The sequence below is a fragment of the Manihot esculenta genome, chromosome 9, assembly GCF_001659605.2.
Source record: "Manihot esculenta cultivar AM560-2 chromosome 9, M.esculenta_v8, whole genome shotgun sequence".
Classification (NCBI taxonomy): domain Eukaryota; kingdom Viridiplantae; phylum Streptophyta; class Magnoliopsida; order Malpighiales; family Euphorbiaceae; genus Manihot; species Manihot esculenta.
In genome coordinates this window covers 26,158,247-26,230,147 of record NC_035169.2, presented here as the reverse complement: position 1 = coordinate 26,230,147, position 71,901 = coordinate 26,158,247, and the positions used below count along the sequence as shown (strand labels likewise).

At 40.1% G+C, this 71,901-nt stretch overlaps 3 protein-coding genes across 4 annotated transcripts; 2 read left to right on the top strand and 1 right to left on the bottom strand.

Moving 5' to 3' along the window:
• The first annotated feature begins 20,138 nt into the window (after window positions 1-20,138).
• LOC110622203 (organelle RRM domain-containing protein 2, mitochondrial) lies at window positions 20,139-22,383 on the top strand. The gene is made up of 3 exons (XM_021766629.2): window positions 20,139-20,385; window positions 21,722-21,790; window positions 21,881-22,383. Exons 1-3 carry the CDS (start codon window positions 20,259-20,261, stop codon window positions 22,108-22,110), a joined length of 426 nt encoding a protein of 141 aa, XP_021622321.1. The 5' UTR covers window positions 20,139-20,258; the 3' UTR covers window positions 22,111-22,383.
• A 6,457-nt stretch (window positions 22,384-28,840) lies between these two features.
• Window positions 28,841-35,606, top strand: LOC110622040 (arginine biosynthesis bifunctional protein ArgJ, chloroplastic). 2 transcript variants are annotated; one of them, XM_043960468.1, is made up of 17 exons: window positions 28,841-29,017; window positions 29,148-29,273; window positions 30,178-30,301; window positions 30,507-30,580; window positions 30,692-30,736; window positions 30,970-31,020; window positions 31,117-31,185; window positions 31,294-31,352; window positions 31,521-31,590; window positions 32,084-32,164; window positions 32,248-32,334; window positions 33,061-33,183; window positions 33,699-33,761; window positions 34,068-34,145; window positions 34,218-34,363; window positions 34,513-34,583; window positions 35,219-35,606. In XM_043960468.1, exons 1-17 carry the CDS (start codon window positions 28,958-28,960, stop codon window positions 35,299-35,301), a joined length of 1,410 nt encoding a protein of 469 aa, XP_043816403.1. In that variant the 5' UTR covers window positions 28,841-28,957; the 3' UTR covers window positions 35,302-35,606. The 2 variants fall into 2 exon arrangements, with proteins under 2 accessions (XP_043816403.1, XP_043816404.1); XM_043960469.1 differs by lacking the exon at window positions 28,841-29,017 and having other exon boundaries at window positions 30,136-30,301.
• Window positions 35,607-37,432: 1,826 nt separating this feature from the next.
• Window positions 37,433-39,402, bottom strand: LOC110623122. The gene is made up of 3 exons (XM_021768019.2): window positions 38,861-39,402; window positions 38,363-38,641; window positions 37,433-38,000 (listed from the first exon to the last, which is right to left on the bottom strand). Exons 2-3 carry the CDS (start codon window positions 38,609-38,611, stop codon window positions 37,602-37,604), a joined length of 648 nt encoding a protein of 215 aa, XP_021623711.1. The 5' UTR covers window positions 38,612-38,641; window positions 38,861-39,402; the 3' UTR covers window positions 37,433-37,601.
• Window positions 39,403-71,901: the final 32,499 nt, after the last annotated feature.

The following is a 71,901-nucleotide window of genomic DNA, read 5'->3' as shown; positions in this document are numbered from 1 at the left end:
GGGATTACATTATACTATGGTCAAGCACACTTCTAATCTCAATATTGTTACATTACATGTCTATACATCATTATACAATCTGTTATGTCCACATTCTAACTATTACATACATATGACTTCATTACTCTTCTTGACTTCTCTGTCTAACCCGTACCTGCAAACCTGGGGAATTTGGGAGAGGGGTGAGCTACAAGAGCCCAGTGAGCAGAATCATAAAGCATTTAAAACACATGCTATCATGGAATGCATCACATCACAACTAATCATATCAAGGATGAACTTGTCACCATTTAGCCCTCTACATAATCCAATCATGCCAGGGGCGTAGTGCAGGCCACACCTGGTCTTTCTCTTATACATAACATAACATACATATTCCATGGTGCCGGGGGCGTAATGCAGGCCACGTCCGGTCTTTCTCTTACATAGTGCCAGGGGCGTAGTGCAGGCCACATCTGGACTTCCATATCATATCATCATGTCATAACATATGAGGGCTAATGGATCATTCAACATTCATCCACATCAACAACATTTTATGCAATGCAACATATTCGTGATTTCTAATGCAAACAACCTAAAATATCACATGGCAACCGTGATGCATGAACATGCTCAAAATTGATTTATTTATTTAAAAGCATAAGGGTTATTCCACTCACCTCTGGCTAGCTCTGACACTGACTGAAGCAGCTGACTCACTGCTGGGGTCCTCGGTTCCTCGGGTCCGAACCTACACAGGTGGACTCAAATGAGGGACCAACATACTATAACATAACTCTAAAACATCTCCCAAAAACCCTCTAAAACATCTCAAAACATCCATGCAAGAACATGCAAAGGAAGGCTGAACAGGGCACTTTCAGCGGCCGAAAGTCCCTCCAGAGCCGAAAGTCAGGCAGGTTCGGCGGCACCTTCGGCGGCCGAAACTCCCAGACAGAGACGAAACTCATGCATGTTTGGCGGCACTTTCGGCGGCCGAAACTCCCAGACAGAGACGAAAGTCTCCTTTCGGGGGCAAGCTTCGGCAGCCGAAGGCTGCCTCCACAAGGGGGTTCGGCGGCCGAAAGTCCCTTCGGCTGCCGAACCTGGTTTCTCCCAAAAGGGCAGAAACTTGGTTCAAGCATGCACAAAACGCCTCAAACTCATACCAACATGCATTTAGCTCAACCAAAACATGCACACAAGCTCCTAGGGGTCTCAAACTAACTTAAACCCCAACTACAACACACATACACAAGCATTTGCAAGCCACATTGTCCATAAACTCAAAAATCATCCATAACTCACTAAAACCTACACATGCATTTCTACCCCAAAGATCTTGCATAAAACTTATTTAAAACATACAATGAGCTTAAGATCGGCTCTTACCTCTTGAAGATCGAGAGAGAGACGACCTAAAACTCGAAGGTGGGAGAAGTTGGATTCTTGAACCTCCAAGCTCCAAAACTTTGCTCAAAAGCTCAAATCTTCAAAACAAAGTTAAAACACATGAAAAACTTGAAAGATCTTGAGGAAAAACATCAAAGATCGGTGAGGGACGGCGGAGGGCTCACCTTGGCCGAAAATGGGGAAAAACTCGCCCGTTTTCGGCTAAGGGACCCTTTTATAGTGGCTGGCCAGGCCACGTTCGGGGGCCGAATGTGCCTCCGCATGCATGCCATGTTCGGCGGCCGAACTTGAGGTTCGGCGGCCGAACCTGGACTTCCCTCACTTGTGCTTTCGGGGGCCTAAAGGTGCTCCCGAAGGCATGCATGTTCGGCGGCCGAACTTGAGGTTCGGCTGCCGAACCTAAGTTTTCCTCCAAGGTTGTTTTCGTGCAAAAACTCATTTTCTCTTTACTTAAAATCATCAAAAACATTAAAACATTTCATGAAAACATGGTTTTACCCATCTAGAGGTCTCCGACATCCGAGATTCCACCGGACGGTAGGAATTCCGATACTGGAGTCTAGCCGGGTATTACATTGGAACAATTGGTACTCACTCTCACCAGACTATTCCCTTAAAGTGGGAGGTCAAGGGTTCAAGTAGTGGGGGAGGCGACCTAATTTCCAAAGGGAAATTTGGGCCAAATCCACTTGGGGAAGGATGCATTCGATGCAAGAACCCAAGGGGACAAATCCTGCCAAGAACCCGTGAGGGTGAATGGATGTTAAGAGCTGTTCACGACGCCAGTGGAAAGCCTGAGGTGGCAAAGAGGCCAGGCGAGGGATAGCCCTGGGCCGTGAACGGTAACAGTACCGGGGATCACGTCCGGGCTGTTACACAAACCTACACATGTGGACTTAAATGAGGTACCGACATACTCTATCATAACTCTAAACATTCCCCCAAAAACCCCCTTAAACATCACAAACATACATAGAAAAACCAACAAAGGAAGGCTGGACAGGGGACTTTCGGCGGCAGGTTCGGCGGCAGAAGGTCCCTTCAGAGCCGAAAGTCAGGCACTTTCAGAGGCAGGGTTCGGCAGCCGAAAGTCCTTCCAGAGACGAAAGTCACAACCTTCGACGGCATGTTCGGCAGCCAAAACTCCACTCCAGAGCCGAAAGTCCAAACTTTCAGGGGTGGGTTTAGGCGGCCAAAACAACCTCCTCAAGGGGTTCGGCAGCCGAACCTGAGTTCTCCACAGAGGCAGAACCCGATTCAACCTCACGTCTCCAGCCTCCAAAACCTCTCCAAAATATGTACAACTCACATACAAGTTCTCAAACACATGCATATACCCTTCTTCATGCATAGAGGGGCTTAGAACTAGCTCAAAACCCCAAAAACAACACATATGGTTCATGATCAACATAAACCCTAACCATGCAACCCATGCAAAAACCATGCAAAACTCACTTAAAACCCTTTAAAACATACGTAAAACATCAAGAAAGGTGAGGATCCATACTTACATCTTGAAGATCGAGAGGATTGATGGTCTAAACTCGGAGATGCAAGGGAAAACAGATCTAAAACCTCCAAGCCTCACAACTTTGCTTCTTTGCTCAAAAACCTCAAAACTAACATGAAAACTAGTTAAAACTTTACTCAACTTTGAAGAAAACAAAGAAATCCACCAAAGGAGGGCAAGAACTCACCTATACCCGAAAAGAGAGAGAAAACTCACCTCAAATCCGGATAAGGGACCCTTTTATAGGTGGCCGATCAACCACCTTCGGCAGCCAAAGCTGCCTCCACAGCTTCACCACTTTCGGAAGCCGAACTTGGGCTTCAGTGGCAACGAAAGCAAGCCACCTTCGGCGGCCAAAAGTGAGGTTCGGCGGCCGAACCTTGCATTTCCCTCCTTGGTCTTTTCTTCTCAAAAACTCAACTTTTCTTAATTAAAACACTAAAAACATGCAATAACATTTTGGAAAACCTTTATTCTACCCTTCTAGATAGCTCCGACATCCTTGAATTCCGGATTCCAACGGAGATTCTGCCGGAAAGTAGGAATTTCGACGCCGGGGTCTAGCCGGGTATTACAGCTTCCTTTGCAATTTTGGCCAACTTAACACCTCAAATGCTTTTTATTCTCAAGGATTGGCTTGATATTCCTAATTTTCACTCAATCAAGACTATCTTCAAAAATGGTTTAATTTGGACTTGCAGGAGCTCAAAATTAGAGGGTAACATTCTCTCTCACTCAATCTCGCAACGCCCTCATCGTGTCTCCAACACAACTTTGCACCTTTGACCTCTATAGTCTATTCTCCCATAGAGCAAATAGAGAATATATCTCGCACTTGGCCTCCCTTGGCAAATTATAAATTTCTCCTTGATACTCCATGCAAGTCTTCACATGTCATTTGACATTCATCACCATTAGGACTGTGCAATCGGTCAGTTCGGTTTGACAAAACCGAAAATTGAATTTTAAAAATATTGAAAATCAAATCAAACCAAATATTAAAGTATAATCGAATTGAACCAAATCAATAAATTTTGATTTGGTTCGATTTAAAATAAACTGAAATCAACAAACTTAAAATCTTTAGCGTACTTATGCATATTCAAATATTCAATTAACAGATTCAATAAAAGTTGCAAATCAACAAATTCAATAAAAAACAAACGACAAGCTGTAAATTACGAGACTAATGTGCAGATTCCATACCAAATAATCCAAATCAATTTAATCAACAATAAATCTCATATGTTCAAGAAAAATCAAAATAGTAATGAGATTTGTAGCTATACAATGACATCTGCAAAAGAGAAAGGAGGAGCAGTGAGAATCGTGATATGATTTGGGATCCACATGAGATGGAACTTAGAAAAGCAATAATACCTCTAGATCAAGACATGCAAAGGAAAGACAAGCGACAAGGAGCAATTACCTTCAGATCGATACTTGTGATTTTGGGGGCATACAACGAAATTGACAAAAAAGAAACTACCTTTAGATCTCCATTGTCGCCATGTGGGTAGAAAGAAAGACAATATTCAATGGATTTATAGAATCGAGATTCCTTGAGTAACGAATAGTGAGAACACAGAGTCACCAAAATGGAGAGTGATTTGATAGGAGAGACAAAATGACTAAAGGAACTGATGAACGGTAATGAGGGACTCATGAGAAAAAAGAAAATTATGGGCTCTAGTGAAGGGATTAAGGAGGCAGGGGAAGAGTTGGCTTTGAGATATATATATATATAGAGAGAGAGAGAGAGGTCTAAAACAACATAATTTATTGATTCGGTTATTTCGATTAGTTTGATTTTATAACTAAATTAATCGAACCGAATCGAATATCGATATTCTTTGAAATTGCTAAACGAACCAAATTGAATAGACCAAAAAATCAAACCGACCAATTCGATTTAATTTGGTTTTTTGGTTAAAATCGAAAATTACACACCTCTAATCACCATGTGATGCCAATAAAACTCATGTCCAAGTATCCTCATCACCTTTCTCACACTTGGACGACCACCACACATGAAGTCATGACATTACGTCATGACCTCCTCAAGAAGATTGCCCCATTTAGGCACAAAGATGTTGCCACACCTCGTTCTAATGAGCCCATCGTCAACCACAAATTTCCTTGTCACACCATCACGAGTTAGCTTCACTAACTGCTTGGCTTGCACATCACACATCGTCACCTCCTTGATGTCAACAAGGAAGATTTTAGACCCATTGTGTCGATAGCCATCCTCACTCTCTTCTTCATCATGCACTCCACCCTTCTCCTAGATGGTAATGTCTCCTTAGGCAACTCTTTTGGACTCACCATTTGAAGACTAGAAAGTGTGCTAGTAGCATCATTCCCTCTCACTAAATTCACGGCCTTCAAAGAACTTCCTTCAGCTAAGCACATGTCATTGGCATAACGGAGAAGAGCTGCCTTCACTTTGTCCATGAAATCTATTTATAGCACACAATAGTAGTCATCCAAATTAATAATGAAAAAGTTCAAAGTTCTAGTCCACTCACTAATCTCCACTTGGATGTTCTTGCGACTCCATAGGTCGGGGTTGGACGAGAATTGACAGCCTTCAACCAACTATCCTCGCCAACAAAGGGAACTCCAAGTCTCTTAGCCACCTCGAGTTTCATGAAATTGTGTGAAGCCCTAGTGTCCACTAAAGCATACATCAACTACCCTTTCACATCCATTGGTGCAAACAAGCAACCTTTGTGCTCATTCATCACCTCTCTTGGCTTCACATTCGTGGCGGTTAATTGAGCCACTACTATAGTAGACAAGGCATTATGCTTTAGACACTCCCTCATATGATGCATTCATCACATACGAGGCACTTAAGTAGAGTCTTCTCCCTTTCACTTTCGGGCTTTCTCCATCCCTTAGACATCCCTTCTTTGGGTTTCTACAATCTCGAACTCCCTTCCTTGCTTTTATGGACGTCGCCACCACTCTTGCTCTTTACTTGCTCATTACTCTTGCCTTTGTCCCCTTTCTAAAACTCGATTAAGGACTAAGCAATAAAGATGGCAGTGGTAAGATCTTGGGCTCCTCAGCTTTCAATTTCAAGCCTCGCCTAATACTACAAACCATCCATAAAAGCAAAGAGAGCTTCTCTATCAGGTTAGTTAGGCATTTTGAGAATTACCACGGTGAACTCCTTGACATAATCTAGGATACTCTTATGTCGAGTAAGCCTCCTAAACCTTGCTCATGCTTCATGAGTAGCATGCTTGGGGTAGAACTACTTCTTCAATTCCCTCCTAGAATCATTCCATATGTTCATGGTGCAAAAACCCTTCTCAATATCAATATGCCTCTTACGCCACCAAACCATGGCGGTGTCCATAAGGTATAAAGAAGCATGATCAATCTTAGTTGCCTCCTCGGTCACCCTCACAGCTCTAAAATATTATTTCAGACTCCATAGAAAATTATCTATCTCCTTGGCATCCCTAGTGTTGGGAAATCCCGATATTATTGCAACCCAAATTGCGCAGCGAAAAAATAAAATCTCGGATTTTCTTTCCTAGAATCCGAGTGCTTCGTTTATTTCATAAGAAGGATATGAGACTAACTTGTTAATCTCGTCCAAAAGATACAGTGGCTTCTAGTAAAACATTATGACTACCCAACTAATATGAGGATCAATAGTCCGATAAAGCCTAATAAATAGAACATGTATTAATCCATTTGTCACACGATATCTAGTTTGAACATAAGTCATGGTCAATGTCAAACTTATAATGTTCAAACTTATGATTTTTCGATCTCTAAGCATACTAATAAATTCAAATGATATTGATCACACTATCAATTCATTTGAGCACAGTCATGCATTTCTCAGTCTCACTTATCGAGGGGCCCAGAAGATATCTTTTTCAAAGAGAGGGACAAATCCTATCTTGATTGTTCAATATCCTCTACATAATTTCTATTATGCTCAATCATAACCTTTATGATTGTCCGATTAAAGACAATGTTTGGTTATGTCAAAACATAACAGTCCTTATGTTGGAAACTATGACAATCTCAAGTCAAAGGATTAAGACATAACTATTTTGAGATTCACTTATGACAATAACCCATATAGTGATCTCAGTGCGGGTCCATCCAATACTTTGTTCTCTAACAAGTATCTATAATTATTGAATTATATCAACATATACATAATCATCTCATAATTATCAATCAATAATCATACTAGCTATGTTTTATTATTATCAACATAATAATAAGTAACCAGGGATGATAATCATTATTATGTAACATGCAAACAAATAATAATGATAAAAACCTATTTTATTAATAACCAAAACGACATACAAAAAGTCCCAAGATAATGGCCTAGGGCATATACACTAACACCTAGAGTGTAATACCCGGCTAGACTCCGGTATCGGAATTCCTACCGTCCGGTGGAATCTCGGATGTCGGAAGCCTCTAGCAGGGTAGAAACATATTTTCATAAAATGTTTTAAGGTATTTCATGGTTTTAGTATGAAAATTAAATGAGTTTTTGCATGAAAAGTCTTTGGAGGAAAACCCAGGTTCGGCCGCCGAAAGTCAAGTTCGGCCGCCGAACATGCATGCGTTTTGGAGGCACGTTAGGCCCCCGAAAGCATGAGTGAGGGAAGTTCAGGTTCGGCCGCCGAAACCCAAGTTCGGCCGCCGAACATGGCATGCTTGCGGAAGCACTTTCGGCCCCCGAACGTGGCCTGGCCAGCCACCTATAAAAGGGACCCTTAGCCGAAATGGACGAGCTTTCTTCCATTTTCGGCCACAGCTAGCTTCCAACCTCCCTCTTCCAAATCTAGTGTTTTTCCTCCAAATCCCCACCATTTTTTTCTTGAGTTTTAAGCTTGCATTGAAGGTTTTGAACTTTTGAAACAAGTTTTGGAGTTTTGGGAACTCAGGAGCTCATTTTATTGGATCTCCAAGTTTAGGTCGTCTCTTTCTCGATCTTCAAGAGGTAAGAGCCGATCTTAAGCTCAATGTATGTTTTAAATAAGTTTTATGAATTTTTATGGGGTAGAAATGCATGTTTAAGTTAGTTGAGCTATGTTAGGTTTTATGTGATTTTTGAACAATGTGGCATGTTTGAGTATGTTTGAAGTGTTGTAGTTGGGGTATTTGTTTGTTTGAGGCCCCTAGGAGCTTGTATGCATGTTTTGGTTGAGTTATATGCATGATTTGAGAGTTGGGAGGCGAATGTGCATAAAGGAGCCAAGTTTCTGCCCTTTGGCAGAAACCAGGTTCGGCAGCCGAAGGAGCTTTCGGCCGCCGAACATGGCTGGGGAGGCAGGCCTTTCGGCTGCCGAAGTTGCCCCCGAAAGGAGACTTTCGTCTCTGTCTGGCACTTTCGGCCACCGAAGGTGCCGCCGAACATGCATGAGTTTCGCCTCTGTCTGAGAGTTTCGGCCGCCGAAGGTGCCGCCGAACCTGCCTGACTTTCGGCTCTGGAGGGACTTTCGGCAGCCAAACCTGCCGCCGAAAGTGCCCTGTCCAGCCATTTCTTGCATGATTTTATGAAGTTGTTTTATGATGTTTTAGGGGGTTTTTGGGGAGTATGTTAGAGCTATGTTTTCGTATGTTTGGTCCCTCATTGGAGTCCACCCGTGTAGGTTCGGACCCGAGGAACCGAGGACCCCAGCAGTGAGCCAGCTGCTACAGAGTTTGTCAGAGCTAGCCAGAGGTGAGTGGAATAAACCTTAACTTTTAAATTAAATGAAATATGAATTTTTAGCATGATCCATGCATCATGAATGCCATGAGATATAGTAGGTTGTTTGCATTAGTATTCACGAATATATTGCATTGCATCTATGATGTTGATGTGGATTGGTTATTGGATGACCCTTTAGTCCTCATATGGCATGATGATGCTACGGCATGATACGGTATGGAAGTCCAGGTTGTACCCATTCTACGTCCCTGGCACAGTTGGACTGTATGATATGTTATGTTAAGGGAAAGACCGGTTGTACCCATTCTACGTCCCGGCACAGTTGGACTATGTAGAGGACTATTGGTGACAATACCATCCGAGATGTGATTTGTTGTGATGTGTTGCATTCCATGAAAGCATGAAATTTTAATATATTGTTTTCACTATTCTGCTCACTGGGCTTGTTAGCTCACCCCTCTCCCCTAACCCCAGCTGTGCAGGTACAGGGTAGACCAGAAGGTTAGCCAGAGTTTTGAAGCATGTTTATGTAATAGTTAGATTGTGGACATGACAATTGTATTATGATGTAATGTAAGAGATTACAGTATGTTATGTAATGAGGTATATTGAGGTTATAGATGTGCTTGACCCTATGAGTATTGTTATCCCTTTTGATACATGATCTATAGAAATGTTTTATTATGTTCATGTAAGCCAACTCATCTCATGTTGTATCGCCCGTTGGGGCATTGATGAGATCCCACAGAGGGATCATGATTATGATCATGACTATGTACATGTATGTTCAGGTTGAGTTGGATGTTAAAGGAAAAGTTTAAATTTTTATGTATGATGGTTGATCATGTATGGGATTATACAGGTTTACAGGTTCTATGTCAGGCTTGCTACGGGTCTCGGCGGCCTTAAGCCGATCTGGATCCTAGTGCCGGTAGCGGTCTGATTTTCGGGTCGTTACAGAATGGTATCAGAGCCCTAGGTTCATAGGATCGGACCTAGAGTGTCGGGCTCATAGATGTTCTAGAAGGTCAAGCACAATAGGAAGGTCATGTCCACTAGGATAGGATGTTGAGTCCTGTCTTGTATGATGATGTGAAATGCCATGATTATATGCATGTGCATTAATGATATGCTATGCTATGTGATGTATGTGATGAGGGTTCATGTGTGCCCGCATGAACCATATGATGCTAATGCTTGCTTGATGTGTACTGTTTTCAGAAAACAGGATGAGAGGAACTCGTCGATCTGCACGATTGACTGGAGTGCCACCTGAGGATGAGGACACGAGCGCCCGTCCTCCTACATTGCCTAGGGCAATGTCTTGTAGAGCCAACAGAGAGAGAGTGTCAAGGGACCCTAGAAGGTCTTTTGATGCTAGCAGAAGGGGGACAGATAGAGGAGGAAGTTCTTCCGATGTGAGGGAGGTTACAGAAGAGGATCAGAGGAGGGATGGGAACCTGGATGTGAGCATGGAGGAAGAAGGGACAGGGGAGTCTCAGGGAGGCGTTCAGGCCTCGGGGTATGGTTTTCCACCCCATTATCCACCCTTCCCACAGGGTTCAGGGTATCCGATGGGAGGTACATCGGATTATTCCAGTTTTAACCCCTACCCTACCTACATGCCTTATCCACCTTTCTATCCACCCTACGCACAGTACCCAGCTTATCCACCCTCACCCTTCTATCCAAACCCGGCAAACCCCACCTCGGGGAATGTTGCACCTCCACCTCCACCACCTACAGAACCAGCAGCCCCAGTTACTCAACCTCCTAGACCTAGCTCAGTCGATGGGAGCAAAGTGAAAATGACAGATTACCTCAAGCTAGATGCTCCCAAATACAAGTCAGGGGATGACCCCTTTGAGTATCTGAGAGTAGTGAAGACAATAACTGATGAGCTAGGGGCAAGTGATAGCAGGGCCATTCAGATGGCAGGGTTCACTTTAAAGTGCAAGAAGGCACGGGAATGGTTCAAGTGTTATGTGGACCCGAGACTAGACGGTATGACATGGGAGGAATTTGCGAATGAGTTCGTTGGATGGGCTTTTCCAGACAGTTCTAGAGAACTGAAGATGATTGAGTTTGAGCAACTGAGGCAGTCAGAGCACATGGGTGTAGAGGAGTTTACGGATAAATTCTTGGAGCTATTGCCTTTTTCAGGGCAAGCTCTAGATACAGATACGAAGAAAGCCAAGAGGTATGTTATGAAGCTGCATTCCAGGTACTCCTCGCTGATTCAGTCAGCTGAGAGAGAAAGTTTCCACACTGTGGTGGATATGGCTCGAAGAATGGAGGCAAGTGCTATAGTTGAGGGGTCAGTGAAGCAGTCAGTGACCCAGTCTTCAGGGGTTAAGACCCCAGGCAGAGGAGGACTAGGTTTCTCTTCTCAGAGCTCAGGTAAGAAGAGGTGGGATAGTACCACCAGGAAGCCGAAGAAGAATAAGTTTTGGAACAAGTTGAAATCCGGTCTGGGATTTGGCGGTGGCTCGAGCTCAGGCTCAGATGGTACAGAATGTCAGAGATGTGGAAGACCGCACAGGGGAGTGTGTCGAGCTGGGACTAACACGTGTTTCAGATGTGGACAGGAGGGACACATAGCTCAGGATTGTCCTAGAGCGCCTTTTATGGGCCAGCCCCAGCAGACAGCTTCTGGTAGTGTGGCACAGCCAGCAGTTCCAGCCACAACTCAGGGCAGTGGCAGAGGTAGAGGGAGAGGGGCAGCCTCTTCTTCTGGTTCCCGAGGTGAAGGTCCATCAGCTCCAGCCAGGATCTTCACCATGACACAGCAGGAGGCTAACACATCCAACACCGTGGTGTCAGGTAATCTCGTCATTGGGTGTTCTGATGTGTATGCATTAATGGACCCGGGTGCATCTCATTCATTTATTGCTCCGAGAGCCGTTGAGAGGTTGGGTCTGATAGTCTCTAGGTTAGAGTGTCCCCTATGGGTCAGTGGACCCAAGTGTGACCCGTCAGTGGCAGTGTCAGTCTGCCAGTACAGTCCAGTTTTTGTTGAGGGAAGATGCCTCTCCGCCGACCTTGTGGTTCTAGATTTGACTGACTTTGATGTCATTCTAGGGATGGATTGGCTATCTACCCATGGTGCTACCTTGGACTGCAGAGACAAGGTAGTCAAGTTCAGAGATCAGGACGGGTCAGAGGTCGTCTTCAGAGGAGACAAGAAGGGCACACCTAGAGGTCTGATATCAGCTCTTCAGGCTCGTAGGTTGCTTAGGAAGGGATGTCAGGGGTACTTAGCTCATGTGAGAGAGCTAGACAGTCAGGTCAGGGAGCCGGCCTCGGTGCCAGTTGTCCGAGAGTTTCAGGATGTCTTTCCAGATGAGCTTCCAGGTTTACCACCTGCTAGGGAGATAGAGTTCGAGATAGAGTTGGTGCCTGGAGCTAGACCGATCTCTATCCCTCCCTACAGGATGGCCCCAGCCGAGTTGAAGGAGTTGAAAGAGCAATTGCAGGAACTGGTAGAAAAGGGCTTCATCCGACAGAGTACCTCACCTTGGGGTGCTCCGGTCTTGTTTGTGAGGAAGAAGGATGGATCCCTTAGACTTTGTATCGACTACAGGCAGTTGAACAAAGTCACTACCAAGAATAGGTACCCTTTTGCCAAGGATCGATGATCTATTTGACCAGCTAGCAAGAGCGGGTTGTTTCTCCAAAATAGATCTAAGATCGGGGTACCATCAGCTAAGGATAAGGGATGAGGATGTGCCGAAGACAGCCTTCAGGACCAGATATGGGCATTTTGAGTTCCTTGTAATGCCGTTCGGGTTAACCAATGCCCCTGCCGCATTCATGGATCTCATGAACAGAGTGTTTAGCCAGTACCTGGATCACTTCGTTATCGTCTTCATAGATGATATCTTAGTGTATTCCAGGAACGCAGAGGAGCATGCCCATCATCTGAGGTTGGTTCTGCAGACTTTGAGGGAACATGGCTTGTATGCTAAGTTCTCTAAATGTGAGTTCTGGCTGAGGAGCATTTCGTTCTTGGGGCATGTAGTGTCAGAGAATGGTATAGAGGTAGACCCCAAGAAGACAGAAACTGTGGCTAACTGGCCTAGACCCACTTCAGTGACAGAGATTAGAAGTTTCTTGGGTTTGGCAGGTTACTACAGGAGGTTCGTTCAGGACTTCTCAAAAATAGCAGCTCCTCTGACCAGACGAACCAGGAAGAATCAGAAATTTCTGTGGACCGACCAGTGCGAAGAGAGTTTTGTAGAGCTTAAGAAGAGGTTGACTTCAGCACCAGTTTTAGCTCTGCCATCTAGTGATGAGGACTTTACGGTCTTTTGTGATGCATCCCGTGTGGGACTGGGTTGTGTACTAATGCAGAATGAGAGGGTGATCGCTTATGCTTCTAGGCAGCTAAAGAAGCATGAGTTGAATTACCCCACACATGACCTAGAAATGGCAGCAGTAATCTTTGCACTCAAGATGTGGAGGCACTACCTCTATGGGGTAAAATGTGAGATCTTCACAGATCATAAAAGCCTGCAGTACATCCTGAGTCAAAGGGATTTGAATTTGAGACAGAGGAGATGGGTGGAGCTGCTGAGTGACTATGATTGCAAGATTCAGTATCATCCGGGTAAGGCGAATGTCGTGGCAGACGCCCTAAGCCGGAAGTCACTAGGCAGTTTATCCCACATATCGGCAGAGAGGAGGCCAGTGGTGAAGGAGTTCTACAAGCTTATTGAGGAAGGTCTACAGATGGAGTTGTCTGGTACAGGTGCCTTGGTGGCCCAAATGAGAGTGGCACCCGTGTTTCTGGAGCAGGTGGCTCAGAAACAGCATGAGGACCCGGAGTTAGTGAAGATTGCTAGGACTGTTCAGTCAGGCAATGATAGTGAGTTCAGATTCGACAGCAAAGGGATCCTCCGCTATGGGAGCAAACTATGTGTACCAGATGACATTGGGCTAAAAGGAGACATTATGAGAGAAGCTCATAATGCAAGATACAGCATTCACCCGGAGCCACCAAAATGTATCAAGATCTAAAGAAGGTTTATTGGTGGCCAGCTATGAAGAAAGAAGTGGCACAGTTCGTGTCAGCCTGCGAAGTGTGTCAGAGGGTGAAGCTGGAACATCAGAAGCCGGCTGGAATGCTTAACCCGCTACCTATTCCAGAGTGGAAATGGGAGAATATAGCTATGGACTTCGTAGTGGGGTTACCGGCGGCGTCCAATAGAGTGGACTCCATATGGGTGATTGTGGACAGACTCACCAAATCTGCTCACTTCATTCCTGTCAGGAGTGGCTACTCTGTGGACAAGTTGGCGCAGGTGTATGTGGATGAGATTGTCAGGCTGCATGGGGTCCCTGTTTTGATAGTGTCAGATAGAGGGCCCCAGTTCACCTCCAGGTTTTGGCGGAGTCTGCAGAATGCCATGGGTACTAGGTTGGATTTCAGTACTGCCTTCCACCCCCAGACGGACGGACAGTCCGAAAGGACCATCCAGACTATCGAGGATATGCTTAGAATGTGTGTGCTGGACTTTGGCGGTTCTTGGAGGCAGCATCTACCTTTGGTGGAGTTTGCCTACAACAACAGCCATCATGCTAGCATCGGGATGGCTCCATATGAAGCTTTGTACGGAAGGAAGTGCAGATCACCTGTTTGCTGGGAGGAAGTTGGAGAAAAGGCCTTGGCAGGGCCTGAGCTAGTAGAGATCACCAGCAGGGTGGTACCCATAATCAGAGAGAGAATCAAGACTGCTGCAAGCAGACAGAAGAGCTATGCAGACGTCCGCAGGAGACAGTTAGAGTTTCAGGAGGGGGATCTGGTATTGCTCAAGGTGTCTCCAATGAAGGGAGTGGTTCGCTTCGGGAAGAAAGGTAAACTAGCCCCACGATACATCGGACCCTTTGAAATCTTGCAAAAGATTGGGAATGTGTCGTACAAGCTGGATTTACCTGCTTCAATGGAAAGAATCCATCCGGTTTTCCATGTTTCAATGTTGAGGAAGTTTGTGTCAGATCCGAGCAAGGTTCTTAGTGAGCCTGATGTGGAGGTCCAAGAGGATCTCACCTATGTTGAACAGCCAGTGCGGATCATAGACACCCAGATCAGAAAGTTAAGAAACAAGGAAATCCCGATGGTGAAAGTCCTGTGGAACCACCACAATTTAGAAGAATGCACTTGGGAGACACGGGAGTCTATGCTCCAGCAATACCCTCATCTCTTTTAAGGTTAGATCTCTATGTGTTTTTGTGCTATGTATGTATGTTATGTGTATGCCATGCTATGTGTGCTAGTTGAGGTACATTCGGGGACGAATGTTCTTAAGGGGGGGAGAATGTAATACCCGGCTAGACTCCGGTATCGGAATTCCTACCGTCCGGTGGAATCTCGGATGTCGGAAGCCTCTAGCAGGGTAGAAACATGTTTTCATAAAATGTTTTAAGGTATTTCATGGTTTTAGTATGAAAATTAAATGAGTTTTTGCATGAAAAGTCTTTGGAGGAAAACCCAGGTTCGGCCGCCGAAAGTCAAGTTCGGCCGCCGAACATGCATGCGTTTTGGAGGCACGTTAGGCCCCCGAAAGCATGAGTGAGGGAAGTTCAGGTTCGGCTGCCGAAACCCAAGTTCGGCCGCCGAACATGGCATGCTTGCGGAAGCACTTTCGGCCCCCGAACGTGGCCTAGCCAGCCACCTATAAAAGGGACCCTTAGCCGAAATGGACGAGCTTTCTTCCATTTTTGGCCACAGCTAGCTTCCAACCTCCCTCTTCCAAATCTAGTGTTTTTCCTCCAAATCCCCACCATTTTTTTCTTGAGTTTTAAGCTTGCATTGAAGGTTTTGAACTTTTGAAACAAGTTTTGGAGTTTTGGGAACTCAGGAGCTCATTTTATTGGATCTCCAAGTTTAGGTCGTCTCTTTCTCGATCTTCAAGAGGTAAGAGCCGATCTTAAGCTCAATGTATGTTTTAAATAAGTTTTATGAATTTTTATGGGGTAGAAATGCATGTTTAAGTTAGTTGAGCTATGTTAGGTTTTATGTGATTTTTGAACAATGTGGCATGTTTGAGTATGTTTGAAGTGTTGTAGTTGGGGTATTTGTTTGTTTGAGGCCCCTAGGAGCTTGTATGCATGTTTTGGTTGAGTTATATGCATGATTTGAGAGTTGGGAGGCGAATGTGCATAAAGGAGCCAAGTTTCTGCCCTTTGGCAGAAACCAGGTTCGGCAGCCGAAGGAGCTTTCGGCCGCCGAACATGGCTGGGGAGGCAGGCCTTTCGGCTGCCGAAGTTGCCCCCGAAAGGAGACTTTCGTCTCTGTCTGGCACTTTCGGCCGCCGAAGGTGCCGCCGAACATGCATGAGTTTCGCCTCTGTCTGGGAGTTTCGGCCGCCGAAGGTGCCGCCGAACCTGCCTGACTTTCGGCTCTGGAGGGACTTTCGGCCGCCGAACCTGCCGCCGAAAGTGCCCTGTCTAGCCATTTCTTGCATGATTTTATGAAGTTGTTTTATGATGTTTTAGGGGGTTTTTGGGGAGTATGTTAGAGTTATGTTTTCGTATGTTTGGTCCCTCATTGGAGTCCACCCGTGTAGGTTCGGACCCGAGGAACCGAGGACCCCAGCAGTGAGCCAGCTGCTACAGAGTTTGTCAGAGCTAGCCAGAGGTGAGTGGAATAAACCTTAACTTTTAAATTAAATGAAATATGAATTTTTAGCATGATCCATGCATCATGAATGCCATGAGATATAGTAGGTTGTTTGCATTAGTATTCACGAATATGTTGCATTGCATCTATGATGTTGATGTGGATTGGTTATTGGATGACCCTTTAGTCCTCATATGGCATGATGATGCTACGGCATGATACGGTATGGAAGTCCAGGTTGTACCCATTCTACGTCCCTGGCACAGTTGGACTGTATGATATGTTATGTTAAGGGAAAGACCGGTTGTACCCATTCTACGTCCCGGCACAGTTGGACTATGTAGAGGACTATTGGTGACAATACCATCCGAGATGTGATTTGTTGTGATGTGTTGCATTCCATGAAAGCATGAAATTTTAATATATTGTTTTCACTATTCTGCTCACTGGGCTTGTTAGCTCACCCCTCTCCCCTAACCCCAGCTGTGCAGGTACAGGGTAGACCAGAAGGTTAGCCAGAGTTTTGAAGCATGTTTATGTAATAGTTAGATTGTGGACATGACAATTGTATTATGATGTAATGTAAGAGATTACAGTATGTTATGTAATGAGGTATATTGAGGTTATAGATGTGCTTGACCTTATGAGTATTGTTATCCCTTTTGATACATGATCTATAGAAATGTTTTATTATGTTCATGTAAGCCAACTCATCTCATGTTGTATCGCCCGTTGGGGCATTGATGAGATCCCACAGAGGGATCATGATTATGATCATGACTATGTACATGTATGTTCAGGTTGAGTTGGATGTTAAAGGAAAAGTTTAAATTTTTATGTATGATGGTTGATCATGTATGGGATTATACAGGTTTACAGGTTCTATGTCAGGCTTGCTACGGGTCCCGGCTGCCTTAAGCCGATCTGGATCCTAGCGCCGGTAGCGGTCCGATTTTCGGGTCGTTACATAGAGCCCTCAAATGATGGAGGTTTAGGAATATCAACCTTATGAGCTGAAGGAAAAGTACTTACCGAAGTGGAGGGGCTTGATGCTACTCCTTGAGCTATAGCCCTCTTCAACACTACCACTTCATCCATCACTTCTTTCACTCTAGCCAAAACCTAATCCAACTCCTCACGAAGAAACCGACTCTCCTCCTTTACTGCAGCTAATCTCTCCACAAGACCATAACGCATTGTTTCCCCTTCACTAACCAATTTATTAATGGCGGCATTGAGGGCACCTTGCAATTCACCACAAAACTCATCCATCCCATTTTTGGGCTCCTCCATATGCAATTCAAGCGTCTCAAATCTCTCTTCATCATCGACAAGCTTCAACTCAATCTTAGCTAGCCTAAAGTCCACCTCTCCTAACTCATCTCTCCCATGAGTGGGTTCGTGGGACTTACCTTATGCAACTTTATTGCGAGTAGTAGCTTGTTACATTGTGGGAACTTGCTCCTCTCCACCAAGATTGCCCATTTGAGCAACTACACCAATTGGCTCGGCCATAGCTTCTACAAAGAGCAACCAACAAGCTTTGATATCAACTGTCATATCTCTTGCAAGTTAGCTTACTAATTTGCCCAACTTCAAGGTCAACGTGCAACACTTAGTCCTACCAAAAGCTAAGAATGAACAAAGTCAGCCTTACATCAATAAAATAGTCTAAATAAATTAATAGGCTACTCAAAGTAGCAAGATAGCCGTTAGGTGGGACAATTAAAGAAGGATATTTGGGACTAGAGTTGAAAAAAAAAAGCCTTTTATTCATAAAAGAAAAAGTATAAGGGCCAAAGTATAATTTTATAAAGTTTACAAGGACTCGATTATAAAGAGGATTCTCGGTTACACAACTCTCTTTGAAGTGGGTTTTTGCTGAGTACACAAATGAAAGAGAAGGTGGGTATTTATAGGATTGCCCACCTCCTTTGAATGTGTTTGTCAATTTTTACAAATTTTGAGCTTTTCAAGAAAAATCCCTAGTCATACAAGTGTTAAGGGCAAGTGGCCAATTTTGTAGGTCTACCACATAGTAGGTACCTACCAGTTTAGCCCGTCAGCCAACCAACGTGTACCGTCCATCACTAATACTAGGCGCGTGCCTCACCCTGTGTTTTAAGCGCGCGCCTCGTGTTTCACTGGCCCAGCTTTGTAGCGCCCCGTGTTTCACTGGCCCAGCTTCGTAGCGCCCCGTGTTTCGCTGGCCCAACTTTGTAGCCCCTCGTGCTTCTCACTGTGTGCGTCTCGCAGCTTCGACGCCCTTTACGCGCTTGGCAATCCAGCTACCAAATAAGGTCCAATTGGCCTTATTTGCAGGCACCTGCCTCTTGCCTATGCGCTAGCCAGCGCCATCTGCCTCTACTGTTACTATCGATACCCGATTTCAGCAGAATTGTTTCCTTTGCAATTTTGGCCAACCCAACACCTCAAATGCTATTTATTCTCAATGATTGGTCTATCAAGGCTATCTTTAAAAATAGCTTCCTCTGGACTTGCGGAAGCTCAAAATCAGAGGGTAACTTAACACCCATTCCCATAACTCCTCCATTTCACTAGACAGTCAACCCTCGCCCATGCCCGCAACTCCTCTCTAGTCTCTTGAGTCTTGATGCACACTAGCTAAAGCTCCATCTCTCGGCTTCTCTCCCTTTTCATTTGTCGATTTTTGCAGCTCGCCTCGAAACAACCAGTTGCAATCGAAGGACAGAAGAAGTCACATCTATTTTAGCAACCATTCTCAGCCAACCTTCTCAAAATTTCAGCCTATATTGTAAGTTGATTTTGTCATTTCTTAATCTCTTATGGTCTATTAATGTAAGTAAAGATATATAATTTGTTACTTGGATTTGGATTAGTTGATTTTGTAGTTAAATATGTTGAAAATATATTTAATCTGTTAGTTGACTTGCTGCATAATGCATATTTAGGCATGATTTAGTTATTTACTTTTAGTTATTTGAGAGCAGTTTACTTTTAATCTATTACTTGATTTGCAAAATTAATTTATTATGTTAGTTGAGAATATATTTACTCTTAATCTGTTATTTGATATGCAGAATAGATTTACTATGCTAGTCGAGAATAAAGATAGCTATTTTCATCGTTCTATAATTATTTTGATATTCTACGGAGTTAAATTTATTATACTAGTTGTAATTTGTTATTTAAATTGCTCTTTTAATTTAATTTTTATATGTTATATTTTTTAATTTAATTAAAAAAATAAATAGTTTAATGTTTTAATTTTTATTAAGTTTTAAACTGAATCAATTGAATGCACTCTAATTTATAAGACTTCAAATTTTATAGGCTTATTTAATAGTTGATCTTTAATTGACATCTATCTATTAATAAAATAAAAATAAAAATAAAAAATTCATCATAATATAGAAATTAAAATTATTAGTTAAAAAAAATTTCTTCTAAATCTAATTATTTACTATGGTAAGTTATTTTATTCTAAAATTTAAAAAAGATTACTATTTAATTTTTGTGATAAGAAAAAATTTATTAATTAATTTATTAATTTTAAAAAGTATATTAAAATATTTCTATTTGAAAGATATGTTAATTAATTTTTTTATTGAATTTATCCACTAAATATTGTAAAAATATTTAAAATATTTTTTGATATAAATAAGAAAATTAATTAATAAATTTTTTAAAAATTTAAATGATTAATTAATAAATTTTTTAAAATTATAAAATTAAATAATAAATTATTTAATAATAAAATTAATAAAAAAATAAAATTTTTAACATTAAAAAATTTTAATATATTTTTAAAATTAAAAAATTAATTCGTAAACATTTTTATATTATAAGAGTTAAACAGTAAATTTTTTTAAAATTTAATCAAAAAAAAAAGGGAGAAATTCGAGAAGATTCTAATGAGCATTGGAGGGTGGGTTTTTGCAGTAAGAAAGCAAGCCAAGGGTTTTGGACTAAACCCTGTATAGCGAGTAAGCCTCTCCGATTAATTTCATTTCTCAAAGCCATCGATCCTTGGAAATTGGAAGATGGCATTCGCTTCATCAATTCGACGCCTTCTCTCAGCTTCAGCTTCTCCTTCTCCTACTCTTCGATCACAGATCTTTTCTTCTCGTCTCTATTCCACTCTCACTTCTCCAAAGCTTTTTGTTAGTGGTACGTCCCTCCTCATTTATTTGGAATTATTCTTTTGTTTTTTTCTCCTAGATGTTGGAAATAGTACTGATTTTTCTTGCTATTTGGTGTATGTCGAATGTTGTGGGCTTGTGTGACTGTGGTGTGGTGGGTAATGATGCATTCTCCTTAGACTAAGTTCTCCCTACTCAAAATGGGGGAAGGAATTAAGAACCCGTAACTGAACCAAATAGATGCCTACCCATGAATTCATAGTTACACAGGAATATGAATCTTACTCTCCTTCAAGAGATGGTAAACTACAAAATCAAAAATTTTTGGAATGTCCAGTGATTTCTTGTAGCATTGACAAGTTGCCCTAATGTTTTTCTTTGTGGCTGTTCCTTTATGTGGGTTATTAGTTTGGCAGGAGAATGTCTTGGCAGATAATTATAATCCTAGATGCAACTATCAGCTGAGTGAAGAATGAATATTTGTAAGATCTAGATGTTTGTTTGTGCATTTCTGCGGGTATCTACTGCTAATTATGATGGAAGATGTATTAAAAAGAGGGTCGGTGCTCAGCTTTAAACTAGGAGTCCTTTTGGCTGCTGGCTTCCTGGTGTAATTTACCCTGCCTTTTACTTGGTTAGATGATCGTTTCTTTTGTACATGATAGGATAAATGGAAGTATCAAGAAATGGAAATTTAAGGGAAGACTACGCTGGCTGCCTGCTATAATTATAGCACGCCTTCATTAGGTTTTGAAATGTTTCTCAACATCCTTGAAATTTAGTCAGTGTTTCAGTGAACTATTCTTGCTCTCTAAGGCAATAATTGTCCATATCATTAATGTTGACAGCTCTATATGGAACAGATTAATGCTTATGTTAAATAGAATCAGAAAACACTTGTTAAGTTCCTAATTTCTTTTACCAGATATATTTATTGTCATTATGATGCTGCATTTATTGTATAGATGGCAAGAAATATCATATATTCCCATCTACGCTTAGAATTATCAATCCTCTGCTAAGCGGACAAGTGCACTGGTAGTTGTTTAGACATATTCATGTACAACTTGTTTTTACGCACATGGAATTTCTATGCTATTTGGGCCAGTAATTCAATCATTTGAGCACAAGCCTGAGAGCACAAGGATGAAGAATTTACTCCAAGTCTTCCTTTCCCCTTTACAACTTGCCAAATAGAAGATTTCAGTATCATGTCATTTCTTATGTATGATATAGTTATTTGAAGCTTTGTAGAACTGCATTTTCCAAATTTTAGCCATATTATCTGTGAGATTAAATGAAACATGAAACTCATGCACTCTTTTCAAATGTCATTGGCTCTTTTTTATGGTGCAAATGATCAGGCCTATCTAGACTAACAACAGATGAGAAGCTTAAAGAGGCGTTTTCTCCCTTTGGACAGATTGTTGAAGGTAAATGCAAATATTTTATTGTTAATGTTCTTCCATAGCATGTTTTCTAATATTCCTCATAACCTATGTTCTTGCCTTTTGGTTCTCCAGCAAAAGTAGCAGTGGACAGGGTCTCTAGAAGATCAAAGGGATTCGGTTTTGTCACATATACAACAATAGAAGAAGCAGAGAAGGCCAGGGAGGGGATGAATGCCAAATTTTTGGATGGATGGGTAATTTTTGTTGACCCCGCCAAACCAAGGGAGCAGAGACCTCCACCAGCACCAGAACCTTCTGAAACTGGTTTCAAAATCAACAAGACCGTTGGATGGTGTGGGTGATTATAAAGGAAGTTTTGATTCCGTTGTAGCAGAAGTGTAGAGCTACTACATATGGGATTCATGAAGAATACAGTATTAATTTCCCTTCCTTACATTAAAATTCTAGTTTTCCCAATGTTCATCGCTGACTATGTTTATGTGACTTTGGGCATTATGTGGACTGTGGACCGATGGTCTAGACAAGCAAACAACGTTAGGGATTTGTTCTGGAGAAATTTCTGCAGACCGAATTTATGCGGATTTAATATATTAATATATGGAGTTTTAAAATTATTATATGTATTTCATTATAAATTTATAATTCGAAGGTATGTAAAATTAGTTTAGACAAATTATTTTCTTTATTTTAAGAGAAGAAGAAAATGAAAATGAAAGGCATTTGTTTACTAGATATTATAAAAGGGAAATAAAGAGATTTACAAAGGTAAAAGTGAAAAATTATAAGTAGATTAGCATTTTGATTGTAAATGAGAATTAATAACTTAATGAGGGGATAAAGCCTAAAGGATATGATCTTAGGTTCAATGTAAAGAAAAACACTTGCCTATACTTGAGTATGAGCGCCTTACTGCTCCAAAAATGCCATATTACATAAAATCATGATAAGATTTATTTAAAGTTTATTAATCATATATATATATACCGGATAATAATTTTTTTACTATTTAGTGAAAAATAAAGAACTTCAAAAATCTTTGATTAGTAAATGAGGAAGAAGAAAAGATCAAAGTAATAGTGGTGGGTTTTACTTAATCTTAAAGGTAAAGTCAATTACATAGTGCAACAGTTGTACCATATAAGATATTTGTATGGTACAACAAATGAATAGAGTAAAAAAATTTGTATAAAATTAGTTTTTTTTTTTTTTGAAAAAACCTGCCAGTTAGTTACAATATTTTTAGAACTACCCATCTGGTTATATTATATATTTGTCTAATTTTTATTGATTTATTATACCATACAGACAATTCTATATGGTACGATGGAGAGAGGGAGAGATATTTTTATGTGGTTTAGTTATGACCTATTAGTGAAATCTAATAGAGAGTAGGGTGAGTCACACCTATTAGAGGTGAACAGAAGAATCCAATTTTCCTTAAAAGGTTTTTTAATTTATCTGAAACTGATCAAATTCAAGCGAAAGTGAGTTGATAATAAATTGAACTAAGAAAGATTCACTTATATCCATACCCATCAATTTCAGCCTAACAGCCATATTTTGCATGTCCGTCACATGATCATAAATGGGTTATGATCAATTAAACTTCTTGATCGTTAACTCATTCATTAAAGTTCCTACTATGGATTTATCAACTATGACCGATTATGAGTAGTCATTAATTTTCAACATATAATCCATCATCCATCATCTGTATCATCCATCATCCGTTTTGGGCATTGATGGCTTGATATTTTTAGCCATAGTCATTCTCATCAAGTTTAGGCTCAACCTATTAGTAGAAACTACAATAATATACATATACTCAACATTAATACTTTGAAAAAAATTAAATAGATTCAGACAAATACTAAACTTGATTATGCATTTAAGTTCATCTTTGAGTAATATTTAAATACACAACTATATCCAATAATGATGCCTATAAGAAAATACTTTAATAGACTTTTAATTATAAATATGCTTGCTATGTTTGGATATATATTTAATATTTACCAATTATAGTCACAAGTCTCTTTAATGTCATTAATTATAAATAATGGTCTACTTTTGAGTAATCTCATAATGTTATAATTAATAAACTCAATTATTCGATTTAATCTTTTATGTTATTTAATTAAATAACATAAACATAAATAATTGAAATACATAATTAAATATCTAAATTAATTTCAAGCATGACCACTTTCCGTACATTAAACATTTAATTTATATAAATATTTACTCGATCAACTAAAATTTCAAATTCTATCAATATCATTATATAATAAATTAAGTACTACCAATTTCATTGAAGGAAAGATAATAAATCTTCAATTTATTAATAATGATTATGATCATAAAGATTAATTTAAATTCATAACAATAAACTGTAGTTTATATTATTCCAAGATTGCAATTTAATTACAAACTATCAAATTATTGATATTCTTTATTACTGACCAAGCTTTTCAACAAATATAAACATATAGACTTAGCAAATAAAATCAAAATTATTTGGATATAAAATCATATAAAGTCAAAACTATTGCTTAAATTCAAAATTGGAATTTGCCAATGTCATTAACAAAATAATTCATTTCTATGTGTAGATATAACAGCTGGCTATTTAATGTCAAAAGGATTTTATCCTTTTTAAACTTAATATCTTCCACTATTTAGAACTATCACAACCATATATACATTAGTATTATAATTATCACTAGTTTTTATTTTATGTATATAATAATTAGGGGTGAGCATTCGGTCGGTTCGGTTCAAAACCGAACCGAACCGAATAAACTGAAAACCAAAATTTTAGTGTTTATGAAAATCGAACCGAACCGATTTTGGTCAGAAACCGAACCGAACCGGTCTGGTTCGGTTCGATTCGGTTCGGTTTGATCGGTTTCGATTTTTAATAATTTTTTTATTTTTTACACTTTATTTTTAATATTTTAAAATTTAATTAAAATATTTTAATTTTAATATGATTTAATTTCTCTATATTATTAAAAAAGTATATTATTATTACTAATCAGTTCGGTTCGGTTCGATTTTTTCGATTTTTTTCTGATTAAAACCGAACCGAACTGAAATAACTAAAATTTTTGAAATTAAAAATCGAATCGAACTGAAATATATAAAAAATCGAACTAAATTTTCAAATTGATTTAATTTGATTAATTTTTTCAATTTGAACCGAATACTGCTCACCCCTAATAATAATCCTAGAGAAATAATTCTCGATTCCATTTGCTCGAGTCTTTTGGAAACAAAAATGAAGACAATGAATAGTATAGCGAATTGCAAGTTGAAAATAATTTTGATTTCATCCATACTGAATTAAAAAATTAATTAATTAATTCTGTAGAACTAAAATCAATTACTAAAGATAACATCAAAGAAATTCAATCAAATAATTTGAAAATAAAAACCAGACTCTAATACTAAATTATTAGATTTTAATAGGAATAGAAAATCTTAAGATCATCTTATCTATAAATTATTTTGTTATAATAAATGATAATCGAATCGAAAACATTCCTTTATCTATTGTTTAATTCGATTATAATATCTTTTCTTTTTGTCTTTCATGTTCTTTGATGATGAAGAACGGAACAATTACAAAATGATCAAAAATATTATATCCTTAATTTTTTTTATAAAGAAAAGGGAAATAATATTTTAAACCCAATCTGATTTTTATTCCTTTTAAACCCTGCTCTCCTCTTATTAAAACTAACACAATTATTTACATAGGCCATATAAATTATTTATTAAAATAATTTATTAACTTACCCTAATTAATTAAAATATTCTTCTTATTTTAAAATCATATCAAAATACTTTTATATTTTTATTCCATCAATTAAAATAATATTATTAATTTTACTGTTAATCTATTAATCAAAATAAAAATAATTTTGATATTGCGTTCATATATTTTGTTCAAATTGATCTTCTATTAAATAAAACTCACCACTGACAGGCTACTCATTAATCTCATCAGTTAACTTACAAATGTTCACACTGTCAACATTTATTATTAGAGGTGAGCATTCGGTCGGTTCGGTTTAAAATTAAACCGAACTGAATAAATTAAAAATCGAAATTTTAGTGTTTATGAAAACCGAATCGAATCGATTTTGGTCAGAAATCGAATCGAATCGAACCGGTCTGATTCGGTTCGATTCGGTTCGGTTTGATCGGTTTCGATTTTTAATAATTTTTTTATTTTTTACACTTTATTTTTAATATTTTAAAATTTAATTAAAATATTTTAATCTTAATATGATTTAATTTCTCTATCTTATTGAAAAAATATATTATTATCACTAATCGGTTCGGTTCGGTTTTTTTAATTTTTTTCTAATCAAAATCGAACCGAACTGAAATAACCAAAATTTCTAAAATTAAAAACTGAACTGAACCAAAATGTATAAAAAATCGAACCAAATTTTTAAATCAATTTGATTCGATCGATTTTTTCGATTTGAACCGAATACTGATCACCCTATTTATTATTGGTTGTAAATCTATGTTTTATTAGAGAAATATAGGAAGGGATGCGAGAGAATATGAAAATAAATCAAAAGTGGTGGGCTGTGAATTTTATTTGATGACTAGGATAATCGGGGATAAAAATTTTTTTAAAATAAGTTCAATTAAATCTTTGTAATTTTGGTTCAAGGGTCAACTAAGTCTAATTTAATTTTTTTAAGCCTATATACGTGTATTCAATTGTCAAATAAGTCTTGACTTAATATAATATTTTTTAAATAATAAAATATATTTTTTAAATTGATTCAAAAAAAAAATATATTTTAAATTTAAAATTAATATTTTAATTAATATAAAGATATTTTAAAAATACATAGAGATGATAAATAATTTTAAAAATTGTAAAAATAATATTTTAATATAAAAATAATATTTTAATATTAAAAAATATTACTTTATATATATAATTATTTTGCCTTTAAGTAAAATTATAAAATTTAATTAACAATAAATAAATAAATCGAGCTAATATCATAAAAGTAGAATGATTTAATTGGAGTTATATTTATTTATTTTTTTAGTTTTTTAATTAATAAATTAACGACAAAAATAAATAAAAACTAATAAGTATTTTTTTTAATTAACACAATGAAAATATAAAGGTGTTTTAATATAATTTTAAAATTAAATAAGTATTTTAATTATTTAGAATAAATTTAATAATAAAAATAGATAGAAACCGATAAATTGTCTTTTTAGTTAATGAAACAAAAATATAAAAATATTTTAATATAATTTTAAAATTATAAGATATTTTAATTAATTAGAGTAAATTATAAAAATATGATAATAATTATAAAAAAAATATAATTTTATTTTTAAATATTATCATTATTAATAAATTAATTTTTTATATTTTAAAAAATTTATTGAAATATTTTTATAATTTAAATATGTTAATAATCACGACGTTCCATCCATTTCTTGGTTAAAAAATAGTCAAAAGAAATAATAACATTCTAAAAATTAAAATTACCCTCGTAACTTTTTTAAAATAATAAATTAATAAAATTTTAGCAAATTTATCATTTTCAACTAAGATCCATGAAGGAGAATTACCGGGAGATTAAAAAAAATAAAAGATTAAAAAAGCTAGAGAAAATTTAATAAAATCTTCGTCATTGATATGAGATGGGTATATGGATGTATACGATGCATTCCCAACTCACACATAAACACTTCCTAATTGGAAGAAACTCTGAGAAATACAAAATAAGGAAATTCAAAATAGTCAATGTCAAAAACAACCACCATAACTTGTTGTTAATCCATGTCGGAAAAAAAAATTATTAACAAATTAACAAAATTTTTTAAAGGATCACATCAATGAATTGGGTAGTTCACTTTAGCAATAAAAAAAGGAACAGCAAATTATCAACAAATTAACAAAATTTTTAACAAATTTCAACAAAATTTCAACCAAACTTATATAATAAATCACAAAATTTCATAATCAAAGTCAAAATTTTATAAAATTTAAAATAAAAAATCTAATTAATAAAATACAATAAAATTTAAAAATGCAATACAATAAGAAGAACACCATATGGTGTGATGGATACGGAGAGTAAAATCAAAATAAAGAAAAAATAATATGAAAGATTTTCATTTGTAACCATAATAGTAAGAGTCTAATTGAATTTGAGAGTTTTATTGTAGTAAAATAAAAAAATTGAAAGGTATAGAAAAATAAAATTTTCTGATAAAAAATAATGAGAATCATGTATTTATTCGTTCATTCTGATCACGGAAAAAAGAGTTTGAGAGACTCGATTCTTATTATTAGATAATATCTAAAAAATATTTTAATTATTTAGATCTAACAACTTTAATATAAAAAAATTAATAATTATTGATAATAGAAAATAGTTTATATTTTTTAATTATTATTTACACATGAAGGTACATTAATCTTTTTCATTTATAAATGAATGGAAGGATATAATTGTTAATAGATTTAAATTATAATGACTATTTAATAAGTTTTTTAAAATTTAGGGAGTAAATTATTATTAATAATAGGGAAAATTACTTTTTAGTCCCTGAGGTTTAATGTAATTAACACTTTTGTCCCTCTATTTTGGCGACCCAACACTTAAGTCCCTCACTTTCTCTTCCGTCCAAATTCGCAGTTCTTCCGTCCAAAATAGCCGTTTGGGACACATAAATTGACAAAATTAATCCTCACTAAACCCAAACCCAAATAACCCTTCTTCTTCTTCTTCTTCTTCTTCTTCTTCTTCTTCTTCTTCTTGAACGGAAGGACTACAGAAAAAGTGAGGGACTTAAGTGTTGGGTCGCCAAAATAGAGGGACAGAAGTGTTAATTACGTTACTTCTTCTTCTTCTTCTTCTTGAACGGAAGGACTACAGAAAAAGTGAGGGACTTAAGTGTTGGGTCGCCAAAATAGAGGGACAGAAGTGTTAATTACGTTAAATCTGAGGGACTAAAAAGTTATTTTCCCTTAATAATAATATTTAGGGGTGAAATAATAAATTAAAAAAAAGGTCCATTCTACACCAGCATAGCCTTGAGTTGATCCTCCTTGAAACCCAAAACCCTACTCACTAGTCATTGCCACTCCACTAATTTCTAGAGATCAGCTCATATCCACTGTACCAAACTATGATTTCCTTTGCTCCTCACTGCGGTTCCATCAAACTCCCTGAACTACACACCTCTAAGGTGAGTGGATTACTCTCTATTTGCTTGGTTCTTGACATGATCGAGTAAAAGTTAAGTTTTTTTAATGCTGATTTTATAGAAATTCACGTCTTTTTTTTTTTTTTTTTTTTCTGAATTGTGTTTCTTGCAGATTTTGAGCCGCTATTGTTTGACTAGGAGAAATGTGAAAGTATTTGCGGTTGCTTCAAGTGTGAATGAAGCGTCCACTTATATTCCGGCAGCTCCCATCCTTATTCCAGAAGGGCCATGGAAGGAGGTGAAAGATTTTTCTTATTCTTTTTTTTTTTTTTTTTTTTTTAGAGTTTTTTAATTGGCTTTCTACTATAAGCTTCTTGCATAACAAAGAAGCAATATATGGTTCCTTTACGTGTTTGAACTCATTTTGAGCTATAATTTCTCCATTTTTTGTGTCTCTCCCTTTTTTTAAAAGTTTTTTATACAGGAGAAAAGTTTGTAAATCTTTTTGTGATTTGCTCTTGAATCTCATGTTCTAAAAAACTTTCTAGAGTTTGCCTGATTCTTTTTTCCTTTTCCCTAAAAAAAAAAAAAAGGAAAGGAGTAAAATGATAGAGTAAAGATGGTATAGTTTATTTTACATATTTTTGTAATGAATTTTGCCTTTTTTTTTGCCCTTTTGCTAGCATCATCATTTTTAATGGGTTGGAATACTGGTAATAACTTGAAGTTCTTGTCTTGTTTCATTATTTTATTTGGATTGTACCATTGCTCATTTTGAGCTTAACAAGAGAGACTACAACTCTTAGGGCAAACATTCAAGATTTGATTACCTTATTCCTTAAGTGTAAAATGCAAAGAATCATTGTTTATAAGTGAGTTGTCAACATGAATCTAGTGCTACAACTACAATATTGCATGATTACATCTTTTATCCTAGCTAATATTGGAGAAAAGCTTATGCTTATGCAATGATCTTTTTTTTTTTAATCCTTATGTGAATGAATTTATTTATTTGATTTATACTTACAGCCAATCTTTGAATATTGATGCGGAACTGGTCTCATCACAGTAGAATGGCAATTGGATAAAAGTGGTCTATATATCCCAACTAATTTAGGATTAAAGCTTAATTGTTGTTACCTGTTCTTGTATACTTTCAGCTTCTATAATTCAGTTTTATGACTCTGGAAGTCTGGATATAGATTCCTGGGGGAGTTACTGCTGCGATGGGATTTAAAGCTACGGGTATCTATGGTGGATTACGTGCCAAGGGAGAGAAACCTGATCTTGCACTTGTCACCTGTGATGTTGATGCCACAGCTGCAGGTTAGTTTTCATTTCGGTGAAGTTTATTTTCTTTGTTTTTAGTGATGTTAGATTTGGCTTACATCATTCAAATTCAGCCAGCTGGTTAAGTTGTTTGAGCTGCACATTGTAGATGAATTATTGGGGTAGAATAATGCTTTTAACAACTAATAACGAGTGATTTAGTTGTTAATGATGATTATCCTCTTTAATATTCCACATTCAGGGGCATTCACTACAAACATGGTTGCTGCAGCACCGGTCTTGTATTGTAAAAAAACATTAGGTATTTCCAAAATGGTATGTCAATTCTACAATACTTTTCTGTAGTCATTAGTCTATCAATAATCAATTAAACCACCTTGTAGATTGTTATAGAGATTATATTCTGATGGTTCAATTCTGCATCAGGCACGAGCAGTATTAATAAATGCCGGTCAAGCAAATGCAGCTACAGTAAGCTTTTCTAATTCAATTCTTTTTCTATTGCAATAGTACTTATCTTTGTTTGCAGTTTTTTAATTTGTTTTATGTCTAAGACAAGGTGGATAACAAAAAATTTCGTTACATGTCCTACCTGTCTAAAACTTGAAGTTCTTTTACTCAATCTCCTAAATTGTAGTTAATGTGGGATTGCAAGTGAACTGAATCTTTTGTGGCTAAGATAGATGCCTTCCAATGATATACAGGGCGATGCAGGTTACCAGGATGTGCTAGAATGTGCTGACACCCTGGCTACGGTATGCCATTGTTAAGAATGAAACATCTCATCCTCAATAACAATATGTTTTATATGAATTCCAGTTAAACTTTATCATGCATCTTCATTGTTCCAGATGCTTAAAGTGAAGCAAGAGGAAGTGTTGATTGAATCCACAGGTGTGATTGGTCAAAGAATAAAAAAGGTAAAAATGTATGGTTCATCTTTGTCATATATCTCCTAGCTTGTTATGTTGGTTCTGTTTACGCAACATACCCTGAAGCATATTCTCATTTGATGATGGCATTTGCAGGAAGCACTTCTAAATGCACTTCCAGAATTAGTTAATTCTCTCACATCATCTACTGAAGGGTAACAATCATGTTTCTATTGTTTAACTTAGCAATTTAATAAATTCCTGCTCCTTATTTGCTTGCAACTAATTATGCTTGCTTTTTTCTCCTCTTTCAAGTATTATTGTGTGGCTTCAAATAGCCTTCATGATTGGTCATTTTTGTGATCTTTCCAGTGGATGTGCAGGGCACTTTCTGCAGCGGTGGCAATTACAACAACTGACCTTGTGAGCAAGAGTGTAGCAATTGAGTCCCAGGTATGGGAAATTGATTCTAAACCTCTATGCTGTGCATTTGCATCATCTTAGCTTTCTAATTCTATTGTTTTATATAGAGAATCCATGTGGCTAGAAGCCTGAATTTGATATGCCAGTGGCTTTCTCATTCTTTTTCCTGGTTAAAATTGGGGCTTTGCATGCTCAATGGATCATCTGGAAAGATTCTTGAATATCAATGTGCACCTTTTGCCAACTCAAGAGAGTGGAAAAGTCTTTGAACAGAGTGCCAATCTAATGATGTTTATTGTACTCTATTATTTAAGTCAATTACTTTTTATTACTACAAAGCGTTCCTTGGTGCTCTAGTTAGTATCTTTTCCTTTTAGTTAATTGTTATGCTTGATGGCAATGTTGTGTTATATCACTTTCAAGAACTTCAATCTCCAGTGTTGTGTCCTGAGATTTGGAGCTTTTATTTGAAATTAACGGCAAAGAATAGTCCTTTTACAATTTATTTTATTGAATGCATCAGGTTGGAGGGACAAACGTACGGGTTGGAGGAATGGCCAAGGGTTCTGGGATGATCCACCCAAATATGGCCACCATGCTTGGCGTACTTCTCTTCTGCATCCAGCTTGATTTTTCCATAATAGTACAAGTTTTCATCCCATTCTTTAAGAGTTTTATTTGTTTCAGGTAATAACGACTGATGCACTTGTCAAAAGTGATGTTTGGAGAAAGATGGTGCAAATTGCTGTTAACCGGAGTTTCAACCAAATAACTGTATGTTATATCATTGCTTCTATTTCATCTTTTTCTAAAGGCGTACTGAATAGGCGTTGTAGTGAACTGCTGCCATTTTTTACTTGGGTCATGTTGCTTGAAGGATAAAGTAATGGAATGCCACAATTGCAAGTGTTGCTTTACTTAATAATTTGCTATTCAAATGGTTTCGGTAATTTGTTGTGTTGTGCCACTTAAAGTTCCAACAAGTTTAGCTTTGATGAAAAGTAGCTTCATAAATTTATTTGAGCCATGCATTTTGACATTGCAAACTATATAAATTAACATTCCCTCACTTTACGTAGGTTGTCCTGAAACTCGTTTACTTTTGTAGGGGACAGTCCTGCATTTTTCCTTCCCCCTAATGATATTTAAACTTACCATCCTTCCATATGAATGAATCTTTAGTACACATGCATACCCTTTTCATAAGAATTGCCAGTTCTCTATGTTGTGATTTGAGAGAGATAGTTGTCTATTGGAATGCAATGTTTTTCTAAAACAAAGTAGGGATTTTTATTAAAAGGGATTCTGGGAGATATATATAAATATGCAAGACCCTATATTTTCTATGCATAGGTAAGAAAAGAGTATGAACTTTGTTTTATTTATCATTTACCTTGTAACTTGCAATTTGTTTTTTCTGTGAAATAGAATTCATTTGATTGGCCTTCACTTGTGTCTTTGGTTATATATTTAGCTGGTTCAGATTGGTACCTGCCACAGGTAGATGGAGATACTAGTACCAATGATACAGTCATTGCTTTGGCTAGTGGTTTATCGGGATCAACCCTAATATCGTCTGTCAACTGCAATGAGGCAATGCAACTTCAAGCTTGCCTTGATGCTGTAAGCTTGCCCTATCATTTAGCATACTTACTTTATTATCACAGAATATAGTTTGATTGTTGAATAAATAACTAAATATTCTCCTGCATCCTGTTCTTCTGAAATGAACTTTGTAAAATTAGCATCACTAATAATATTTATGACTTATGAGTTGTTCTTTCCCCAAGCAGGAACGTTTATTATATTATGACTGCCCACTTAACCTATTTCTATGTTTCCTTTTTCTTTTGCATTTCATTTAATTGATCAATTGTAACCATGCTTTCCTGTTCAGCTTTACTCTAATTCTGTCTATCTTCCTTCTCAAAATATAATCTTTGTTTCAACTGTACAGTCACTAATCTAAACTCTCCCTTGCTACCTATTTGTATTTATATGAGCTTCTAAGGCTTTGGACCACTTCCTAACAGGCTTGCAAGTTGGCCTGTGATTATATAGGACCTTATAATGTTACTTGTTTAGGTAAGTGTAAAGTGTTGCCCTTTTTCTGAATTTTGCTGCGTTGCTTTTCTCAGGTAATGCAAGGTCTTGCCAAGTCAATAGCTTGGGATGGAGAAGGAGCTACATGCCTAATTGAGGTATGTTTCCTGTGTTAAAAACTGTTAATATTTTATGAGCCAAAATCTGTACTATAATTTCTCCTCTGCATGCAAGGAAGACATCAAAAGACTACATACATAAGTTCGGTAACTGAATCTAAGTTGCACTTGATATGATGTATAACTAATTCAAAACCAAGTATGAGGAATTCCTTGGTGGAGCTAGCTAATAAGATCTCTGAAATATTGTTAATATTTCACCCCTAGCAACTTCCAAGTAGGACAAAATCAAACCTTTATATGGAATATTGAAAATTTCAGCTAATTTTGACTTGTATGTCTTAGGTCATAGTGACGGGGGCTGAAAGTGAGGTGAAAGCAGCAAAGATTGCACGTGCAGTGGCTTCTTCTTCACTTGTCAAGGTATAAATCAAAGCACATCCCTTTGATGCTTTAGCTTAGCCATCTCTAATCCGCTATCAATGACGACGACAGGCAGCGGTCTATGGCAGAGATCCAAACTGGGGACGTATTGCTGCTGCTGCTGGCTATGCTGGGATTCCTTTCGATCAGAACAACCTCCGCATTATGCTTGGGAATATTTTGCTGATGGATAAGGGGCAACCACTTGCATTTGATAGGTGAGGTTTATTGCTGGCTTAATTAGGAAAAAAACGATCTCTAAGAGATGTTCTTCATCTCGTCTCTTCCTTCTTAAGTTTGGCAACACATTCTTGTCCTTTTTTTTTCATCACAATATTTAATATTTTTGATAACTGGTGATTCTCAGGGCTGCAGCTAGTAACTATCTCAGGAAGGCTGGGGAGACCCATGGTACAGTTGGAATTTACATTTCTGTGGGTAAGCTTCTGAGATGTGATAACATGTTGAAGTATATTTCATTTGCAATTTTATAATTTTCTATAGGCTGCATAAAACCTCTAACGTAATGGTAGTTATAATCTGTCTACCCAATTTGTCGTCACTCTAATTGTGATTTGTCCCCATTAGTTTTGCAGAAAACATTTTCATATTTTCTGCATTTTTTGGCATGTGGGACATTAAGGAAAATTGATAAATTGAAAGCGTCTTCGTGATAAAAGGAAAATTAAGCCTTTTTCTTCAAGGAAAATGACTTTTTTCAAGAGAAAAAAATACTTTCTAACACTTTTGAAAATCTCATCGATGCCTATGCATAAATTTTATTAATACCTTTGAACATTTTAACCAAACAAACAATGAAAAGTTATTGAAAGAATATATATATTCTTTGAAAACATGTCTTTCTAGAGTTATTTTCGTGAAACCACCGTCCTTAAGTTAGCTAATGAATGCAACTGCAAAAATTGTAGAAACAATGCGTCTCATACTATTATCTGCAAGCGGATATAATGAACAGACCTTGCCTGTGCATCTCATTCATAATTATAGGTGAATAGGTCATGAACCATCCTTAGATATTTAACCTACTTTATTTTGTCTATTTATTTTCTCAGGTGACGGAACAGGAAATGGCCAGGCATGGGGCTGTGACTTGAGTTATGATTATGTCAAGATAAATGCAGAGTACACAACATAGAGAAATCCAAAATCCTCTGTATGCCACCTTAACAGTCTCCAAATTTTAACTTAACCCCCATCACAGGGCATTTCAAAACATTAGTGTTACAAACGAGTGTTCCTGATTATGACCAGGCCTAGCCAGGTTAGGCTGCCCACTTTTGTGTGCACGTAGGCTAAGCCTAGCCCCATGTTACGACCCTCCCATTCACTCGAAGCCTAAGCCTGGGGAAATTTGAGATGCAGAGTTGCTGTGAAATCTGAGATTTGGTATTGGTTATCTTTTTGCTGTGATATCAGGAAGATCATTCCCCTTCTTTTCCATTTTAAGTTTGTTTAGTTGAGGCCATCTTTCTGATGTGCATTTAGATAACTGTGGCCTTATTGCTCGCAATTGAAAAACCATATCAAATCGATAGAATTGAATTTATTTTAGTTAAAAGGACTAATTTAGCTCTTAAAAGTGTTTGTGAACAAACTCTTAAACTTTTTTGAGTCAAAAAAGACTCTTCAACTATTGAAGTAGGCCAAATAAGTCCTTTGGATTTTTAGAAATGGATAAATATATCTTAGAAGTGCATATATGCTATTTAAATTTTAAAATAGAATAAATAAGTTCTTAAAACTTTTTGAAAGAGATAAAAAGAGAATTAATTTTAATTTGCTTCTATTCAAATTCAGGTAAAGTCATGCATAGAAGTTTTTCATGCATGAAGATTTCATTAATTATTTTATGTATTTGGTATGTAATATTATGATGAACATTCAGTGTATTATTGGATTAAATTAATAATTTGTTTTTTGTTGAATAGTTCATAAAGTTTTTCTGTGGGTTTATTGCTTTTTTTAGGGTCATCATAAGGGATTATTTGATATTTTAAAAGAATTTAAAGGTTTTATTTACTTATTTTTTTTAAATTAGAGGCGGTTATATATCTGAATGGTGTATTTAGTCTATTATGAAAATTCATTTTAATAGTTGAAAAGTTTGTTTTGATAAAAAAAAAAATGTTCTAGGGTTATCTTATTATTAACCTATAGTTTAAAATCTAAATAGGTTTTTTGCTTTTATTTAATAGTGTGGGGGAAATTATTGACATTATTGACAAAGAAAAAAAAATCTAACTTTACAAAAGTTGAAATAAAATTCAATTCAATTGAATTTTTTTTTAAAATTCTTATTTAAAATAAAAGAATTTATAATTTTTTAATTTAAAATTTTTTTTGATAAAATTATGAATAATTTTGTAAAAATTCATTTTGAATTTTTTTTTTTATAAAATTATTCATGCTAAACAAAGGGTTCTACTAAACAAATGGTTAGAACGCTGCTCTTAAAAATTGGCAAGTAAAGTGTGAATTATTAAAAACTGTACAAATTACGCTGCTGTTAGATTGTCCATCATTGAGATAATGAAACTGCATGTAAGCCTCCTTAATCACCACGTTGGTCTGTAGCATGTGAGTTTAATTACCTATGCTTTTAGTTCAGCTTTTTTTTTTTTTTCAAACTTATCATTTCGTTAAAAATTCATGAGATTTTTTATTTATTAGAACAATCTATTTATTTATTTTGTTAGGTTTGATCACTTAGAAATAACTGAAGGCATAGAAGCTTTTCATAATTTGAGTTAAATAAAAAATTGAAACATTAATTTCTTAATTCCGCAATTAAGAAGCTTTGTTTAATTACTGCAGAAAATTTACAGACAATTCAGATTTTCATAAATATTTGCAAGACAGGAAAGAGAAAATCAAGTCTTATGCTTGGCATGCCAAAGTAGAGGTTTTTCTAGATTAGGGAGAAAGTTTTTCTCTTAATTTTGTTCTGTTTCTAGGAACAAGGGTCTTTTTCCCTGTTAGTAAGCAGGCAATCTCCTGCCTTTTTTAACCCACTCGAAATGTGGGTTCCTTTTCCTCATTATTTTGGTGCTGTGGTTTGGATAAATCCATCAATTTTTTCAGAGGAGAATATTTATATGTTCCTCTTGCTTAGATCGTAGGTTTTATGGGTCCTTTATTTTTTTTATTATTGTTGTATTTTATTTTAGCACTTTGCATATAAAGAGTTGAATCTTATATATTTTTATATCTTAGGGGCATTAATGCTAAAAGGTCTGCAACTCTTGATCCCTTAAAAGTCTAAAAGATTGACGAGAAAATCATACAAGTAGCATAAAACCAATACAAGTTGATATAGTAATAGCATCAACCAAAACATGGTTAAGACAGGTAACCCAATCACATCTTCCAGTCAAAAGCTTCATAGCCACAATTATTTATTCACAGAACACCAAATTGTAGAATGAAGGTGTGAGTTCACAACGCCTCTGCAACAGGGTAGTGAAACATTGTGGGTGATTTTTTGAGGAAGCTACTTCCACAGTAGTCAGGGCTACCGACAGCAAACTCACCAAGTTCAGGATCATCACAAGCGTCCAGTGGCTCGTAAAATTTATCAGACCTCCCACCAGTTTTGCGGAATTGCTTCTTGTCCTTGCCGCCGCCTCCTCCTTTTGAGTTACCTTTCTGGCCCTTCTTTCCATTTTTCTTGGATTTGTTGCTATTTTTATCTTTCCTGGACTTCTTCTGTCTGCTTTTAACAGTGTGTGATAACGAATTAGGAATGGGATCATACACGTCAGGGGCCCAAGACACTGCCAGCTTCCTTGGTGATGCTCCCAGTTTTTCACGACTACCTTTCATGGCAGACACAAGCTTCAAAGAAAGAACAGATTAATTAAATATCCTCAACAGAAAGCTAAAGGAAATTAAACAACAATAAGGCAGGTATTTTTCCAATCCAAATCAAACAAATGCAATGCAAACTATTAAATGCGGCTCCCTTTGAATGTAAACTACGTGTTAAATAGGGATTCAAATGAATATTCCAGCACCACCTTACAAATTCCTCCACCAACACCGCCACAACCACCACCTTCTCCCTCCTCCATCCGTCTGTCTCACCCTCCATCTCCCCTCTCAAGAATCCAATCCCATCAAACAATAAATATGAGAATGGAATCTTCAATCAAAGATGTCAGATGCACATTAAACTGTATAATGAACAAAAAGCTTACCTGCAATGCAGGCTGATCGGATTTCCCAGAGAACAGAAGCTGCAGTGCTGCTTCAGGTTCATCATCTTCAGATGGCAAAGTTGCAGCCTTTTCTAGGGACTTATTAACGGATTCATGCCCATTTGGCTCAAGCTCTTGAAATCCCTCTGCATCGCTTTTATAATCTCCATCAACCTTCGAACAATTCGTTTGGGTTTCAGCTACCAGAACACCGTCACAAGCAACACATCCACTAGATATAATGTCCATCAATAACACCGCCAAACAAGAAATAGGTAACTGCAAAAACGAGAAAGGACTCCATGAAAAAACACAAGCCAAAGTAATAGCATGAAACTGGATACAATTATATAAAACAATGTAAACCCATCAAAACAAAACCATTACTATCAAATGAGTGATTCAATTGTCCATAGTCTCAATCAATATCCCCAACCTTTCCCACATATTCATCAGATTATACATCCATTATAAACAGACAAAACGCATACACATTACCTCTTAGGCTTTCTCTGAATATCTCTTATCAAGTCCAAACAAATTCTTCAAACGCGATCTCCACCTCCGACTTATCGAACCCAAGATTATCAACAAATAACAGCTAATTGTAGTAACCCAGAAAGCCAGAACCCAAAAACCAACGAACGTAGAGAGGAATACAGACAGATTTATAAAAGAATACAGAAGAAGAACAAGAAGAAAAAAAGATCCTATTGTTAACTAAGATTACCACGCCGATCACCCTTCTCAAGCCGTTTCAAACGGTGAGAACACAATCCAACATGAAAGAGAGCCAAAGATGGAAGCAAAAGGAGCTGTATGTGGATCGAAGGCATTATCTTCCTCTGCTCTTCGAAACACCTCTGCGCTCACTCGAAAGCCCCAAACAAGCTCCTCGATGACCTCTTGCTTGGATCATAAAACCCGATGAAGAAATTTGAGAAGAAGGAAAGGGAAAATCGACGGTGCATCATCGTAGAGAACCCATCGGACTAGAGATCGGGAAACGAGGGAGAGGGTTTTGGATGAGAGTGAGACAGAAAGAAGAAAGCATTATATAGGAATTGTACAAAAATAGAGGGAGAGTCAATGGATCCAAGGGCGATTCATATGGCGGTTCCTGAGACTGAATCAGGATCGTACACGTTTCTATCACCCTTTCTCTCTCTATGCTTCTTATCTAATCCAATTTTAACGTTTAGATATATCCTAGATATTTAGATGTCGTGGGTTGGGCCTCCGTCTCTGCTTCATTGTCTTTTATGGGATCTTCTAAAATCGCTAGCCTTTTCTACGAGTTTGTCACATTTTTTTTACCACGAATTTTGAAATTTTATATAAAAATAAATTTAACAGCTTTTTATATAAAATTTTTGTACAATTAAGTAAGATACATAACTAAAATAATACATAAATAAATTTCACATACATATTGATTTTTTATATATATACATTAAAATTGAGTTAATAATTTTTTTAACACTAACATTTTTTATTTATTATATCATTATTGAACTGAAATTCTGTTCATTAAAATTATGGGTAGAATACTCATTAGCAAAACACATTAATTACCAAAATTTTTTGAAAAATATTTTTCATAAAGCTTAACTACAAAAATATAATAATCGATGATTTGATACCTAGAAAAGGGTGGAGTTTTGGTATCTCTTGCAAGTGAATTTAGTCTGAATTTTTTTATTTGTCCTCTAATGACGTATAACAACCACACTGCTATAATGTCATTTGTTGCTTACGAACATACTCTCTCTTTTTTTTACCATTAGACTGCGATTTAATTCTTTTCAGTGCTCGTGCTGATAAGGTCACGGATATAGATGAGTCCATTTTCATCGACCCATTAAGTCAAGTGAGTTTGATCCTTTTTGTTGAGTCTAAATTTCAATTTATTCGGTCTATTCGAGCGGGGTGAGTTTCAACTAAACTCTCTTACGTGGGTTTAACTACGGTATTAACCGTCAATAGTGAAACTGATATTGATATATTATATTTTTACAATAATAATATTGATTATTTATAAAAAAGAAATAAATTGAGGATTTTAACATTAGTGTTGTTGTTTATTTTCTTTTATTTATTTATTAAATAAAATTTAAAAAATTTTATTATTATCAGTTAAATCTCTTTATAAATTAAAATTAGTAGTACTTTATTAATTTATTGGGAATAAAAAAACTACTAAGATAATTAAATAATAATATATATAAATTAATATTATATTTAATATAATAATCCAGAGATTTGTACTTGATATCTTTTTTTATATTTTCATTATATATGTTAATTTCACAATGAATAACTATAATTAATTTTTTTTAAAATGAAAATATTGATATTAAAATTTAATTATTATAAACTTAACTCAAAATAAAAGAACATATAAAAATATTTAAACTATATATATATTATTTTATTATTTTTAGTAAGTATATCTATATAATCGAATGGTATAAAACTATAATATAATTTTTTTTGAGATATAATTATTTTATTTTATTTGATGATGGTATATTGTGTTAATATCAACTTAAATTTTTCATAAACATTAATATATTTAGTATTAAATAATTTTATTACACTATTAATATTCGCACAGTTTTTCATATCTAAATTTCTTTATTGTAATACTAGATATTATTGTTAATATTTTTTGTTCTCTATAAATAAAATAAATATTAATAATTTTTTTAAAAGTAAAAAATATTTTTATACAAAAAATATATAGTTTTATTTTTTTAACCTCATTACTGGTTAAAATTATCTTTCTTTTTTTGTTCAATTTTATGTAACGTTTGCAAATACCCTTGCTTAATACTCTAATTTTTTTGATAATTCTTTTAAGTAAATTTATTAGAATAACTTGAAATAATTTAATTTATTAATTTAAAATAAAAATAATTATTTTAGAACAATATTAACTAAAAATATCTCATTATATAAAAAATTACACGTTTTTATATAAAATATGATATTTATATGAAAGTTAATTTACTTTTCAATTTTAAATAATAAATAATACGGGCAATCTAGTTTAATTTTTATACGAAATTAAAAAATATTATATATTGCTGACTCTAGCCTTTGGAGGAGGAAATTTAGAAATTCGACCGAGCGCTTGTTGAAAGACTTCTTTGTCTCCCTTAACAAGAATTTTCTCAATAATGTTGAGATGGAAACAGTATGTGAATAACCCGTCCTTCTCTCTTTGAAACAACGGGCCAACTTGATCCTCTTCCCCAGGGATCCCTCTATAATTCAGTGAAGTATGATGGAGTGCGACAATAGAGCTGCTGTGGATGCTCTTAAATCAGGAAAATTTTATTATTTTAAATTTATTCGGACCAACATTTTTTTAGTTTATTTAATCACATTTCATACGAGACTAACTATTATGTGGATAGTATGACTACACTTGCATCGCGCAAGTAGTCGCGCAAGTGTAGTCCCGCTTGAAATCTTGAAGCAATCACCTACTAATTTGAAATTCAACAGCACCACCTACCAGTTTGAAATTCTTGCTGCTGAATGACTCTGCTGAGTCTATTTGAGCTAGACTAATATTTAGTTAATTCCTTGCTTACCCAAAAAAAAAAAAATTCAATCCAACAGTATGCAACATAAATTTAGTTTGATTCAGGATTAATAAGTTTTATAATTTTCTTTAATTAACTTAATATTTTTAGGACTCATATTTATGAAAAATCATTAATTAATTAAGAGTGGTTAATAATAATAGAATTCGTATGTAAAGTAATAATTCTATTATCATTATAATTACATTGAATATATGTAAAATAATTTTATAATTCAAAATTTCATTTTATATTATTATTTAATTTTTATAAATATTAAAGGTATAAAAATATTTTAATTCATCCAAAAGGTTCATCGCTTCATTTACATCTTTATATGTATTATAGATTATGAATTTGTAAATAAGTTTAAATTTATTAATACTCGATTTGTTAAATATTATAAAATTATTTTTTAAAAAAATTTTATAAGTCGAGTCGTGTACAATTTTTAATTAAGAATTATTGATTTTTAATTTATTATTTTAAATTTAAAACTCATACTTTAAATAGATTGAGGAGAGAATGAAGTGATTAACACATCTTAATTTTATATTTATAAATTTTATATTACTTAAATATAAAATTATTTGTATTGGTTGACCTAAATGAGTATTTCGAATTATATTTCCTATGGGGCTCAAGATGAATATATACACTCCCACAATTATAAATGTCTTATTTGCAAATGACAAGTTTCTCTTTTGCAAAGCAACAATTAAGAAGTTATGAATAGTAAATTGATGATTAAGCTGTTGGAAAATCCATAAATTTTTTAGAATTAAAATAATTAAAAACCATACAAAAAATTCACCTTGTATCACATAAATTATACATAATCACGTATTATCAATGAACCATTATATAATTCACAAAGGGTTATCTAGAATTGCATTATATTTAAACCTAAGTAGATATCCGTAGAGTCCACAATTGTTGTCCTTTCATTCCATACGAACATAGGAGACCACTCGATGTATACAGGAGATAATCCGACGTCCGCAGAAAATAGCCCAACAAAAAATAAATATGGAGAAAAACTTTTTTATTTTCCTAAAACAACTGTTTTTTCTTCTTGGTAGACTATTTTTTTTAGAAAGAGAGTAAATTGTACTATATTTTCTATTTAGAGCAGAGAGTGAGAGAGCATTTTTGTTAAATGATCAGATTGAGAGAAAAAATATTGTCCACCACCCATGAAGGAGCAGTTACATGGCCTTTTGTCATATAACTGCCAAAAATTTAAATTTAAATTTTTTTCTATTTTTTGTTTAATTTATTTATAATAAATTAAAACTGAGCTATTACAAATAAGATATAGACTTTATTTCGGCCTTTTTATTTTTGGCTTTATTTTGAGTGTATTATTTCTTTCATCTCCCACTCACATATGATAGGGCATGATGTGTACACTGACAAATAGACCGTGACTTGTGCATACTTCGAGAGTTCGAATGTTATATATTTGTTAGGGCAATATAACTGCTCAAATGGTGAAATTCAGAGTAATTGCAGTATGTAATACCTTAATTTATTTATCACATTAAATATCCATATAATCTCAATTATTTTCTTTTATGTCCACAATTATAATCTATACACAGATAAACATAATTGACCTTTCAATGAATACAAAACAAATGTGATACTTTTATATGATCTTTCTTATATCTCGATACTCTTAACCTTATTCAATTTGCTTTTTTAGAAATATCTCATCAGATTGAATCATTCATAATAATTTGATAATATTCTAAGATAGCAAACATTAAATAAGTCTCAAGTAATAAATCAGAGTTCTAAGGGTATTAGTAAGATTACTTATAATCTTTAGGGTCTCATACATTAACAAGCATAGATCAGCGCTTGTACTCCCATCATTAGTCACAAGCATATGTGGTATGAATCACATGCTATATATCTTTCCATTCATAATAAAGTTCTATTTATGGTATTATACAGATGATAATTTTAGTATATTTAATGTACAAATTTGAATTCTCTAAGCTACTCGTTTCAAAATAGAACTAACAGCCAGATAATGTGATTTATTCACATAAGATCAATATTTTTTAATAAAATGATCTCTCACTCTTATTCTCAATTAATTTGAGATGACATCTTATATTATAAGTTTTGGAGCTCTTAATTTTATTTGTAAATAAAATAAAAACTTATAATTGTTTTAAATTTTATTATTTCACTAAATAATAAAATTAATATTGTGTGAGGAGACATTTATTGTCTTTCTGACATGCTTCTCATAGTTATATCTGTAATACCCAGCTAGACTCCAGTATCGGAATTCCTACCGTCCGGTGGAACTTTGGATGTCGGAGATTTCTAAAAGGGTAAAACCATGTTTTCATAAAATATTTTAATGTGTTTTATGGTTATAAGCAAGATGGAAATGAGTTTTTGCATGAAAACAACCTTGGAGGAAAACTCAGGTTCGGCCGCTGAAACCCCAAGTTTGGCCGCCGAACATGCATGCACTTCGGGAGAGCCTTAGGCCCCCGAAGGCATAAGTGAGGGAAGTCCAGGTTCGGCCGCCGAACCTCATGTTCGGCCGCCGAACTTGCATGTGTTGCGGAGGCACGTTCGGCCCCCGAACGTGACCTGGCCAGCCACTATGTGATGTATGTGATGAGGGTTCATGTGTGCCCACATGAACCATATGATGCTAATGTTTATGCTATGTGTGCTGTTTTTCAGAAAACAGGATGAGAGGAACTCGTCGATCTGCACGATTGACTGGAGTGCCACCTGAGGATGAGGGCATGAGCGCCCGTCCTCCAGCATTGCCTAGGGCAATGTCTAGTAGGTCTAGCAGAGAAAGAGCAGTTAGAGACCCTAGAAGGTCTCTGGATCTGGGTAGAAGCAGATCAGTGAGGGGAACAGTCCAGGAAGGAATGTCAGAGGATATGAGGAATGATATGGAGGTAGAGCAGAGAAGGGATGGCAGTCTGGAAGTTAGCATGTCAGAAGAAGGTATGGGAGAGTCCCAAGGAGGCACTCAGGCCTCGGGATTTGTTCAGCCACCCCACTACCCACATTTCTCACAACATCCCGGGTATTCAATGGGAGGTACATCGGATTACCCTAGCTTTACCCCTTATCCCACACACATGCCCTACCCACCTTACTACCCACCATACTCACAGTACCCGATGTATCCACCTCCACTCTACTATCCAAATCCAGCAAACCCTACCACAGAAAATGTTGCACCTCCTCCACCATCAGCAGAAACCCCAGTTCCAGAAACTCAATTACCTAGGCCTAGCTCATCTGGTGGGAGCAAGGTCAAGATGACTGAATATATGAAGCTGGGTGCTCCCCAGTTTGAATCAGGTGGTGACCCATTTGTGTATCTTGAGAGGGTCAAGACAATTACAGAGGAGTTAGGGGCGGATGACAGTAGAGCCATTCAGATGGCTGGGTTCACATTAAAATGCAAGAAGGCCTGTGAGTGGTTTAAGAACTATGTGAATCCGAGGGTGGACAGCATGTCTTGGGAAGAGTTTGCAAACGAGTTTGCAGGATGGGCTTTTCCCTATAGTTCAAGGGAGCTGAAGATGATAGAGTTTGAACAGTTGAGGCAGACGGATGAAATGAGTGTAGAGGAGTACACCGACAGATTCTTGGAGCTGTTGCCTTTCGCTGGGCAGAGTCTGGATACAGATTCGAAGAGGTCGAGGAGGTATGTTATGAAACTTCACTCCCGGTATTCCTCCTTGATTTAGTCAGTGGACAGGGAGAGCTTCCATGCCATAATAGATATGGCCAAGAAAATGGAGGCTAGTGCCATAATTCAGGGGACAGTTAAGCAGACAGTGGCACAGTCTTCTGGTTCTAAAACTCCGGGTGGGGGAAGGTTAGATTCCTCTACCTTGAGTGCAGCAGCTTCAGGCAGTAAGAGATGGAGTAAAGCCAAGGGTAAGAAGAACAAATTCTGGAGCAAGGACAAGTCCAGTCTGGGATTTGGGAGTGGCTCAAGCTCTGGTGCTGATAATGCAGTTTGTGCAAGGTGTGGTAGGCCGCACAGGGGAGTATGTCGGTTTGGGACGACAGCCTGTTTCAGATGTGGTCAGGAGGGGCATATGGCTCGAGAATGTCCAAGAGCAGTCCCGATGGCACAGTCCCAGCAGACAGCCTCAGGTAGTGTAGCACAGCCAGCAGCTCCAGCCACGACTCAGGCCAGTGGCAGAGGCAGACGGAGAGGGGCAGCCTCTTTTTCAGCGGGTTTCAGAGGTGAAGGTCCATCAGCTCCAGCACGGATCTTCACAATGACTCAGCAGGAGGCAGATGCATCTAACACCGTGGTGGCAGGTAACTTAGTCATTGGTTGTTCAGATGTTTATACCTTGATGGACCCTGGTGCATCTCATTCTTTTATTGCACCGAGAGCCGTTGAGAGGTTGGGGTTGATGATCTCTGGGTTAGAGTGTCCTCTCTGGGTCAGTGGACCCAAGTGTGATCCATCAGTGGCAGAGTCAGTCTGCCAGTGTAGTCCTGTGTTTGTTGAGGGAAGATGCTTGTCCGCTGACCTGGTGGTTCTAGATTTGACAGACTTTGACGTCATTCTAGGGATGGACTGGCTATCTACCCATGGTGCTACCTTGGACTGCAGGGACAAGGTAGTCAGGTTCAGAGGTCAGGATGGGTTAGAGGTCGTCTTCAGGGGAGACAGGAGGGGTACACCTAAAGGTCTGATATCGGCTCTTCAGGCTCGCAGGTTGCTTAGGAGGGGATGTTAGGGGTATTTGGCTCACGTGAGAGAGCTTAGCAGTCAGGTTAGAGAGCCCGCCTCGGTGCCGGTGGTCAGAGAGTTTTTGGATGCGTTCCCAGACGAACTGCCAGGTTTACCACCTGCTAGGGAGATAGAGTTCGAGACAGAACTAATGCCTGGAACCCGACCGATCTCTATCCCTCCTTACAGGATGGCGCCAGCAGAATTGAAAGAGTTGAAGGAGCAGTTATAGGAGCTAGTAGACAAGGGCTTCATCCGACCGAGTACCTCACCCTGGGGTGCTCCAGTGTTGTTTGTAAGAAAGAAGGATGGATCCCTCAGACTTTGCATCGACTACAGGCAGTTGAACAAAGTCACTACCAAAAATAGGTACCCTTTGCCAAGGATCGATGATCTATTCGACCAGCTAGCAGGAGCGGGTTGTTTCTCTAAAATAGATCTGAGGTCCGGGTATCATCAACTGAGGATCAGAGAGAAAGATGTGCCAAAGACAGCTTTCAGGACCAGATATGGGCATTTTGAGTTCCTTGTGATGCCGTTCGGGTTAACCAACGCCCCTGCAGCATTCATGGATCTCATGAACAGAGTGTTTAGCCAGTACCTGGATCACTTCGTTATTGTCTTCATAGATGATATCTTAGTGTATTCCAGGAATGCAGAGGAGCATGCCCATCATGTGAGGTTGGTTCTACAGACCTTGAGGGAGCATGGCTTGTATGCCAAGTTCTCCAAGTGTGAGTTCTGGCTGAGGAGCATTTCATTCTTGGGGCATGTAGTGTCAGAAAATGGAATAGAGGTAGACCCCAAGAAGATAGAAGCTGTGGCTAACTGGCCTAGACCCACTTCAGTGTCAGAGATCAGAAGTTTCTTGGGTTTGGCAGGTTACTACAGGAGGTTCGTTTAGGACTTCTCAAAAATTGCAGCTCCTCTGACCAGGTTAACCAGGAAGAATCAGAAATTTGTGTGGACCGACCAGTGCGAAGAGAGTTTTGAAGAGCTTAAGAAGAGGTTGACTTCAGCACCAGTGTTAGCTCTGCCAGCTAGCAATGAGGATTTCACAGTTTTCTGTGATGCATCCCGAGTGGGATTGGGTTGTGTGTTAATGCAGAATGAAAGGGTGATTGCTTATGCTTCTAGGCAGCTGAAGAAGCACGAGTTGAATTATCCCACACATGACCTGGAAATGGCAGCAGTAATCTTTGCACTCAAGATGTGGAGGCACTACCTCTATGGGGTAAAATGTGAGATCTTCACAGATCATAAAAGCCTGCAGTACATCCTGAGTCAAAGAGATTTGAACTTGAGACAGAGAAGATGGGTAGAACTGCTGAGTGATTATGATTGCAAGATTCAATACCATCCGGGTAAGGCGAATGTTGTAGCAGACGCCCTAAGCCGGAAGTCACTAGGCAGTCTATCCCACATCACGGCTGAGAGGAGACCAGTGGTGAAGGAGTTTTACAAGCTCATTGAGGAAGGTCTACAGTTGGAGTTGTCTGGTACATGTGCTTTAGTTGCTCAGATGAAAGTGACACCCGTGTTTCTAGAGCAGGTGGCTCAGAAACAGCATGAGGACCCAGAGTTAGTGAAGATTGCCAGGACGGTTCAGTCAGGCAAAGACAGTGAGTTCAGATTTTACAGCAAGGGGATCCTCCGCTATGGGAGACGACTTTGTATACTAGATGACATAGGGCTAAAAGGAGACATTATGAGAGAGGCTCATAATGCGAGATACAACGTTCACCCCGGAGCCACCAAGATGTATCAAGATCTGAAGAAGGTTTATTGGTGGCCAGCTATGAAGAGAGAGGTGGCACAGTTTGTGTCAGCCTGCGAAGTGTGTCAGAGGGTGAAGCTGGAACATCAGAAGCCGGCTGGAATGCTTAACCCGCTACCTATTCCAGAGTGGAAATGGGAGAATATAGCTATGGACTTCGTAGTGGGGTTACCGGCGACGTCCAACAGATTAGACTCCATTTGGGTGATTGTGGACAGACTCACCAAATCTGCTCACTTCATCCCTGTCAGGAGTGGCTATTCTGTGGACAAGTTGGCGCAGGTGTATGTTGATGAGATCGTCAGACTACATGGGGTCCCTGTTTCTATAGTGTCCGATAGAGGGCCCCAGTTCACCTTCAGGTTTTGGCGGAGTCTGCAGGATGCCATGGGTACCAGATTAGATTTTAGCACTGCTTTCCATCCACAGACGGACGGATAGTCGGAGAGGACCATCCAGACAATAGAGGATATGCTTAGAATGTGTGTGCTGGACTTTGGCGGTTCTTGGAGGCAACATCTACCTTTGGTGGAGTTTGCCTACAATAACAGCCATCATGTTAGCATCGGGATGGCTCCATATGAAGCTTTGTATGGGAGGAAGTGCAGATCACCTGTTTTCTGGGAAGAAGTTGGAGAGAAGGCCTTGGCAGGGCCTGAGTTAGTAGAGATCACCAGCATGGTGGTACCCTTAATCAGAGAAAGAATCAAGACTGCTGCAAGCAGATAGAAGAGTTTTGCAGACATCCGCAGAAGGCAAGTAGAGTTCCAGGAGGGGGATCTGGTATTGCTTAAGGTGTCTCCAATGAAAGGAGTGGTTCGGTTTGGGAAGAAAGGCAAGCTGGCTCCACGGTACATCGGACCCTTTGAAGTCTTGCAAAAGATTGGGAATGTATCGTACAAGCTGGATTTACCTGCTTCAATGGAAAGAATCCATCCGGTTTTCCATGTTTCCATGTTGAGGAAGTTCGTGTCAGATCCGGGCAAGGTTCTTAGTGAGCCTGATGTGGAGATCCAAGAGGATCTCACCTATGTTGAGCAGCCGGTACGGATTCTGGACACTCAGATCAGAAAGTTGAGAAACAAGGAAATCCCGATGGTGAAAGTCCTTTGGAACCACCACAATATGGAAGAATGCACTTGGGAGACACGGGAGTCCATGCTCCAGCAGTACCCTTATCTTTTCTAAGGTTAGTTTTATATGTTTTATGTGTTTTATGTGTATGTTATGTTGTGTGCTTTGCATGTGCAAGTTGTGGAACATTCGGGGACGAATGTTCTTAAGGGGGGGAGAATGTCATACCCGGCTAGACTCCGGTATCGAAATTCCTACCGTCCGGTGGAACTTCGGATGTCGGAGACCTCTAGAAGGGTAAAACCATGTTTTCATAAAATGTTTTAATGTGTTTTATGGTTATAAGTAAGATGGAAATGAGTTTTTGCATGAAAACAACCTTGGAGGAAAACTCAGGTTCGGCCGCCGAAACCCCAAGTTCGGCCGCCGAACATGCATGCACTTCGGGAGAGCCTTAGGCCCCCGAAGGCATAAGTGAGGGAAGTCCAGGTTCGGCCGCTGAACCTCATGTTCGGCCGCCGAACTTGCATGTGTTGCGGAGGCACGTTCGGCCCCCGAACGTGGCCTGGCCAGCCACTATAAAAGGGTCCCTTAGCCGAAAACGGGCGAGCTTTTTCCCCGTCGTCGGCCAAGGTGAGCTCTCCGCCATCCCTCACCGATCTTGAGTCCTTTCCTTCAAATCTTTCACGATTTTCATTAGTTTTACCTTTGTTTTGAAGATTTTGAGCATTTGAACAAGTTTTGGAGCTTTGAGGTTCAAGAACTCAAATCTCTCCCATCTTCAAGTTGAGGTCGTCTCTCTCTCGATCTTCAAGAGGTAAGGGTCGATCTTGAACTCTTTTTATGTTTTTAACAAGTTTTAAGTAGATTTAAATGGTAGAAATGCAAGTTAGGTTATGTTGGAGTTTATGTGTTCATGTGATGTTTTGAGCAATGTGAGTTGTTTGATGTATTGTAGTTGGGGTTTTTGATGTTCTGAAGCCCCTAGGAACTTGTATGCTTGATGTTATATGTTTGGGAGTGTTGTAGAATAGGTTTATGCATGATTGGAAGTTTTGGAGGCAAATGTGCATAGAGGAGCCAGGTTTCTGCCCTTTGGCAGAAACCAGGTTCGGCAGCCGAAGGACTTTCGGCCGCCGAACATGGCTGGGAGGCAAGCCTTTCGGCTGCCGAAGCCTGCCCCCGAAAGGAGACTTTCGTCTCTGTCTGGCACTTTCGGCCGCCGAAAGTGCCGCCGAACATGCATGAGTTTCGCCTCTGTCTGGGAGTTTCGGCCGCCGAAGGTGCCGCCGAACCTGCCTGACTTTCGGCTCTGGAGGGACTTTCGGCCGCCGAACCTGCCGCCGAAAGTGCCCTGTGCAGCCCTCCTTTGCATGTTTTTCCATGATGTTTTGAGGTGCTTTCGGGGGGTTTTTGGGGAGTATTTTAGAGTCATGTTCTAGTATGTTTGGTCCCTCATTTGAGTCCACCTGTGTAGGTTCGGACCCGAGGAACCAAGGACCCCAGCAATGAGTTCAGCTGCTTCAGTGTTGTCTGTAATACCTGGCTAGACTCCGGTATCGGAATTCCTACCGTCCGATGGAATCCCGGATGTCGGAAGCCTCTAGAAGGGTAAAACCATGTTTTTCATAAAATGTTTTAATGTGTTTTATGGTTTTAAGCAAGCTGTAATTGAGTTTTTGCATGAAAATGATTTTGGAGGAAAACCCAGGTTCGGCCGCTGAACCTCAAGTTCGGCCGCCGAACATGCATGCATTTCGGGTGTGCCTTAGGCCCCCGAAGGCATAAGTGAGGGAATCCCAGGTTCGGCCTCCGAACCTCAAGTTCGGCCGCGAAACATGGCATGCATGCGGAGGCACATTCGGCCCCCGAACGTGGCCTGGCCAGCCACTATAAAAGGGTCCCTTAGCCGAAAACGGGCGAGTTTTTCTCTCCGTTGTCGGCCAAGGTGAGTTTTCCGCCATCCCTCACCGATCTTGAGTCCTTTCCTTCAAATCTTTCAAGTTTTTCACTAGTTTTCATCTTGTCTTGAAGATTTCCAAGTTTTGAGCAAGTTTTGGAGCTTTGAGGTTCAAGAACTCAAATCCCTCCCAACTCCAAGATAGATCGCCTCTACTCTCGATCTTCAAGAGGTAAGAGTCGATCTCTAGCTTACATTATGTTTTAAACAAGTTTTATGCAAGTTCATGGGGGTAGAAATGCATGTTAGGCTATGTTGGAGTATATGAGTTAATGTTGTGATTTTGAACAATGTGGCTTGCAAATGCATGTTTGATGTGTTGTAGATGGGGTTTTAGCTAGTTGATGCCCCTAGGAACTTGTATGCATGTTTTGGTTGAGCTAAATGCATGTTTGGATGAGATGGGAGGCATAAATGCATAAGGGAGCTGAGTTTCTGCCATTCTGGGAGAAACCAGGTTCGGCAGCCGAAGGAACTTTCGGCCGCCGAACGTGCTTGTGGAGGCAGCCTTCGGCTGCCGAAGCTTGCCCCCGAAAGGAGACTTTCGTCTCTGTCTGGCACTTTCGGCCGCCGAAGGTGCCGCCGAACATGCATGAGTTTCGCCTCTGTCTGGGAGTTTCGGCCGCCGAAGGTGCCGCCGAACCTGCCTAACTTTCGGCTCTAGAGGGACTTTCGGCCGCCAAACCTGCCGCCGAAAGTGCCCTGTCCAGCCTTCTTTTGCATGTTCTTGAATGAATGTTTTGAGATGTTTTAGAGGGTTTTTGGGGGATGTTTTCAGAGTCATGTTATAGTATGTTGGTCCCTCATTTGAGTCCACCTGTGTAGGTTCGGACTCGAGGAACCGAGGACCTCAGCAGTGAGTCAGCTGCTTCAGTCAGTGTCAGAGCTAACCAGAGGTGAGTAGAATAAACTCTTATGTTTTAAATAAATGAAAAGTTTAGCATGATTCATGCATCATGAATACCATGAGCTATATTAGGGTGTTTGCATTAGAACTCACGAATATGTTGCATTGCATAATATGTTGTTGATGTGGATGAATGTTGAATGATCCACTGGCCCTCATATGTTATGATGTGATGTTATGATATGGAAGTCCAGGTGTGACCTGCACTACACCCCTGGCACTATGTAAGAGAAAGACCGGGTGTGGCCTGCACTACGCCCCCGGCACAGTTTGGTTATGTATGTTATGTTATGTATAAGAGAAAGACCAGGTGTGGCCTGCACTATGCCCCTGGCATGATTGGAATATGTAGAGGGCTAGATGGTGACAAGTTCATCCTTGATATGATTAGTTGTGATGTGATGCATTTCATGATAGCATGTGTTTTAAATGCTTTACTATTCTGCTCACTGGGCTCTAGTAGCTCACCCCTCTCCCAAATTCCCCAGGTTTGCAGGTATAGGGTAGACCAGGAGGTCAGCAGGAGTGTTGAAGTCGTTTGTATGTAATAGATAGACTTTGGACATGATAAAATGTAAAATTATGAATAGTTATGTAATGTAATGATATTGAGGATTAGAGGTTGTGCTTGACCTATGTTTAAGATATCCCTTTCAATGCATAATCCTAGATCTTTTATGATGTTTATGTAAACCAACTCAACTTATGTTGTAATTGTAATACCCGGCTAGACCCCGGTATCGGAATTCCTACGTTCCGGCGGATTTTCCGTTGGAAGTCGGGATTCGAGGATGTCGGAGCTTGCCCTAAGGGTATAAGAAAGGTTTTTAAGATGTTTTTAAGTGTTTTTATCATGTTTGCATGTTTTGAGTTAAGAAAATTGAGTTTTGAAATGAAAAGGCCAAGGGGACAAAAGCCAGGTTCGGCCGCCGAAGGTGAAGTTCGGCCGCCGAAAGTTGCATGGTTTCGCATGCACGTTAGGCCGCCGAAGGAAGAGTCGGTTGGCCACTACAAAAGCCCCTTTGCCCGAGACGTGAGTGGTACATACTCTGTTTTTGGGTCAAAGGTAGGTTCAAGCTCTCCTTGGTGTGATTTCTCATGTTTTCCTCAAATCTTGCATGTTTTAACTTGATTTGAGTTTTGTTTAAGAGTTTTGAGCAAAAAGAAGCAAAGTTGAGCACTTGGAGATTTTGATTGAGTTTTCCCCCATCTCCAAGCTTGGATCATCAATCCTCTAGTTCTTCAAGAGGTAAGCATGGATCCTCACCTCCCCTTATGTTTCAAGTAAGTTTAGAGTTGTATGGCATGTTTTGGGGGTATAAACATGAGTTTGAACATATGTTGATCATATGAGTTTCTATGAGTTTTGTTGTTGTTTTTGAGGCTTGAGCTAGTTTTTAGGCCTCTATATGCATGAGTTATGTTCTTTGTGAGTTGAGAAGTGTTGGTATGCATGTTATGGGTGTTTGATAGGATTTTGGAGGCTGAGAGCATGAGTTGTGCTCGGATTCTGCCTTTCTGGAGAATCCAGGTTCGGCCGCCGAAGCAAGGTTCGGCCGCCGAACCCCTTGTGGAGGCAGTTTCGGCTGCCAAACCTTGCCCCCGAAAGCTAGGCTTTTGGGTGAGAAAGAGACTTTCGGCCGCCGAAAGAGGGAGTTCGGCCGCCGAAAGTGCATGAGTTTCGTCTCTGGACGAGGCTTTCGGCCGCCGAAGGTGCCGCCGAACATGCATGAGTTTCGTCTCTGGAGGGAGGTTTCGGCCGCCGAACCAGCCGCCGAAAGTGCCCAGTCCAGCCTTCTTTTGCCCATTTTTCCATGCATGCCTATGATGTTTTAGAGGGGTTTTGGGGAGATATTAAGAGTTATGTTTAAGTAAGTTTGGTCCTCATTTGAGTCCACCTGTGTAGGAACGGACCCGAGAGACCAAGGAGGCCCACAAAGTTAGAGTTACAGAGACTGCTCAGCAGTTGACAGAGGTGAGTGGAACAGAACTTTATTTTAAAAGTTAAGAACTGTTTTAGCATGATTCATGCATCATTAATGCCATGTTTATGTAGGATGCTTTGCATTAGTATGCACCAAGTTGATGCATTGCATTATTACTTGTATATGTGGATTGGACCGAGGCGATCTCAATAGCCCATATGTCTGTCATTATTGTATGTCCTGTGTGAGCTCCTTTGGGGGCCGGGCATTTACCTTGGATGAGTCCTGTGAGAGCCCTTATAGGGTCGGGCACCATGAGTAGTTAGTGAAAGACCTGTGTGAGCTCCTTTGGGGGCCGGGCACTGACAGAGGGAGTTTTGGGATCATGTCCAATCCGAGATGTGAAATGTTTGTGCAGTGATGCATCATATGATAGCATGTTTTAAATGTGATTTTTTATAGATTCCGCTCACTGGGCTTTAGCAGCTCATCCCTCTCCCTAACCCCATTTTTTCAGGGCCTCAGAGAAGAGAAAGAGAAAGAGATAGCAAGGGTAAAAGGCATATGTAATAGTATAGAATGGTGGACATGATAATGATGTACAGTACAGAGTTTATGTAATGTATAGCAATGATGTAATAGCAAGTTATATAGTGAGTTATAGTATTGTGCTTGGCCCTAGTGCTTGTTATTCCTTTGTACATGATCCTTTTATGTTATATATGTTTGAGACAATGTTGTTATGAGAGCTAGGCTTGGTGCATGGTAGTATTTCTATCTCTGTAGTTACTGTATGGTACCATAGCAGGTATCACTCTTCGAGTGCATACAGACAGAGCATGCATAGTCCAGGCTTAGTTGATGAGAAAAGTTTCAAGAAAAGAAAAGATAGTCAAGCAAAGAAAGAAAAAAAAAATAATAGAGAAGAGTAAGTAACAGTTTTAAGCTTAAGTATGATCATGTATGGGATTTATCAGGTACACAGAGTTGACAGTAGGCTTACTACGGGTCCCGGCGGCCTTAAGCCGATCTGGATCCTAGTGCCGGTGATGGTCCGGTAAGCGGGCTGTTACAGTAATTGCCTTTGGGCATTGGTGAGATCCCACAGAGGGGTCGATGTTTATGATTATGTCTATGTTCAGTACATGTGCAGGTTGAGTTTGGTGTTTGAATGAAAGAAAAGTTTTAATTTTTATGTATGTTGTTGATCATGTATGGGATTGAACAGGTTTACAGGTTGTATGTCAGGCTTGCTACGGGTCTTGGCGGCCTTAAGCCGACTCGGATCCTAGCGTCTGTAGCGGTCCGATTTTCGGGTCGTTACATTGTCAGAGTCAGCCAGAGGTGAGTGGAACTAAACTTAATCTTTTAAATTGAGAAATTTAATGTTTTATCATGTTTCATGCATCATGATTATGCAATAGGATGATTGCATTAGATTTCACGAATATGCCGCATTGCATCCTTTGTTGTTGATGTGGGTGAATATTGGATGACCCAATTAGTCCCTGACAGGAAGACCAGGACCCCATTCTACGGCCTGGCACAGAGTAAGGAAAGACCAGGACCCCATTCTACGGCCTGGCACGGTTATGGGACTCGAAGACCAGGAGCCCAGAGGAGGCCCTGGGGCAATGGTAAGTAATGTATGATATGACAGGAAGACCAGGACCCCATGCTACGGCCTGGCACAGAGATAGCTGGGACTAATTGGTGACAAGTTCACCCAACCCTTATGTGAATTGTTTGTGTTATGATGCATTTCATTGGAGCATAGTGTTAATATGTTTTTATAGTTCTACTCACTGGGTTTTTAGCTCACCCCTCTCCCTTTACCCCCAGGCTTGCAGGTACAGGATAGAGCAGGAGTCCGGATGGAGTAAGGAAGTCTTGGTTTTGTAATAGTTATGTGGACATGATAAATGACTTTGATGTAATGTAAAAGTACAGTATAGTTATGTAATGAGATGATGTGTATGGATGTTAAAGGTGTGCTTGACCATAGAATGTTGTTATCCCTTTTTAATACATGATCATAGGTGTTTTATGATGTTTATGTAAACCAACTCAACACAGGTTATGCCACCCCTTGGGGTACTGATGAGATCCCACAGAGGGATCAATGTTATGTTTATGTTATATATAGTGCATGCACAGGTTGAGTTTGGTGTATGAATGAAAAGAAAAGTTTTAATTTTTATGAATGTTGTCGATCATGTATGGGATTATACAAGTTTACAGGTTATATATCAGGCTTGCTACGGGTCCCGGCGGCCTTAAGCCGATCTGGATCCTAGCGCCGGTAGCGGTCCGATTTTCGGGTCGTTACAATATCTCTGATATAAAACAGTATGTATGAATTACACAATTGCAATAATGATTGAAATACATCAACTCGTTACCGTATCCTCTAAGTTAAAACAATGACTTCACAAGTCTGTACAAAATGACTTTCATATTAATCTTCATTAGAGGACTCCAAAGTCACTTCATGCGTAGAAAAGACTTTCAAATTATGTGTAATACCCGGCTAGACTCCGGTATCGGAATTCCTACCGTCCGGTAGAATCTCGGATGTCGGAGACCTCTAGAAGGGTAAAACCATGTTTTCATAAAATGTTTTAATGTGTTTTATTATTTTAAGCAAGATGGAAATGAGTTTTTGCATGAAAACAACCTTGGAGGAAAACCCAGGTTCGGCCGCCGAACATACATGCATTTCAGGTGTGCCTTAGGCCCCCGAAGGCAAAAGTGAGGGAAGTCCAGGTTCGGCCGCCGAACATGGCATGCATGCGGAGGCGCGTTCGGCTCCCGAAAGTGGCCTGGCCAGCCACTATAAATGGGTGCCTTAGCCGAAATGGGCGAGTTTTCTCCCCATTGTCGGCCAAGGTGAGCTCTCCGCCATTCCTCACCAATCTTGAGTTTCTTCCTTCAAATCTTTCACGATTTTCACAAGTTTTCACCTTGTTTTGAAGATTTTCAAGTTTAAAGCAAGTTTTGGAGCTTTGAGGTTCAAGAACTCAAATCTCTCCCATCTTCGAGCTAGGGTCGTTTTCCTCTCGATCTTCAAGAGGTAAGGGCCGATCTTGAGCTCACTATATGTTTTTAACAAGTTTTAAGTTGATTCTTGAGGTAGAAATGCATATGTAGGGTTTTATGAGTTTTTGGGTTTACTATGTATATGTGGACAATGTGGCTTAGATATGGATGTTTGATGTGTTGTAGATGGGGTTTTAGATGGTTTGAAGCCCCTAGGAGCTTGTATGCTTGTGTATGAGTGTTGTAGAATAGGTTTATGCATGATTGGAAAGTTTTGGAGGCAAATGTGCATAAAAGAGTTGAGTTTCTGCCATTCTGGGAGAAACCAGGTTCGGCAGCCGAAGGAACTTTCGGCCGCCGAACATGCTTGTGGAGGCAGCCTTCGGCTGCCAAAACTTGCCCCCGAAAGAGGACTTTCGCCTCTGTCTGGGAGTTTCGGCCGCCGAAAGTGCCGCCGAACATGCATGAGTTTCGCCTCTGTCTGGGAGTTTCGGCCGCCGAAGGTGCCGCCGAACCTGCCTAACTTTCGGCTCTGGAGGGACTTTCAGCCGCCGAACCTGCCGCCGAAAGTGCCCTGTCCAACCCTCTTTTGCATGTTTTTCTATGATTGTTTCATGATGTTCTAGGGGGTTTTTGGGGAGTAGTTTAGAGTTATGTTCATGTATGTTTGGTCCCTCATTTGAGTCCACCTGTGTAGGTTCGGACCCGAGGAACCGAGGACCCCAGCAGTGAGTCAGCTGCTCCAGTGTCTGGTCAGAGCTAGCCAGAGGTGAGTGGAATAACTCTTATGCTTTAAAATAAATAAATCAGTTTTAGCATGATTCACGCATCATGAATGCCATGAGATATAATAGGGTATCGCATTAGAACTCACGAATATGTTGCATTGCATAATATGCTGATGATGTGAATGAATGTTGGATGATCCTTTAGTCCTCGTATGTTACGATATGATGATGATACGGTACGGAAGACCAGTGAGGCCCATTCTACGTCCCTGGCAGCATGTAAGAGAAAGACCAGCGAGACCCATTCTACGCCCCTGGCACAGTTGGACCATGTAGGGGACTATTGGTGACAAATTCATCCTTGATGTGATTAGCTGTGATGTGATGCATTTCATGTTAGCATATGTTTTAAATGTTTTATTATTCTGCTCACTGGGCTCTTGTAGCTCACCCCTCTCCCTTAACCCCCAGGCTTGCAGGTACAAGGTAGACCAGGAGGTCAGCAAGAGTAATGAAGTTTTGGTTATGTAATAGATAGTGTGGACATGAAAGATGTTGAGATGTTATGTATAGAATTGTAATGAAATGTAAAAATGTTTATGGATGTTAGAGGTGTGCTTGACCATAAAATGTTGTTATCCCTTTTAATACATGATCTTAGATGTCTTATGATGTATATGTAAACCAACCCAACACATGTTATGTCGCCCATTGGGGCTTTGATGAGATCCCAAAGAGGGGTCAATGTTTATGATTATGTTTATGTCCAGTGCATGCACAGGTTGAGGTTGGTACATGAGAATATGAATGAAAGAAAAGTTTTAATTTTTTATGTATGTTGTTGATCATGTATGGGATTAAACAGGTTCACAGGATGTATGTTAGGCTTGCTACGGGTCCCGGCGGCCTTAAGCCGACCTGGATCCTAGCGCCGGTAGCGGTCCAATTTTCGGGTCGTTACAGAATGGTATCAGAGCCCTAGGTTCATATGGTCGGACCTAGAGTGTCGGGCTCATAGATGTTATAGAAGGTCAAGCACAATAGGAAGATCATGTCCACTAGGATAGGATGTGGAGTCCTGTCTTGTTTGATGATGTGAAATGCCATGATAATATACATGTGCATTAATGTTATGATTATTATGATATGTATGTGATGAGGGTTCATGTGTGCCCACATGAACCATATGATGCTAATGTTTGCTTGTTATGTGCTGTTTTTCAGAAAACAGGATGAGGGGAACTCGTCGATCAGCAAGAAAACAGGATGAGGGCACGAGCGCCCGTCCTCCTGCATTGCCTAGGGCAATATCATATAGATCAAGCAGAGAAAGAGTGTCAAGGGACCCTAGAAGGTCTTTTGATGCTAGCAGAAGGGGGACAGATAGAGGAGGAAGTTCTTCAGATGTGAGGGAGGTTATGGAAGAGGACCAGAGGAGGGATGGGAATCTGGATGTCAGCATGACGGAAGAAGGGACAGGGGAGTCACAGGGAGGCGTTCAGGCCTCGGGGTATAGTTTTCCACCCCATTATCCACCCTTCCCACAGGGTTCAGGGTATCCGATGGGAGGCACATCGGATTACTCCAACTTTAGCCCCTACCCTATCTACATGCCTTATCCACCTTTCTATCCACCTCACCCCCAGTACCCAGCTTATCCACCCTCACCCTTTTATCCTCACCCGGCAAACCCCACCTCGGGGAATGCTGCACCCCTTCCTCCACCACCTACAGAAACAGTAGCCCCAGTTACTCAACCTTCTAGACCTAGCTCAGCCAGTGAGAGTAAGGTCAAGATGACCGACTACATGAAACTGGGTGCTCCTCAGTATGAAAAAGGGGATGACCCATTTGTGTATCTTGAAAGGGTTAAGGTGATCACAGATGAGATTGGGGCTGATGACAGTAGAGCCATTCAGATGGCTGGGTTCACGCTTAAGTGCAAGAAGGCACGAGAGTGGTTCAAGAATTATGTGAACCCGAGAGTGGACAGCATGTCTTGGGAGGAGTTTGCAAACGAGTTTGCAGGATGGGCTTTTCCCGATAGTTCAAGGGAGCTAAAGATGATAGAGTTTGAACAGTTGAGGCAGACTGATGAGATGAGTGTAGAGGAGTTCACAGACAGATTCTTGGAGCTGTTGCCATTTGCAGGGCAAAATCTTGACTCGGACAAGAAAAGGTCAAGGAGGTATATCATGAAACTCCACTCCAGATATTCCTCCTTGATCCAGTCAGCAGATAGGGAGAGCTTCCATGCCATAGTGGATATGGCCCGAAAGATGGAGGCCAATGCCATCATTCAGGGGACAGTTAAGCAGTCAGTAGCACAGCCTTCTGGTTCTAAGACCCCAGGCTCTTCTTCTTTTAGTGCAGCAGCTTCAGGCAGCAAGAGGTGGAGCATTACCACCAAGAAGCCAAAGAAGAACAAGTTTTGGAACAAGGTCAAGTCCAGTCTGGGATTAGGGGGCGGCTCAAGCTCTGGTGCGGAGAATGCAGTTTGTGCAAAGTGTAGTAGGCCACACAGGGGAGTTTGCCGGGCAAGAGGGACACATGGCTCGGGAGTGTCCCAGGGCAGCTTTTGGAGCACAGTCTAAGCAGACAGCTTCTGGTAGTGTGGCTCAGCCAGCAGCTCCAGCCGTGACTCAGGCTAGTGGCAGAGGCAGAGGAAGAGGGGCAGCCTCTTCTTCAGTGAGTTTCAGAGGTGAAGGTCCATCAGCTCCAGCACGGATCTTCACCATGACTCAACAGGAGGCAGATGCATCTAACACCGTGGTGGCAGGTAACTTAGTCATTGGTTATTCAGATGTGTATGCCTTGATGGACCCTGGTGCATCTCATTCTTTTATTGCTCCGAGAGCCGTCGAGAGGTTGGGTCTGATGATCTCTGGGTTAGAGTGTCCTCTCTAGGTCAGTGGACCCAAGTGTGATCCATCAGTGGCAGAGTCAGTCTGCTAGTGCAGTCCAGTCTTTGTTGAGGGAAGATGCCTTTCCGCCGACCTTGTGGTTCTAGACTTGACAGATTTTGACGTCATTCTAGGGATGGACTGGTTATCTACCCATGGTGCTACCTTGGACTGCAGGAACAAGGTAGTCAGGTTCAGAGGTCAGGATGGGTCAGAGGTTGTCTTCAGGGGAGACAGGAGGGGTACACCTAGAGGTCTGATATCAGCTCTTCAGGCTCGTAGGTTGCTTAGGAAGGGATGTCAGGGGTATTTGGCTCATGTGAGAGAGCTTAGCAGTCAGGTTAGAGAGCCCGCCTTGGTGCCAGTGGTTAGAGAGTTTCTAGACGTCTTCCCAGACGAGCTGCCAGGTTTACCACCTGCTAGGGAGATAGAGTTCGAGATAGAACTGATGCCTGGAACCCGACCGATCTCTATCCCTCCCTACAGGATGGCTCCAGCCGAGTTGAAAGAATTGAAGGAACAGTTGCAAGAGCTGGTAGAAAAGGGCTTCATCCGACCGAGTACCTCACCTTGGGGTGCACCAGTTTTGTTTGTGAGAAAGAAGGATGGATCCATTAGGCTTTGTATCGACTACAGGCAGTTGAACAAAGTCACTACCAAGAATAAATACCCATTGCCAAGGATCAACGATCTATTTGACCAGCTAGCAGGAGCGGGTTGTTTCTCCAAAATAGATCTGAGATCTGGGTATCATCAGCTGAGGATCAGAGAAGAAGATGTGCCAAAGACAGCTTTCAGGACCAGATATGGGCATTTTGAGTTCCTTGTAATGCCGTTCGGGTTAACTAATGCCCCTGCAGCATTCATGGATCTCATGAACCGAGTGTTTAGCCAGTACCTGGATCACTTCGTTATTGTCTTCATAGATGATATCTTGGTGTATTCCAGGAATGCAGAGGAGCATGCCCATCATCTGAGGTTGGTTCTACAGACCTTGAGGGAACACGACTTGTATACCAAGTTCTCCAAGTGTGAATTCTAGCTGAGGAGCATTTCCTTCTTGGGGCATATAGTGTCAGAAAATGGAATAGAGGTGGACCCCAAGAAACTAGAAGTTGTGGCTAACTAGCCTATACCCACTTCAGTGACCGAAATCAGGAGTTTCTTGGGTTTGGCAGGTTACTACAGGAGATTCGTTCAAGACTTCTCAAAGATTGCAGCTCCTCTGACCAGGTTAACCAGGAAGAATCAAAAGTTTGTGTGGACCGACTAGTGCGAAGAGAGTTTTGAAGAGCTTAAGAAGAGGTTGACTTCAGCACCAATGTTAGCTCTGCCATCTAGTGATGAAGACTTTACAGTCTTTTGTGATGCGTCCCGTGTGGGACTGGGTTGTGTACTAATGCAGAATGAGAGGGTGATTGCTTATGCTTCTAGACAGCTGAAGAAGCACGAGTTAAATTACCCCACGCATGACCTAGAGATGGCAGCAGTAATCTTTGCACTCAAGATGTGGAGGCACTACCTCTATGGGGTAAAATGTGAGATCTTTACAGATCATAAGAGCCTGCAGTACATCCTGAGTCAAAGAGATTTGAACTTGAGACAGAGAAGGTGGGTAGAGCTGCTAAGTGACTATGATTGCAAGATTTAGTATCATCCGGGTAAGGCGAATGTCGTGGCAGACGCCCTAAGCCGGAAGTCACTAGGCAGTCTATCCCACATCACGGCAGAGAGGAGACCAGTGGTGAAGGAGTTTTACAAGCTCATTGATGAAGGCCTACAGTTGGAGTTGTCTGGTACAGGTGCTTTAGTGGCCCAGATGAGAGTGACACCTGTGTTTCTGGAGCAAGTGGCTCAGAAACAGCATGAGGACCCAGAGTTAGTGAAGATTACCAGGACTGTTCAGTCAGGCAAGGATAGTGAGTTCAGATTTGACAGTAAGGGGATCCTCCGCTATGGGAGTCGATTGTGTGTACCAGATGACATAGGGCTAAAAGGAGACATTATGAGGGAGGCTCATAATGCGAGATACAGCGTTCACCCCGGAGCCACCAAGATGTATCAAGATCTGAAGAAAGTTTATTGGTGGCCAGCGATGAAGAAAGAAGTGGCACAGTTTGTGTCAGCCTGCGAAGTGTATCAGAGGGTGAAGCTGGAACATCAGAGGCCGGCTGGAATGCTTAACCCGCTACCTATTCCAGAGTGGAAATGGGAGAATATAGCTATGGACTTTGTAGTGGGATTACCGGCAACGTCCAACAGATTGGACTCCATATAGGTGATTGTGGACATACTCACCAAATCTGCTCACTTCATCCCTGTCAGGAGTGGCTATTCTGTGGACAAGTTGGCGCAGGTGTATGTAGATGAGATCGTCAGGCTGCATGGGGTTCCTGTTTCAATAGTGTCTGATAGAGGGCCCCAGTTCACCCCCAGGTTTTGGCGGAGTCTGCAGAATGCCATGGGTACCAGGTTGGATTTCAGTACTGCCTTCCACCCCCAGACGGATGGACAGTCCGAAAGGACCATCTAGACTATCGAGGATATGCTTAGAATGTGTGTGCTGGACTTTGGCGGTTCTTGGAGGCAGCATCTACCTTTGGTGGAGTTTGCCTACAATAACAGCCACCATGCTAGCATCGGGATGGCTCCTTATGAAGCTTTGTATGGAAGGAAGTGCAGGTCACCTGTTTGCTGGGAGGAAGTTGAAGAGAAGGCCTTGGCAGGGCCTGATCTAGTAGAGATCACCAGCAGGGTGGTACCCATAATCAGAGAAAGGATCAAGACTGCTGCAAGCAGACAGAAGAGTTATGCAGACATCCGCAGAAGGCAAGTAGAGTTTCAGGAGGGAGATCTGGTATTGCTCAAAGTGTCTCCTATGAAAGGAGTGGTTCGTTTTAGGAAGAAGGGTAAACTAGCCCCGTGATACATCGAACCCTTTGAAATCTTGCAAAAGATTAGGAATGTGTCGTACAAGCTAGATTTGCCTGCTTCAATGGCAAGAATCCATTCGGTTTTCCATGTTTCCATGTTAAGAAAGTTTGTGTCAGATCCGGGCAAGGTTCTTAGTGAGCCTGATGTGGAGATCCAAGAAGATCTCACTTATATTGAGCAGCCAGTACGGATCATAGACACCCAGATCAGGAAGCTGAGAAACAAGGAAATCCCGATGGTGAAAGTCCTGTGGAACCACCACAATATGGAAGAATGCACTTGGGAGACACGGGAGTCCATGCTCCAGCAATACCCTTATCTTTTCTGAGGTTAGTTCCCTGTGAGTTTTATGTGCTTTGTATGTATGATATGTGTATGCCATGCTATGTGCTAGTTGAGGAACATTCGGGGACGAATGTTCTTAAGGGGGGGAGAATGTAATACCCGGCTAGACCCCGGTATCGAAATTCCTACCGTCCGATGGAATCTCGGATGTCAGAGACCTCTAGAAGGGTAAAACCATGTTTTCATGAAATGTTTTAATGTGTTTTATGGTTTTAAGCAAGATGGAAATGAGTTTTTGCATGAAAACAACCTTGGAGGAAAACCCAGGTTCGGCCGCCGAACATGCATGCATTTCGGGTGTGCCTTAGGCCCCCGAAGGCAAAAGTGAGGGAAGTCCAGGTTCGGCCGCCGAACATGGCATGCATGCGGAGGCACGTTCGGCTCCCGAAAGTGGCCTGGCCAGCCACTATAAATGGGTGCCTTAGCCGAAATGGGCGAGTTTTCTCCCCATTGTCGGCCAAGGTGAGCTCTCCGCCATTCCTCACCAATCTTGAGTTTCTTCCTTCAAATCTTTCACGATTTTCACAAGTTTTCACCTTGTTTTGAAGATTTTCGAGTTTAAAGCAAGTTTTGGAGCTTTGAGGTTCAAGAACTCAAATCTCTCCCATCTTCGAGCTAGGGTCGTTTTCCTCTCGATCTTCAAGAGGTAAGGGCCGATCTTGAGCTCACTATATGTTTTTAACAAGTTTTAAGTTGATTCTTGAGGTAGAAATGCATATGTAGGGATTTATGAGTTTTTGGGTTTACTATGTATATGTGGACAATGTGGCTTAGATATGGATGTTTGATGTGTTGTAGATGGGGTTTTAGATGGTTTGAAGCCCCTAGGAGCTTGTATGCTTGTGTATGAGTATTGTAGAGTAGGTTTATGCATGATTGGAAAGTTTTGGAGGCAAATGTGCATAGAAGAGCTGAGTCTCTGCCATTCTAGGAGAAACCAGGTTCGGCAGCGGAAGGAACTTTCGGCCGCCGAACATGCTTGTGGAGGCAGCCTTCGGCTGCCGAAGCTTGCCCCCGAAAGAGGACTTTCGCCTCTGTCTGGGAGTTTCTGCTGCCGAAAGTGCCGCCGAACATGCATGAGTTTCGCCTCTGTCTGGGAGTTTCGGCCGCCGAAGGTGCCGCCGAACCTGCCTAACTTTCGGCTCTGGAGGGACTTTCAGCCGCCGAACCTGCCGCCGAAAGTGCTCTGTCCAACCCTCTTTTGCATGTTTTTCTATGATTGTTTCATGATGTTCTAGGGGGTTTTTGGGGAGTAGTTTAGAGTTATGTTCATGTATGTTTGGTCCCTCATTTGAGTCCACCTGTGTAGGTTCGGACCCGAGGAACCGAGGACCCCAGCAGTGAGTCAGCTGCTCCAGTGTCTGGTCAGAGCTAGCTAGAGGTGAGTGGAATAACTCTTATGCTTTAAAATAAATAAATCAGTTTTAGCATGATTCACGCATCATGAATGCCATGAGATATAATAGGATGTTGCATTAGAACTCACGAATATGTTGCATTGCATAATATGTTGATGATGTGGATGAATGTTGGATGATCCTTTAGTCCTCGTATGTTACGATGTGATGATGATACGGTACGGAAGACCAGTGAGGCCCATTCTACACCCTGGCACCATGTAAGAGAAAGACCAGCGAGGCCCATTCTACGCCCCTGGCACAGTTGGACCATGTTATGTTATATTATGTAAGAGAAAGACCAGCGAGGCCCATTCTATGCCCCTGGCACAGTTGGACCATATAGGGGACTATTGGTGACAAATTCATCCTTGATGTGATTAGCTGTGATGTGATGCATTTCATGTTAGCATATGTTTTAAATGTTTTATTATTCTGCTCACTGGGCTCTTGTAGCTCACCCCTCTTCCTTAACCCCCAGGCTTGCAGGTACAGGGTAGACCAGGAGGTCAGCAAGAGTAATGAAGTTTTGGTTATGTAATAGATAGTGTGGACATGAAAGATGTTGAGATGTTATGTATAGAATTGTAATGAAATGTAAAAATGTTTATGGATGTTAGAGGTGTGCTTGACCATAGAATGTTGTTATCCCTTTTAATACATGATCTTAGATGTCTTATGATGTATATATAATCCAACCCAACACATGTTATGTCGCCCATTGGGGCTTTGATGATATCCCAAAGAGGGGTCAATGTTTATGATTATGTTTATGTCCAGTACATGCACAGGTTGAGGTTGGTACATGAGAATATGAATGAAAGAAAAGTTTTAATTTTTATGTATGTTGTTAATCATGTATGGGATTAAACAGGTTCACAGGATGTATGTTAGGCTTGCTACGGGTCCCCGCGGCCTTAAGCCGACCTGGATCCTAGCGCCGGTAGCGGTCCGATTTTCGGGTCGTTACATTATGTGCATTTATATCCCTAATATAATAAACTATAACTTCTTACTTCTTAAGAAGATATATCCTGAGGTAGATTTAAACTCATCTAAATCTCTTCTCCTTTATACATCTCTATAGTCCCCCACTTACAGACTATTTCTGTAATACCCGGCTCGAGTCCGGCATCGGAATTCCTATAGTCCGGTGGAATCTCGGGTGTCGGAACCCTCGAGAAGGGTAATACATATGTTTTTTAAGGTATTTTCACTGGTTTTCATGTTTTGAAGGGTTAAAAGACTTGAGTTTTGAAAGAAAAGCAACAAGGGAGAAATGCAAAGGTTCGGCCGCCGAAGGTCACTTTCGGCCGCCGAACATTGCATGGTTGCGGCTTCACGTTCGGCTGCCGAAGGTGGTCTGGCCAGCCACCTATAAAAGGGCCAAGGGTCGGTGGAAGGAGGTTATTTCTCCTCCACTTGCAGCCAGAGGTGAGTTTCAGCCTCTCCTACGTTGACTTTCATGTTTTCCATGATTTTCATCAAATCTTTCAAGAGTTTTAAGAGTTTTGGTGATTTATGAAGGTTTTGAGCAAAAGAACCAAGTTTTGAAGCTTGGAGCTTTGGAAGAGCTTTTCTTCATATCTCCACGTTGGGATCCTTCATCCTCAAGTTTTTTAAGAGGTAAGTGAAGATCCTGAGCTTCTTTGATGGTTTTGAAAGGTTTTATGAAGTTTGTATGGGTAGTATGCATGTTTAGGTTTAGGTGAGGTTTTTGGTGATTTGTGGTGTTCCAGCATGATTAAGTGTTGTGTGTTATGTTTGTTTGGGGTTTTAGAATAGTTTTAGACCCCTTTGTGCATATATATGTGTATATGCTAGTTGGGAGTAGTTGATGTGCATGTTGGTAGGTTTTGGGCAAAGTTTGCATGAAACAGAGCAGGGTTCTGCCCTTCGGGCAAAACCAGGTTCGGCCGCCGAAGGAAGGTTCGGCCGCCGAACCCTTTGTGGAGGCAGTTCGGCTGCCAAAGGTTGCCCCCGAAAGCTAGGCTTTCGGTTTAGAAAGGGACTTTCGGCCGCCGAAAGAGGGCGTTCGGCCGCCGAAAGTGTGTGAGTTTCGTCTCTGGACGAGACCTTCGGCCGCCGAAGGTGCCGCCGAACATGCATGAGTTTCGTCTCTGGAGTGGGGTTTCGGCCGCCGAACCTGCCGCCGAAAGTGCCCTGTCCAGCTTCCTTTTGCATGTTTTATGTGATGGTTTGAGGATTGTTTAGAGGGGTTTTGGGGAGTTTCTTAGAGATGTTCTTGAGTGAGTTTAGTCCCTCATTTGAGTCCACCTGTGTAGGTACGGACCAGAGGAATCAGGGACATCAGCAGTGAGTCCAGAGTCAGAACCTGCAGAGTCAGTTCAGAGAGAACTACAGGTGAGTGGAATTTAACTTAATGTTTTAATATGAGAACTGAATATTTTCTCATGCTTCATGCATCATGAATATGCTATAGGGTGAGTGCATTAGTGTACACGAAGATGATGCATTGCATTTATCCTTGTACTTGGCACTGCTCCTTGTACATTGCTTATGTGAGACGGCACGGACTTCGTGAGGATTCATTAGCCCTCAGAGGAAAGACCTGGAACAGCCCTACGGGGACCAGGCACACACAGAAAGACCTGGAACAGCCCTACGGGGACCAGGCACATGGTACTTAGGTACCCCAGATGAGATAGAGGGAGTTTTGATCCGTCCGGCCGAGGTTATGTGATTATGTGTTGCATTCCATGAGAGCATGTTTTATCACCTGTTATTTGACTATTCTACTCACTGGGCTATCGTAGCTCATCCCTCTCCCCTAACTTCAGTTGTGCAGGTTCAGAGGTCAGAGAGAACTCAGCAGGGTACAGGAAGAGTACAGAGTGGTGTAATAGCTAGTGTGGACATGTAAATGTATAGAGATAATGTATATGTATAGTGTATAGAATGGTGCTTGATTTATAAGACTTGTAATCCCTTTGTGGAGTCACATGATCAGTTTATGTATGTTTCTTTCTTGTTGTATGTTTATGAGCAAAACCAGGCTTAACATTATGAGATTGATCCGCCTAGAGCCATGAGGAGCTCTAGTAGGGATTGGTAGAGCACAGAAAGAGTGCATGCACAGGTTAAGCCTTGGAATGAAGAAAAGTTTTATGTTTTTACAGCAAATGTATGATCATGTATGGGATTTTACAGGTAGACAGACAGGATAACAGGCTTACTACGGGTCCCGGCGACCTTAAGTCGATCTGGATCCTAGTGCCGGTGGCAGTTCGGTTTCCGGGCTGTTACAGATTGGTATCAGAGCCCTAGGTTCATATGGTCGGACCTATAGAGAGAGAGTTGGGCTCATAGAGAGGTTTAGCAGGTCAAGCACCATAGGAAAACATGTCCACTAGGATAGGATGTCAGTCCTGTCTATATGCTGATGTGCTATGCCATGAGTTATGCATGTGCATTTTTTTGATGTGTTGCTTATGTTTTATGTGTTTGTTGTTTCCCAGAGAGTGAAGATGCGAGGAACTCGTCGATCCGCGAGATTGACTGGAGTCCCACCCGTAAGTGAGGGTACAGCTGATCGTCCACCTGCCTTGCCAAGGGCAAGATCTCACAGGTCAAGTAGGGAAGGAACGTCACGAGACCCTAGAAGGTCTTCTGACGAGAGCAGGAGAGGAGTAAGCAGAGGGGGAAGGTCAGTAGAAGAAAGAGGTGTGAGGGAAGAGGATCAGAGTAGAGATGCAAGCATGGGTGTAGGAAGGTCAGAAGAAGGTATGGGGGAGTCCCAGGGAGGCGTTCAGGCCTCGGGGTTTGGCTATTCACCCTTTCTACAGGGCCCAGAGTATCCGATGGGAGGCACGTCGGATTACTCCAGTTTTGCCCCATATCCACCCTACATGCCATATATGCCCTATCCTTCCTTTTATCCACCCTATCACATGTATCCACCCCCACCTGTTCATCCAAGTCCAGTACAACCTGAAGTAAGGGAACCAGTTCCTCCACCACCACCTCCTGAACCAGTAGCCCCTGTTGTGGAAGCACAGCAACCCAGTTCTTCAGGGGGAAGTAAGGTGAAGATGACCGAGTACTTAAAGTTGGATGCTCCGAAATTCAACACAGGAGATGATCCCTTTGAGTATCTCAGTGCAGTCAGAATGATAACAAGTGAGTTGGGAGCAGATGATGGTAGAGCCATTGAGATGGCAGGGTTCACGTTAAAGTGTAAGAAAGCTAGAGAATGGTTCAAGAACTATGTGGACCCAAGACTTGAGAGTATGACATGGGAAGAGTTCGCCAACGAATTTGCTGGATGGGCTTTTCCTGACAGTTCCAGGGAACTAAAGGTTGTGGAGTTTGAGCAGTTGCGACAGACGGAGGAGATGAGCGTTGATGAGTATACAGATAAGTTCCTGGAATTGTTGCCATATGTCGGTCAAGCATATGATACAGATCAGAAGAAGGCAAAGAGATATGCCACAAGGCTTCATCCCAGGTATTTCTCTTTGATTCTTCATGCGGAGAAGGAAAGTTTCCACGCTATTGTGGATGCTGCTAGAAAGATGGAGGCCAGTGCTATAAGTCAAGGTGTAGTTAAGGCACAGTCTTCTGGTGCTAAACCAGGTTCCTCCTCACAGGGTACAGTAAGTGCAAGTAAGAGGAGATGGGAGAAATTCAGAGGAAAGAGAGGCAAGTTCTGGAACAGGCTTAAGTCAGGTCTAGGAATGAGTAGTGGCTCCAGTTCTGGCGTAGATTTTCCAGTGTGCAAGAGGTGTGGCAAACAGCATAGAGGAGCTTGTCAGTTGGGATCCACAGCCTGCTATAGATGTGGGCAGGAGGGACATTATGCACGGGAATGTCCTCAGGCGACTTTAGTTGCACCATCCCAGCAGATGAGTACGGGCAGTGTAGTTCAGCCCGTAGCTTCAGCCGTACCACCAAGCAGTGGCAGAGGAAGAGGAAGAGGGGTAGCCTCTTCATCAGGGATGGGTTCCCGAGGTGCAGGTCCGTCAGCCCCAGCACGGATTTTCACCCTGACTCAGCAGGAGGCAGACACGTCGAACACGGTGGTGTCAGGTAATCTCATCATTGGGTGTTCAGAGGTGTATGCTTTAATGGACCCCGGTGCTTCTCACTCTTTCATTTCTTCTAGAGCTGCAGAGAGGTTGGGTCTGATGGTGTCTGAGTTAGAGTGTCCTCTATGGGTCAGTGGACCCAAATGTGATCCATCTTTGGCAGAGTCAGTCTGTCGGTTCAGTCCAGTGTGCATAGAGAGTAGATACCTTCCAGCTGACCTGGTGGTTCTAGAGTTGACAGATTTTGATGTCATTCTAGGGATGGACTGGTTATCTACGTATGATGCTACCCTGAACTGTAGAGACAAGGTAGTCAGTGTCAGAGACCAGGATGGGTCAGAGTGTGTCTTCAGAGGAGACAGGAGAGGGACACCTAGGGGTTTGATATCAGCCCTCCAGGCTCGTAGAATGTTACGGAAGGGGTGTCAGGGGTTCCTAGCTTATGTGAGAGAGCTAGACAGTCAGGTTAGGGAACCATCCTCAGTACCAGTTGTTAGAGACTTCCCAGATTTGTTTCCTGAAGAGCTTCCAGGACTACCACCAGATAGGGAAATAGAGTTCGAGATTGAGTTGATGCCCAATGCCAGACCGATCTCTATTCCTCCCTATAGGATGGCACCAGCAGAGTTGCGAGAGTTGAAAGAGCAGTTACAGGATTTGGTAGCTAAGGGTTTCATCCGCCCGAGTACCTCACCCTGGGGTGCTCCAGTATTGTTTGTCAGAAAGAAGGATGGACCTCTTAGACTTTGTGTCGACTACAGACAGTTGAACAAAGTCACTATCAAAAACAAGTATCCTTTACCCAGGATCGATGATCTATTCGACCAGCTGGCAGGAGCAGGTTGTTTTTCGAAAATAGATCTGAGATCCGGATACCACCAGTTGAAGATCAGGGAAGGAGATGTGTCCAAGACTGCTTTCAGAACCAGATATGGGCATTATGAGTTCCTTGTGATGCCGTTCGGGTTGACTAACGCCCCTGCAGCATTCATGGATCTCATGAACAGGGTTTTCAGGGAGTACTTGGATCGTTTTGTGATCGTCTTTATTGATGATATCTTGGTGTACTCCAGGAATGCAGAGGACCATGCCCAGCATCTTCGGATAGTGCTGCAAACCTTGAGAGAGCATGGCTTGTATGCCAAGTTCTCCAAGT

Excerpts from the sequence above, each read along its gene's own strand:
- LOC110622203 (XM_021766629.2), top strand. The coding sequence starts at position 20,259 with ATGGCATTCGCTTCATCAATTCGACGCCTTCTCTCAGCTTCAGCTTCT. Across the intron at positions 20,386-21,721 it reads TCCAAAGCTTTTTGTTAGTG|GCCTATCTAGACTAACAACA; the intron begins GTACGTCCCTCC and ends GCAAATGATCAG. Across the intron at positions 21,791-21,880 it reads CTTTGGACAGATTGTTGAAG|CAAAAGTAGCAGTGGACAGG; the intron begins GTAAATGCAAAT and ends TTGGTTCTCCAG.
- LOC110622040 (XM_043960468.1), top strand. The coding sequence starts at position 28,958 with ATGATTTCCTTTGCTCCTCACTGCGGTTCCATCAAACTCCCTGAACTA. Across the intron at positions 31,021-31,116 it reads GTGCTGACACCCTGGCTACG|ATGCTTAAAGTGAAGCAAGA; the intron begins GTATGCCATTGT and ends TCATTGTTCCAG. Across the intron at positions 32,165-32,247 it reads ATATGGCCACCATGCTTGGC|GTAATAACGACTGATGCACT; the intron begins GTACTTCTCTTC and ends TATTTGTTTCAG.
- LOC110623122 (XM_021768019.2), bottom strand. The coding sequence starts at position 38,611 with ATGGACATTATATCTAGTGGATGTGTTGCTTGTGACGGTGTTCTGGTA. Across the intron at positions 38,001-38,362 it reads CCGATCAGCCTGCATTGCAG|CTTGTGTCTGCCATGAAAGG; the intron begins GTAAGCTTTTTG and ends CTTTCTTTGAAG.